Here is a 72,089-nt window from a genome sequence, read left to right on the forward strand (position 1 = left end):
TTCTCCACCCTAAATCTTTCCTTTGTTTCACTGTCCCCAGAGGCAATCACACTCTCACCCCTGCAGCACATCCCAGATTTACGTTTAGTTCTCTGGAGGAGGAGGCAAGAGTTTAACCGTCAGCGGAGATTCTCAGCCTTTTCAGGCCTGTTTCTTTCAACTATGTCTGTCCACTCAAATTTGCCTCACTCACAAATCTTCAATCCTTTTCTTGACTACTCTATTTATATCTCTACCACCTCTTTGTCTATCTTGATACAGAGTAATTGCGGTGTTTGTTGTCAAGTGGAGCAGCAATCTAATCCCTTAAAGCTATGCTGTTTTTGATCATTATTGCCCAACAGGGGGTAACACTAATACCAGCAGACCGGGAGGAGGAGGAACAAAGGGAAAACTGCTTGTATGAGGGCTTGAGTACTTTCTTCTGGGTGGAATAATCAAAATCTATCCTGGACTTTCTCCATTAGTCCTCTATAATTTCCCACTCCTGACTGAGCCTTTTTCGACTCTCAGAAGAATGCGGGAACTACCAGGACTCTTTCTCAACCCCTAGAAATCCAGTAAAGGAGTGGGACAGTCTTGCCTCTCAAGAGGCAGTCTTTTTTTATTTTATTTTAAAGGATCATTTTTTTAAAAAAATCTTATTGGGGAATATTGGGGAACAGTATATTTCTCCAGGGCCTGTCAGCTCCAAGTTGTCCTTCAATCTAGTTATGGAGGGCACAGCTCAGTTCCAAGTCCAGTTGCCATTTTCAATCTTTAGTTGCAGGGGGCGCAGCCCACTATCCCATGTGGGAATTGAACCAGCAACCTTGTTGTTCAGCGCTTGCGCTCTAATCAACTGAGCCATCTGGCTGCCCCTCAAGAGGCATTCTTGCCACTGCCCATCCCCAAGGGTGACTTGCCTCGCCCCAGCATATGGTGTTTTCTCTTTTCTAGATGGGGAATCAAGAGTCCATTCCGGCTGGTGCCACCTTGAGGTGTACCCTTTCTAATTGGTCACAATTTGATCTTCAAAATTTTTAGAAAGGCCAACTAATCTTTTTTTTGTAACACAGCTTGGCCCCAATACCAACTAGGGGCCCCTTAATGGGACCCTAAACTATAGCACAGTTCTATAACTCAGTCTCTTTTGTAAATGTCTTGGCAAGTGGTCAGAGATTCCTTCTATGTATTTTTCCTACTTATGTATTTTTCTATTTGAGGGACGTAGAGATTTATGTAAAAAGTATAAACTTAGCCTTACTAATGCGGCACTTACTCATCCCCAAATGCTCACTGAACCAACCCTGGTCCCAGGGACACCAGAGAAGACCCTTTGGATGCCTTCTTCACTACCCCTGTACCCAGGGTCCCCAGTACACATACTGGCCTCTGCTTCTCCTGCCCCTAAAGCTGCTCCGACAACTAAGCTCTTGCCCCTGATAAACGGCAGGAGAATTCAGCCCCCAACTAATACACAGACCCATCTCCCTCATTGAGCTCAGGCAAATTAAAGCTGACCTTGGGAGCTATTTGGGCAATCAGACAAATATATAGATGCTTTCCAACACCTTACTTTAGCATATGAACTGACCTGGAAAGATGTGATGATAATTCTGGGACAAACTTTATCAGACATTGAACAGGAAAAAGTAATTAAGGAGGCCAGAAAATTTGCTAACAATTTATATCTGTCTGACAACAAATACCCTATAGGAGAAATAGGGTCCCACTCATGGAACCTAATGGGATCAGAAGAGCAAGTCCCCAAAGTGGGAGAGAAACCATTTCTTACTCTGTATTAAGGTGGGACTCAAGGCTGGCTGTCAAAAGGCCATTAATTATTCTAAGTGTCTGCCATTAGCCAGGGCCCAGATGAAACTCCTATTACCTTCTTGGAAAGGCTGAGGGAAACTCTCATTAAACATACTAACCTAGATCTAGAGTTTTACAAGGAACAAGTAATATTAAAGGACACATTTCTAACCCAATCTGCTTCTGACATTAGGAGAAAGTTACAAAAGCTTCTCCAGGGACCTGGAGCTTCCTTGGACGAAATGCTGGTCACAGCCAATGTGGTCTTTTACAACCTCAACCAGGACATGGAGGCCAGGGCTCAGCAGAAGGAGAAACGGGAGGAGACTAGGCACACCCATTTTAGCTGAGTTGCGAGACATTCACAGTCACATCCTGCAGGCCCTGCATGACTTGCTCCAAAAGACACTAAGTGTCACGTGTACCGAGAGGCAGGGCATTCGACACAGGAGTGTCCTAAACATAATAAGCCTCCCCAACACCCTGCTACAAATGCAGGAGTGCAGGCCATTGGGCAGCCCTCTGTCCCTCGGGCCCCCAGGCCTGAGGCTGCGACTGCCTTGCAGATGGTAACTGTGGGGACAGAGCCAGGAGTGCAGTTTCCAGGCTCTCACCCTCACGTGGAAAGGTGCTGGCTCAGGTAGTAAATGGTCATCAACTGTGATTCGATGGCCATCAGCTGTGGCTAGTTGGCCGTCAGCTGTAACTAGTGAGCCATTGGCCACTAACATAACTGCCGTGGCTATGCTAGCAGCAAATATGGGCTAGCAAGAAGGTGGTGGCTGAGCTAGCAAGCGCGAATTGCAGTTAGCACGGTGGATTGCAGTTAGCAAGTGAGGTTGGTTGGTTGGCAGAGAAGTGGATGGCAGGTCACAGATCATGTGGCTCCTGCTTCCTGTGTCTCCAACCCAGCTGCCAGCGAGACTATAGTGGTATGACGCCCCTATCTATGGCTCCGTGGGTGTTCCTTTTTGGCCTCACCATATCCTGTGTTATTATGTGGGGAGCGGGACCAGAGACCCCGCATGACACCCTGCATGACAGTAACTCAGGACTGAAGCTGCCCGTCCCAGCTGGCCCCACCACAAGAGGTCACCCTTACTGGACCGGAGCCTAGGGTATGCATGGATGTGGCACATAGGATAATAACCTTTTTATTGGATACTGGGGCCACCTACTCTGTCCTTATTGTCTTCTCTGGACCCCTTTCCTCCCAAGCTTGCACTGTCTTGGATGTGGCAGGAAAGCCCACCACTAAGACTTTCACTCCTCCTTTGGGCTGTCTATGGGATGGATATTATTTCATTCATTCCTTTTTTGTAGTCCCTGAATGCCCAACTCCTCTCCTCAGGAGGGAGCTTCTCCAATTGTTAGGAAGCAAAATACCATGTTTCCCTGAAAGTAAGACCTAGCCAGACCATCAGCTCTAATGTGTCTTTTGGAGCAAAAATTAATATAAGACCCAGTATTATATTATTATATTATAAGTATACTATACTATACTATACTATACTATACTATACTATATTATGTTATACCCAGTCTCATATTATATTAAAATAAGACTGGGTCTTATATTAATTTTTGCTCCAAAAGACGCATTAGAGCTGATGGTCTGGCTAGGTCTCATTTTCAGGGAAATATGGTAGTTATAGAAGAAAATCCTGTCCCAAGACTGCCTTTCCAAATGTTAGTTATGCAAACTGAAGACCATCTGAATACTCTCACCCCTACATAGGAGAGTCAAATTGACCCAGTGTCTGGGACACCAGGATTCCTGGCTGGGCTGAAAACACTACCCTAGGCCTCATTATTCTTAAGGGTCCCTCACAGTTTCCCCACCAGAAGCAGTACCTGAGGCAAGGGCTGGGCCTCAGCCTGTAATTTCTAAGTTCCTTTACTGTGTTAGATCTAAAGGATGCATTCTTTTGCATCCCTCTGGACGTAAAGTCCACACATTTTGGACTAAACGCAGCAACTTATTAATTAAATTTATCTCTTCTAGAATAGAGGCTATAAAGCTACAAATGATCATCATGAACAACTATCGACCCCTAGGACCCCAAGCTCCAGACATCTATTATGGGCCGATGGATGATCACTTCCCTCCGCCTCCTCCGATCAATAGTTATCAAGCAGATGGAACGCAAAGAAGTCTCAATGTCCCTTTACAGCAGGAAGTAGCCTGAGCGGTCGTAGCCCCAAAGTCCCCAAAGATTTGGGTTCCTAATGCTTGAAGGGGTAAAATGTTCGGTAGATGTTAGAATATGTAGAAAGAGGAGGGGTGGGAGGGGGATCCATAGTGCCTACAGAAAAAGCTCATAAATAGCTTTGTTTAGCTGCCTCCAGCCACGTATCAGTGTTGTCACACAGCAGCCTAGCCGACTGTCCCCCCGGGTCTTTCCTTGAGGAAAGAAGGATCTGTGAGACTGTGCCTTTCTGGGGCTGTTTTATCTTAATGTTTTATACCTCATGTCTCTGTCTGGTCCCCAAAAGATGGTTTGCCGCCAATGATGAGTAAGATTCCCCACTGGGGGAACAACTCAAGCCAGGCGAAACCGTGTGGGGACACCCAATGAGCTGCCTTGGAAGATCTGGGAAGGGGCCTTGCCTCCCCTTCCCCCTGCCTGGGAAAAGCCACTGCTGACTCTGGCTTTCCCCTCTCACCTGATTGTGAGAGAAGTCATGAGAGCGATAATATCAGCTCTCCCGTCTAACCCTACAATTAAGTTTCAGCATGAGAGACCTGTCCCTAAGGAGGCACATACCATCATTGTTAAGACATCATGGGACTTTCTGTTTCGGCTGTGTGGGGACAGAGCCCCAGAGAGTAGTTTACAGGCTCTGGGCCTCACATGGAAGGGTGCTGGCTCGGGTGGTGGATGGCCATCGGCTGTGGCTGATTGGCCGTTGGCTGTGGCCGGTTAGCAGATTGGCCGCTGGTATAACTGCTGTGGCTACGGAGGAGAGCCGAGGACTGCCGAGGATTGCCGAAGAGCCAAGCAGAGCCGAGGAGAGCGGAAGAGGAGAGCCGAAGAGAGGAGAGGAACAGAGTCGAGAGAGTGGAGGAGAGTCCTCCGTTGGTCGGTTGGCAGAAAGGCGGACGGCAGGTCGCACGTCCGGTGAACCCAGCCTCCAGTGAGACCATAGTGGTATGACTCCCCTACCTATGGCTCTGTGGGTGTTCCTTTTTGGTCTCACCATATCCTGCGTTCTTGTGTGGGGAGTGGGAGCAGAGACCCCGCAGGCCACCCCGCCTGAAAGATGGCGCGGCGAGAAGGCCTCCGCGCACGACAAATGGCGCAGCAAGCAGGGTCTCCCGCATGACAAATGGCGCAGCGAGCAGGGTCTCCCGCACGACAGGCTGTTTACAGGTAAGGATGATTGGTTTGAATCATTTTTCTGGTGTGATGTATGAGACTCACAGACTGTGGAAAAGACAATGCTACTTCCTTGTATGATAATCAATAAAAGCCACCAGTTGGTCTGATTCTGGGCTCCAGTCTCTTGTCAGGCTGTGAGACCCCCTGGCCTTCTGAGATTTAACTGCATTAAGTCTCTGTTTCTTTCTTTCTTAAAAACTTAACCTAACGCCACCCCTTCTCGCTCCCTTACTGCCCGTGTTGCACTGGACGCAACATCTGGCGCCCAATGTGGGGCCCGAGAAGGGAAGGACGACTAAGAGTTGTAGGGTTCTGCAGATATGGCTGAAGGGCTCCGAGCATCCACCATGGCAACTATCTGGGGTAAGGAGGTAGTCTTTGGACTTGGAGAATTTAACCAGGGTAATGGGGGAATTTAAAAGAAACTACTAACATTTTCGTGTGAAAGAGTGTGAGTGTGTGAGTGATTGATCATAGCTCCACCGCCTTTGGCTACAGAGTTTGATCGGGCTCGACCCTGAGGTTCCGTGATTACGTCGTATGGCATAACGGTGACTTGGCTTTGCCAACCTGGTTTGGGGGTCTCCCCTCCCCTCCCTTCCCCTCCCTTCCTTTCCTTTCCTTTCCTAACATGGGTAACTCAGAAAGTAAGTACATACCTTATATCTGCCTGCTTAAGCAGCTTCTTAAAAAGAGAAAGCACAAAACCTCAGAAAAAAAATTAGAAGAACTCCTTAAGGTAATTGAAACTCATTGTTCCTGGTTTCCAAACCTTGAAATGCTTGACATATATAAATGGGAGGAAGTCGGCCAAGACCTCCGTGAATTACATTCCAACGGAGTGTGCTTCCCTAGTTCAATTTGGGAAACTTTTGAGCTGGTACGTTCAGTTTTGGAACCACTCCAAACAGACTGAGAAGAAGAGGGAGAAAAAGATGATAAAGATCAGTTTAAAAAGACAAAGGAGGGTCAAGATGATGACAAGGGGTCCGAGACAGCATCCACTATCATTCCTAAAAATCTGTATCCAGATTTGGAGGAACGTTTTAGGGACGATTGCCCCCTCCTCTGTCTCATTGGCCACCTCCACTGCTTTCCTGTTTAGAACAAACGTGAAAACCTTCCAAATCTATTATAAGAAATAACAATCCCTTTCTCAGTAAAAATATCCCTCAGACAACTAAAAAGAGTATGTGCTCTTCATTATCAAGTACAGAGTGTGGCTAAATTAGAGGGAGACATAGATGCTCTCAATTTTCCAGTAATCTTTAGACAGGCTGAAGCCCCTAATGCAGACGATTCTGAGGGGGTCCATGAGGCGATTTATGAGCCTTTTCCTTTTAAATTGCTCAAAGAGTTAAAATAAGCAGTTTTACAATTTGGAACCACTTCTCCATACACTGTCGGCCTCCTTAAAGGTGTTGCCGATGGTTCCTGAAGATTGGAATGCACTAGCAAAGACGTGTCTTACTCCCTCTCAATTTCTCTAATTTAAAACTTGGTGGACTGATGGTGCAGAAAGTCAAGAGAGACAAAATCAGGCTCATAATGTAGTTATTTCTGCTGATCAATTATTGGGGAAGAGACTTTGGACTCAGACACACGATCAGTTAGATGTGGAAGAATTGGCCATTGGAAAATTCAAACAAATTTGCTTGACAGCATGGGAAAAGATTGAAATAAAGGGTAAAACTCCCTCCTCTTTCCAAAAAATCTTACAAGGTCCGCAGGAAACTTATTCAGATTTCCTTGCTCACTTACAAGCAACAATTAATAAACAAATTACTAATCCTGCTGCCGCTGATATCATATTACAAATTATGGCCTTTGAGAACACTAACAGAGATTGTAAACGAGTGACTGGAACTCAAAAAGGAAAGACTGATGCCATGGGATACCTTCGGTTGTGCCAAGAGGTAGGGACTGAACAATTGAAAACCAATATGTTAGCACAGGCCATTATAGGAGTTACTCAAGAAAAAAATAAATTTTCTGGCACCTGTTACAATTGTGGAAAGGCTGGTCATTCAAAAAAATATTGCCAAAACAAAAATAAAAGCGCCTCTCAGCCACAAAATTCCTCTTCTCCCCAGGGTCCTAGACAACCTGGGGTATGTCCTCAGTGTAAAAAAGGAAATCATTGGGCATCAGAACGCAAATCTAAATATCATAAATATGGGACCTTGCTTCAGGGAAACAGGAAGCAGGGCCAGCCCCAGGCCCAGACAACAAGGGCGTTCATGAGTCAGATAGCGCCTCAAAATTGTCAGGCGTTACCTCCTCCCCTAAACTATCAATACAACAATTAACTCCTGCCACTGAGGGAAGAGCTGCAGTTGATATCTCTACAGCTCAAGATATATTACTGCTTCCAGGGGAAGACCCCCTTCACGTACCCACAGACATAATTGGACCAATCCCTCAAAATACAGTTGGACTTCTCCTTGGTCGCTCAAGCTTAACATCAAAAGGAGTCACAGTCCACACTGGAATAATAGATCCAGACTTCAAGGGAGAAATTCAAATTGTTAAGTCCTCCTCAGTTCCTCGGACTGCAAGAAAAGGGAGAGCGAGTTGCCCAGCTTCTTTAAGTTCCTTATATACCCCCTAAAATGAGGGGAACCCAAAAAAGAACTGGAGGATTTGGAAGTACCAGAATGGCAGGTACATTTCTAGCAGAAAAAATTTCTGACATCCGCCCAGTCTGTCAAGTTAAAATTCAAAATAAAAAATTCCTCAGACTTACAGATACTAGTGCTGACAGCTCCATAATACGTTCTCAAGATTGGCTGGCTAATTGGTCAACCCAACAATCTAATATTAATGTTGTTGGGATAGGCGAGGCTTCAGGATTGCTTCAGAGCACTTGCATTCTCCCTTGCCTCGGGCCAGAGGGACAAAAAGGATTTTTACAGTTTTACATCGCTGACATTCCAATAAGTTTGTGGGGTCGAGATCTGCTTTCTCAATGGGGAGCAGAGATCCGGATACCCCCTGGACAACATAACCCCCAAAGCCGACATATAATGAGTCAGATGGGGTACCAACCAGAAAAAGGTCTAGGAAAGTTTAATCAGGGAAAGTTTCATCAGGGAACCTATTCAGCCTTCATCTCAACCAGGACATACAGGATTAAGATTTTTTTTTCAAAAAGATTTCATTGGGGAAGGGGAACAGTTCTTTATTGGGGAACAGTGTGTACTTCCAGGACTTTTTTCCAAGTCAAGTTGTTGTCCTTTCAATTTTAGTTGTGGAGGGTGCCATTCAGCTTCAAGTTGTTGTCTTTTCAGTCTTAGTTGTGGAGGGCACAGCTCAGTTCCAGGTCAGGTTGCCATTGCTAGTTGCAGGGGGCGCAGCCCACCATTCATTGCGGGAGTCGAACTGGCAACCTTGTGGTTGAGAGGACGGACTCCAACCAACTGAACCATCCAGGAGCTCAGCAGCAGCTCAGCTCAAGGTGCCGTGTTCAATCTTAGTTGCAGGGGGCACTGCCCACCATCCCTTGAGGGACTCAAGGAATTGAACTGGCAACCTTGTGGTTGAGAGCCCACTGGCCCATGTGGGAATCGAAACGGCAGCCTTCGGAGTTAGGAGAATGGAGCTCTAACTGCCTGAGCCACCGGGCTGGCCCCAACATCCATTTTTCATTACTCATATATGCGCTCATATTCCCTTACCGGGACCATTGACGTGAGGCAATGCTCTTGCTGATTAACTAGTTGCTAATGCCCTTGTTACTGAGGCAACCCAATTTCATTCTTTAACTCATACAAATGCTGCTGGCCTTTGGGCTTGTTTCCCTATTACCTATAAACAGGCTAGACATATAGTTCAAACCTGCCCAACCTGTCAAATTCTCAATGCTTCACAAGAATGCCCTGAGGGAGTTAATCCCCGAGGGTTAATTCCTAATGCTATTTGGCAAATGGATGGGACTCACATCCCTTCTTTTGGATGTCTGTCCTTTGGTCATGTTATTGTAGACACTTCATCTCATTTTATCTCGGACACCTCTCAAAGGCAAAACTACTGGTCATTCCTGCAGACATTTACTTATCTGTTTTTCCATTATGGGCCTCCCTCAAGCTATTAAAACAAATAATGGCCCTGCTTACACTAGTAACAGGTTCACAAAATTTTGTGAACAGTGGAAAATTAATCATACCACAGGGATTCCTTATAATCCCCAGGGACAAGCTATTGTAGAACATGCTAATTGTACTCTTAAAAAACAACTTCAAAAACAAAAAGGAGACAATAAGGACCCTCCACAAGTACAACTAGCCAAAGCTATGTTTACTTTAATTTTTTTAAATTCTTCTGGCTCTAGCAGTAATACAGAGCCACACCTTGGGTGCACAGCTGCCGAAAGACATTTTAATAATCTCCATAGTCCTAAGGCTTTGGAAGATGTGCCCATTTGGTGAAAAGACGTTCAGACTAATCAATGGCAGTTAGGGACCTTGTTAACATGGGGACGAGGTTTTGCCTGTTTCTCCAGGACCAAAAGAACATCCTTTATGGGTGCCTAGTCGGTGCATCAAGCCATACCATGGATCCCACATCCCAGTCCAGTGTGATAATCACTCGCCGGACAAAATCACCACCGATCACCAGTGTGTTCGGTGTTCGGATCAGTCCACCGAGGGTCCAATATTGGCCACCGGCCCCAGAGATGTCACCTCAGCCCCGCCAGCCACCGCTCCTGTTGGCTCCTCTTCCATCACCTGATTTGGATCAACGTGGCACCTTTGGCCGACCTGCTTCTGTTTCGTCTGTATCATCTTCAACTAAGGCCCCTGAGTTGAGTGCTACTGCACTCCCTACCTGGAGACAACTTAAAGTTGTCCCGAGAGGCTGAAAAGAATTTAATCAAAAAAAGGTTCCCAAAGACCGATACCAATATGTTGGTATCCATGATGGCAATTTTGTCTATAGTAAGTTGCCTTCCAATGAGTGTCCATGCTGATAATTTTACCTATTGGGCTTATGTTCCCAATCCTCCCATGTTGACACCAGTAACTTGGAATGATGATCCTCCTCTAGTATACATCAATGATAGCTCCTGGTACCCAGGACCTGAGGATCAAAGAGACCCAAAATTTCCTGATGAAGAAGGCTGAGAATTTATACTCTCTGGCCACACGGACTTAGGCTATTTACACACACCCATTTGTATAAGGCCTATTCCTCCGTGTCTTCCTCTCGTTGATCAAGCTTGGGTCCTTCCCAAGAGAAAAGGGAATGACACTTATGGAGAATTGTTTATGCTTTCAGGAAAAGGGTTTCAGACACAAGAGTTATATACTCATAGTTTTCCTCCCTCCCTTCATCCGTGTCCTCAAGATAATTGGGTTGACACTCATTCCCGCATTCATTGGGAAGAATGCAGAGGAAGTTTAGATCGAGTGTTATTTAATAATTCCCACGGTACTGTAGTTGATTGGGGACCATATGGAATTGCTGTTCGTGTGTGTTCTCGGTCAAAATGTTCTGATCCTCAATCATTAAGAGAACAGATCCAAGAATAATTCAATCACCTTTTAATATTTCTATTTTTTGGAAGATAAAGTTTTAGCCCCACCTCAGTTAAGAATGATTAAACCTATTCGAGGTCCTTTACAAAAAACCCTCTGGAAAGTGGCCTTAAGCCTTGGACAAAATAAACTTTGGAAAGGAAATTATACAAAAAATAATAAGAAACAATTTATTTTTAGGTTTGAAAAAACACAAATGTTTGATTTACAAGTTTGTCTTAAAACTGCTTTTGTTTTTTTGATTGGAAAATTTACAATTAATTCAACTTTAAAGGTAGTTGAATGTCCTCAGTGTCATTTGTTTACTTGCTTAGATTCTTCAATTTATAATTCTTCTCAAGATCAAATCATGATTTCGTGGAGAAGACGGGGTCTATGGATTCCTGTCCAAGCCCGTCAACTGTGGGAGGGCTCTCCCACTGTTCATATTGCTCTTCAATTGCTTCGTAAGATTTTACATAGAGCTAAAAGATTTATTGATTTGTTAATTGCTGTTATTATGGGAATAATCGCTATAATCACTGTAGCTGCTGTTTCTGGTGTTGCTCTACATCAAACTGTTCAAACTACAGAATTTATACAAAAATGGCATGAAAATGCTAGTAAGTCTTGGAATCAACAAGTTAAGATAGATCAAAAAATTAATGTTAGATTAACAGATTTAGAAACCACTGTTGTATTTCTTGGTGATCAGTTAGAAAATCTTCATACTATGATTACTTTAAAATGTGATTGGAATATATCCACTATTGTATAACTCCATTTTCTTATAATCAAACTCGCACCCCTTGGTCTGAGGTGCGAGCCCATCTCTTGGGACATATGCCTAATCTCACTGTGGACATTATACAATTACAACAAGAAGTTGACCAGATGTCTAATGCCAAACTTCAGCTCTTCCTTGGAGAAGAAACACTTTCTGCGGCTGAAGAAGGACTTTCCACTTTAAATCCTGTCAAGTGGATAAAGACTCAGGGTGGAGGGTTTGCTGGTGCTATTGCTTTTCTGTTTATTGTTCTCTGTTTATTTTGTTTAGTCCTCAGATGTGGACAAATAGCCCTCCGACGGGAAGTAAATAAAAAAACTGCAAGGTCTGTGTTTCTCATGCTTCGAAAACAAAAAGGGGGAAATGTTGTCACACAGCAGCCTAGCCAACTGTTCCCCCCCAACCCCCGTGTCTTTCCTTGAGGAAAGAGGGGTCTGTGAGACTGTGCCTTTCTGGGATTTTGTTTTATCTTAATGTTTTATACCTCATGTCTCTCTGTCTGGTCCCCAAAAGATGGTTTGCAGCCAATGACGAGTAAGATTCCCCACGGGGGGAACAACTCAAGCCAGGCGGAACCATGTGGGGACACCCAATGAGCTGCCTTGGAAGATCTGGGAAAGGGCCTTGCCTCCCCTTCTCCCTGCCTGGGAAAAGCCACTGCTGACTCTGGCTTTCCCCTCTCACCTGATTGTGAGAGAAGTCATGAGAGCGATAATATCAGCTCTCCCGTCTAACCCTACAATTAAGTTTCAGCATGAGAGACCTGTCCCTAAGGAGGCACATACCATCATTGTTAAGACATCATGGGACTTTCTGTTTCGGCCGTTTACTGGCAAGGATGATTGGTTTGAATCATTTTTCTGGTATGATGTATGAGATTCACAGACTGTGGAAAAGACAATGCTACTTCCTTGTATGATAATCAATAAAAGCCACCAGTTGATCTCATTCTGGGCTCCAGTCTCTTGTCAGGCTGTGAAACCCCCTGGCCTTCTGAGATTTAACTGCATTAAGTCTCTGTTTCTTTCTTAAAAACTTAACCTAACACTGCCCCTTCTCACTCCCTTACTGCCTGTGTTGCGCTGGACACAACAAATCAATTTTTACAACAGATGACCGAGAGGTGGTCTGGAGCAAGATAAGCACCTGAGTCAACTCTATTCATCTTAGGAGGTCACACACTCGCGTGGAAGACCATGCACTACCTTTTCCCACCAAATCAATATGTAACTCCCTCACCCCACCGAGCAAACTGTAAGTCCTCAGGACAAGAGGCCTAGGGCTCTGTCTCTGCCTGTGTGTCTGTCTCCCTCGCTCTTATTGTCTCTCCCTCCTCAGCTAGGCCTGTTCTTTTCCCTGAGAACATATCACTAACACTGGGAGTCTATGCCTCTCTCTCTTCCACCTTGGCTAGGCCCATTCTCTTCCCTGAGAACATATCACTAATAAACCCTGCTTCTTGCATACTAATTAGCTTACTGACCTTTGATTCTTCACTGCGTTGGCACGAAGAACCAAGACTCCTATAACAATGGGAATTGGAATTATAGGAAGGGACTATAAGATGGTGAAGCCACTGTGGAAAACAGTTTGGAAGTTACTCAAAAGGTTACAAACAGAGTGTGTATAACCTAGTAATTCCACTCCTAGGAATACAATCAAGGGAAAAGAAACCATATGCCATGCAGGGTGTCATGCGGGGTCTCTCGTCCCGCTTCCCACATAAGAACACAGGACATGGTGAGGTCAAAAAGGAACACCCACGGAGCCATAGATAGGGGAGTCATACCACTATAGTCTCGCTGGCAGCTGGGTTGGAGACACAGGAAGCAGGAGCCACACAATCCGCAACCTGCCGCCCACTGGTCTCTGCCAACCAACCTCACTTGCTAGCTATAATCAGCCGTGCTAACTGCAATCCACGTTTGCTAGCTCAGCCACCATCTTCTTGCTAGCCCCCATTTGCTGCTAGCGTAGGCACGGCAGTTATATTAGTGGCCAATGGCTCACTGGTTACAGCTGACAGCCAACTAGCCACAGCTGATAGCCATCCAATCACAGTTGATGGCCATATACGACCCGAGTGAGCACCTTTCCACATGAGGGTAAGAGCCTGGAAACTGCACTCCGGGCTCTGTCCCCACACCGTATGTCCACACAAAAACTTGTACACAAATGTTCACAGCAGCATTAATCATAACAGCCGAAAAACAGAAACAACACAAATGTCCACCAACTAATAAATGGAAAAAATGCTGTATATACATATAATGGAATATTATTCACCATTAATAGCAAGGAAGCACTGACTTATGCTAAAACATGGATGAACCTTGAAAACACGATGCTAAGTAAGGTGGGTTCCTCTGGGTTGTGGGGCTATGAAGTCGCTCCCCCTACCACCTTCTATTACTTAAAAAATTACTTACATATATATTTAACATATCATAAAATTCACCCTTTCAGTGTATATTTACAAGGTTGTACAACTATCATCAAAATCTAATTCCAGAATATTTTTATCATCTCAAAAATGAAACCCCATACCCATTAGCAGTCACACTCCATTTCCCTTCATATTCTGGGCACTTCGTATAAGTGGAATCACACCATATGTGACTTTTTGTGTCTGGACTTTTTTACTGAGCACAATGTTTTTGAGGGTCACTCACATTGTAGAATGTACCAGTACTTCATTCCTTTTCATGAACAAATACTATTTCACTCTGTGGATATACTACATTTTGTTTATCCATCTGTCAGCTGATGGACATTTGGGTTGTTACTACTTTTTGGTTATTATGAAAATTGCTATTAACATTCATGCACAAGTTTTTGTGTGGACAAATGTTTTCAATTCTCTTGGATATGTAGCTAGGAGTAGAATTGCTAGGTGATCCGTTAACTCTATGCTTAACTTTTAAAGAAATTACCCAGCTGTTGTCCAACATGGCTGCACCATTTTACATTCCCACCAGCAATGGATAAGGATTCCAATTTATCCACACTCTTGCCAAGGTCTTTTATACTATTACTTTTATCTACTTTCCATGGTAAAATTTTTTTTCTTTATAGTCAGGAATCCCTCCACACCACCACCAAATGAAATGTAACCCCTCCTAGGAAACCCCAAAGAATGTGTGCTTTGGCCACAGGATCCCCCTTATTCATGGACTTGGCCTCTCCCTGCCGACTCACAATCCCCACAGATGTAAGTGTTTACAGTTCTTCTCTTTCTCTTCCCCTTCCAATGTCAGCTCTGACGCCCACTCTGCTTGGAGTCCCCACTCAGAGAAGCCACCCTGGACAGAGGTATAGGAGACCTGAGAAGGAGCCATGGCCTTGGGCACAGGGAAACATGAATGTTAGTAAAATAAGACCCCAATCAGTGGCAGCTGGCAACCTCTGGCAAGGTTGTGTTCTAGCCACTAACTCCACTGGAAAGCTCACTTGTGCCTCTGGTCACCTTGCACTTGCCATTACCCTCATTCCTCTCAGCTTTTGTTCCTGTTATTCCCTTGTCCTAAAGTCCCTCTCTGCACCTGACTAATTTCTCCTAGTCCTCCAGGCTCCACTTTAGCTGTCATCTTCTCCAAGAGCTGCCACAGCACCAGGAGCAGGCTAAGTGTCCTTCTAATGCCCTGGGTCTCTCTCTCCAGACAGACTGGGCATGCTGCAGCCACAGTGCCCAGGGTCCTACCTATAGCAAGTGCACAGGAAACAGGTGCTACACAAATGGAGGGGCCAAGAAAGACTGACATAGTCATCCACAGGTTTGGGGACTTACTGTACAGGGGAAGAGGGAGTGGCAGTGATGACATTAAATGTAGTAACAGCTTCCCTCTTTGCACCCCTGGAGCCCCCATTCTGGAAAATCCTTGATGACTATCTCCAAGACATATGTATATGGGCCCGCTTCAGCCCAGGCCCCCCCAAAATGTGCTGACCTCAAATGAGTTTGGGGTCCCCCATCCATGACTGCCTAACCCACTGGGGAGAGTGGTTCCTTCCTTTGTCACTCGTTCTTTGTACCTGACCCAATAACGGCACTTACCTCAAGAGGATTGCTGTGAGGTTACCCAAGGCGATCAATGACAAGTGTCCAGTACAAGTCTGGCTCACAGCAAACATGCAGTAAATGCCCAATTTGACAACTCCACAGGCCCCTGCCAGACTTAAGGTGCCCAGGGGACATATTCATGCACCCAGCTGGTCACACAATTTCAGCTGCAGACAAGGCAAAGCACAAATTCTGTCAAATCACCCACATTTCAGTCCCACTGACAATCTCAGTCAATGCTCACACCCTATCTGAGGCAGTGAGTCATACCCCCAAATATACCCAGGCACATACAATTTCTCAGTCAATCAAATAAACACAGGCCCTCACAGCATCTCCATCACACAGTCATTATCTCTGTTACCATCTCAGCCAGATAGACTGTCACAGCGGAAATCACAGGTAGTCGTCACACCCACCCTCTCACTCACAATACCACACAACCCACCCACAAAATTTCAAACAACCACCATCTTTGTCAGCCGCACACCTGATAGGGTCAGTCAGACGCTCATCATATCCGTCGCTCACACACTCCCAACCTGTCAGTCAGAAACACACCCCTAAAATGTCTCAGATACATAAGCATGATCTTCAGGCACATCACACGACTGGTCTGTCAGTCCCACACCCTTTATCTACCCAGGTGGCCCCACATTCGATGAGTTAGTTTTACGCTCGGGCCGTAAGTTTGTCCCACACTCAGCCCGTCGGTCGGGGCACACGCCTCAGTTTCCGCCCGCGGGTGGGCCCGCACAGCTCGCTCAGGCCACCACAGCCGCTCGCGGCTTCCAGGTCGGCGGTCTTCCTCTCCGCGGAAGTCCGGCAAGACCCAACCGGAACTCACTTCACTGGCGCAGCGGCCCGACACTTCCAGGAGCGGACTCAGAGGCACCCAACTAAAGAGCCGGCCTGCGCGCCCACCTGATCGGACCACAACTCCCAGAATTCACCGCGTTGCCCACCAGGACCCTGCGCCCGCCTGGACTACAATTCCCAGGAAGGCGCATCATCGGGCCTCTCCCACGCCGCGGCATTCGGGGAGTTGTAGTGCAGCTGGGGTACTGCCCATGCGCCAGGCCTCTGTGGGGCCGTGACTGGAGCATTGGGTTGCGTGAGGGCATGGGGTGTGTGAGCAGTGTGGGTGATGGGGTGAGAGGTGTGGGTGCCTGTGTGAGTGGTGTGTGTGTGGCTGTGGCACATGGTGGATTAGCGCAGGGGCTTCAAGGCCAGATTTCATTCTGACAGCCACAGAGAACCCCTGAGCACAGTTGCATGGGAAAGTGAAAGGCTCACACCTATGATGAGACAAATGAATGGCTCCTGGCAGCCATTGAACCAATATCTGGCCTAAACAATGGCTGCCCAGCTCCTATTTTGCCTTTGCTTCAAGTCAGCCAAATGACTCAACCTGCTTCTTCAGGTGGGATCCCAATCACCTCATCGTCTCCCACTTCAAGGGAACTTCATATTCTAGAACTGTCTCCTCAAAGGGAAACACCTCTGGGGGTATAGTACTTCTGCCACACTGTCCTTATCTGTTAATTCTAATATTTTCATCCTGAAAAGTGAGTGGCTTCTAGCTGAGGACCTCAGGCAAGTGGTTTAAGTTCTCAAACTTTCAGCTCCTTCGTCTATGAAGTGGGGATAAAAATACGTGTATCCCAAGGCTGCTGAGGGTGAAATGTGACATCATGTGTGAAGGGCTTACAAAGTGCTAAAATCTGACACTAATGTCGCCGTCTCAACTGCTTTTAATGACCTTATCATGCTGAAGCTGAAGAATGACACACAAAGTTTTATTTAGAAAGAGCTGGACTTTTGACACACTGTTTCAGCATATGAAGCTCACTTTTTGTGGTGAAAAACCAAACCAAACCATAGGTGCTGAATTAATACAAGGCACAAACAACTTAAAAAGCATCTTTTAAAAAGTTTTTTTCCTTTCTTTCTTATAATAAATTTCATTTCTTTCTTTGCAAAAACTTTGAAATGAACTCTATTTCAGGCCTACTGAGAGCAAGACAGGTCCCCACCTGTGGATCGCTCCTGCCATCTGGTGGGCATTCGTGGAAACCTGTATAATGGAGAAGAACCACACTCTTCTTGAAGGTTACAAACATCTACAGAAGACTCTGGATTCAAGGCCCACTCCCAGATTTCTCACCACACCAGGTGACCCTGCAGGGGGAAATGTATGATGTGCAACGGGGGCTGTTCTGCGCTGACCTACATGGGCCCTCCGCAGGACGCAGGACAACACACCAAGGACAGATGGGTCTCTGCAACATTTGGCATGGTCCCAGTTCATGGCCATGCGAGAACCAAACAGTTGCTGAGTGTTTTCCGGTACTCACTGTGTTCACAGGGTCTTTCCCTGGGGAATGAGTCCTCCAATACTAGACCAGAGATCTGCTCTGTTCGAAGGCTCTGCTGCACTCTGACACTCAAAGGGCCTCTCCTGTGTGGATCTTCTGATGCAGAACCAGGGCCGCCGCCTCCGTGGAAGATTTTCCGACACGTGCCGCATAGGAAGGGCTTGGCACAAGGTGTGGATGTGCTGGTGCTGCACAAGGTGTGTGCTACAGCTGAAGGCCTTGCCATACACACTGCAACCAAAGGGCCACTCCCGTGTGTTCACCCCGGCAAGCGGCTGTATGCGTGCCTCAGTGAGGTGTGACATCTGACTGTAAGCCTTGTTGCACTTGTTGCATTTGTAGGGCTTCTCCCTGATGTGTGTCTTCGGGTGGAGGGCCAGGAAGGTGCTCTGCATGAAGGCTCTCCCACAGTCACCGCACACGAAGGACTTCTCACCAGTGTGGAGGCGCTCATGATGGGTGAGGACTTGATCTGGCAGAAGGCCTTCTTGCACTGGCCGCAGGCATATGGCTGCTTGCCCTTATGCACACACCAGTGATTGGCGAGGGACAAGCTCTAGGGGAAGGCACGCCCGCACTCCCGGCACTCATATGGCTGCTCGCCTGTGTGGCAGCGCTGATGGTTGGCCAGGGACGAGCTGAGGCTGAATGCCTTGCAGCACATACCACACTCATAGGGCCTGTCCCCTATGTGCTTCCTCTGGTGGACCAGCAATGCTGAGGGGTCGGCGAAGGCACAGCCGCATGCCGGCGAACAGCCGCTCCCCATCTGCTGTGCACTTGTGGGTGCTGCACAAAGTGGGAGGTCTGGCTGGATGTGCAGCTGCATTGGCTGCACGCGTATGGCCACATGTCTGTGTGCACCCGCCGGTGCTTGGCGAGGAACGAACTCTTCCGGAAGCCTTTGCTGCAGTGGTTTCACGTGTAGGGTTTCTTGGGTGTGGATACTTCGGTGCTTAACAAGAGATGAATTTTTGCTGAAGGCACAGCCGCGCTCCTTGCATGCAAACGGTTTCTGGTAGGTATGCATTCTCTGGTGCTGAACGAGGCCTGTGCTCTGCACAAAGGTCTTCCCACATTCCTGGCACTTGTGGGGCTTCCCTCTGCTAGGGATCCACTGACAGCTCAACGGGCACGTGTTTCTGCCAAAGGCATCGGCCCACCCCCCACACACCAGGGCGTCCTCCACAGGGTGAACTTGTGGGTGATTGAGGTCTGAAAGGGAGCCAAAGGCCTCCACATACATACCCTCTCCTTGGCTGGAGCGCCCCTGACCCTGGTCTGAAATGCACGTGAGGCCCTTTGTGGGAACATGGGTGTGGGGACTGAGCCCCAGAAAGCAGTTTCCAGGCTCTCGGCCTCACATAGACAGGTGCTGGCTCAGGTAGTAAATGGCCATCAACTGTGATTGCATGGCCATCAACTGTGGCTAGTTGGCCGTCAGCTGTAACCAGTGAGCCATTGGCCACTAATATAACTGCTGTGGCTAGGCTAGCAGGAAAAATGGGGGCTAGCAAGAAGATGGTGGCTGGGCTGGCGAGTGTGGATGGCGGTTTGCAGACAGTGTGGATCCAGCCTCCATTGAGAGTATAGTGCCGCCAGAGAGAATATAGTGGTATGACTCCCCTACCTATGGCTCCGTGGCTGTTCCTTTTTGGCCTCACCATAGCCTGCGTTCTTGTATGGGGAGCGGGAGCAGAGACCCCACAGGCCGCCCCGCATGACAAATGGTGCAGCGAGCAGGGTCCCCCGCATGACAATGGGTCCTGGGAGCCTGAGCTCAGTGATGCTCCGTGAGGCACAGGCGCCAGGGGGACTGTCACACAAGGCTCCGCTCTAGGCTCCCCCCCTTCTTCCCCCCCACCCCCCGTGCAGTGTCACTGCAGGTGAACATGTTTGTGCTGCCTGGCCTCCATGCTCTGTGACCTCGCAGGACCATGTGCTGGAAATCCTACCCTGTGAGTCCCATCGTCCTTGTTTCCTGAGGTGGAGCCCCTTCATCTGGAGGTAGCCAGCAGCTTGGGACCCTGCAGGCTCTGACTCTGAAAAATAAGCAAAGAAAATAGTAACAATCAGCTCAACCTGAATATGCACTGCCAATCTAGGGGCATGGACAGAACCCCGCAGTCAGACTGGGACAACAGAATGAGCTGCTGCCTAGGACATCGCTTTCAGAAGGGGCTCCTGCAGGGTGGCCGGTTAGCTCAGTTGGTTAGAGTGCAGTGGTCTTAACAACAAGGTTGCCGGTTCAATCCCCACATGGGCCACTGTGAGCTGCGCCCTCCACAACTAGATTGAAATAAGTACTTGACTTGGAGTTGATGGGTCCTGGAAAAACACACTTAAAATAAATAAAAGTTTAAAAAAGAAGAAAAAAGAAGGGGCTTCTTAGGAAGGGGATGAAGATTGAGGACAGAACAGCGGCTCGGTTGGGGTCTGCAAGACCACCCCCGGCTTGGACATGCACTAGGACTTAGGGGACTCAGCAGAGTCATGTATTCGCAACTCTGACTGATTAGAGCAGAAGGACACAGAGCAAAATTAGCAAAGGAAAAGGTGCACGGGGGTGAAGGGAACACAGAAGGGCATGGGCCAAGGCCACTGAGAGCCCTCCCACCTGTCAGCTGCCATTGGGATTGTTTCTCACTGGGACAGGGCCTGGCCAACAGAATAGAGAGACAGGTGCTCAAGCAAAAACGTGTCTGTGAATGTTCATAGCAGTACTATTCCACAACAGCCAAGATGTGGAAACAGCCCAACTGTCCATCAAAGGAAGAATGTAGAAACAAAATGTGGTCTATCAGTGCATGGAATATTATTCAGCCACAAAAAAGAATGAGGGACTGATATTTACTATAACATGTATGAACTTTGGAAAAACTATGCTAAGTGAAAGAAACCAGACACAAAAGACCACACACTGTTACATGTATCTGTATGAGAAATGTATGAATTGATATATACTTATATGAATACATTTATCTAAATTCCATTTATATGACAGGTTCAGGACAGGTAAATCCACAGAGACAGAAAGCAGATTAATTGTTGGCAGGGACTGGGGGAAGTGACTGCTTAATGAGTAGGAGTTTGCTTTCTGGTTCCTGCATCTACTGACTCCTTCCCATTGGATGTACAATGCACCTCCTTGCCCCAGGAGGACGAATAAACTTGTGAAGCATGCTGACTACAGTTATAATACTGTATTGTATATTTGGTATATCCTAAGAGAGGTGCTCTTAAGTGTTCTTACCATGAGAAAAAGCTGTAACTATGTGAGGTAATAGATAAATAATTAGCTTAATTGTGGTGATCATTTCAATGTACATGTATATCAAAACACAGTGTTGTGCACCTTAACTACAAGGTATGATAAAAAAAATACGGTGAATGCTGCTGCTGAGTGTCATCCAGGTGATGTTAATTGTGTTTTTTGACCTTGATGGAATTGTGCAAGCTGAGTTTGTACCCAGGAACACTATGGTGAACTCTGAATATTGTAAGGGCTTATTAGAGTGTTTAAGAAACTATGTGCATAGAAAACGGCCTGAGAAATGGGCAAATGGTTTCATCCTCCATCATGACACCGCTCAATGTCACACATCATTTATGGTATGGCACTCTCTGTCAAATAAAAGCATTATAGTTTGTCTTCATCCACCTTATTCATTGGATCTGGCACCGTGCAACTTCTGGCTCTTCCCCAAAATCAAAATGACCATGAAAGGTAAATGTTTTGAATCGATTCAGGACATCGAGGCAGCCATGACAGTGCAACTGAAGACACTCACGAAAGAGGACTTCCAGAACTCCTACAGAAAGTGGCAAGAACAATAGGATAAGTGTGTTCGAAGCAAGGGTGAGTATTTTGAGGGGGATTAATGGCAATGTGTCTTTTATTGTAATAATTTTTAAAATTTAAACATTCACCATATTGTTTTGTCAATTATACATCAGTAAAGATGGGGGAAATTAAAAAAAAAAACCCAAATGGTTCTGGTGGGGAAGCTTTCACTTCACTCACTGGAACCTCTCTCCACAATCCAGGGGTCTTCCCACTGCTCCAGTTTGGAGATCACATCTGGTTTGGAACCGGGAAGTCCTGCCCATCGTGAGAAAAGAGGAAAATGTACATGCTGTTGCCACAAGTCAGCCTGGCCCTGACAGGCCAAACAGTGCAGTGTGTGCCCTTGAGGCATGGGAAAGATCCCTCCCTGGTGATGCAGGTGGAGGGTCCAGTCTCTGCACAGAGGGCACCCAGCTGGGGGACATGGGTCAGAGCAAGGACACATGGGTGTGAGTGACCAAAGATGAGGCAGGATATACATATGTACACACAGATGAGTGACATGGATGAAGAAGAGACAGGGAGGCCTCACCCTGGGACACCAGCTTGTTGTAGGTCCTGAGCATCACATCGCAGTACAGGACCCTCTGCTTTGGGCACAGCAGCCCCCATTCCTCCTGTGTGAAGTCCATGGCCATGTCCTTAAATGTCACCAGCTTCTGAAACATCCCACATGCACTGGCTCAGCCATGGGTTGTGTCTGACCAGGGCTGGCCCTGTTGGAAATGGCAGGATGTTGCCATCAGGGGGCACACACTCTGAATGACCCAATCCAAAATCTGACACCATTACCATCTTGATACAGGGCACCATGGTCCCATCTGAATATGTGTGTCTAAATTCCTATGTTAGTCTTCACCCTGCTATGTGAAGGTATTTGGATGTGGGGCCTTTGGGATGTGACGGGTTAGATGAGGTCATGAGGGTGGGGCCCCATGACAGGATAGTACCCTTATAACAAGAGGTAGATGGGGGCGGCCAGTTAGCTCAGTTGGTTAGAGTGCAGTGCTCTTAACAAGATTGCCAGTTCGATCTCCAAATGGGCCACTGCGAGCTGTGTCCTCCACAACTAGATTGAAACACTACTTGACTTGGAGATGATGGTCCAGGAAAAACACACTTAAAGTTTAAAAAAAAAAAACCCCAAAAAACGTTGGATTGTCCTTGACTTAAAAAAAAGGGGGGGGGGCAGATGGCTCAGCTGGTTAGAGCGCGAGCTCTTAACAACAGGGTTGCTGGTTTGATTCCTGCCTGGGATGGTGGGCTGTGCCCTCTGCAACTAAAGGTTGAAAACAGCGACTGGACTTGGAGCTGAGCTGCGCCCTCCACAAATAGGCTGAAGTACAATGACTTGACTTGGAGCTGATGGGCCCTGGAAAAAACACACTGTTCCCCAACATTTCCCCCCCCCAAAAAAAGAGGTAGAGACCAAAGCTCTTCCTGACCCCCCCACCCCACATATGAGGACATGGCGAGAAGGAGGCCATCTGCAAGCCAGGAAGAGACCTTTAATCAGAACCCAGTCCTGACCTTAGATTTGCAGGTCCAGAACTGTGGGAAATAAGTTTCTGGTGGTTAAGCCACACAATCCGTGGTATTTTGTTAGAGCAGCCTGAGCAGATTAAGACACGGTGATTCCTCATGATTTTCCATGGTGTTCGACTTTGTGGTCCCCAGAGGGACAGCCCCCCATAAAGCCATCTGTCATCTGTGTCATCTTCATGCCCTTCAGGACTGGGCAGGGGAGGTTTGGAGGCTGGGATGGCATTTGGTACCAGCCACATCTGCCCTGCGGCCAGAAAGTGTCCCCAACCTGGCCTTTACCCACAGTGGCACCCCCAGGCTCTGACAACAATCTCCTTGCCTGTGTGTGGGTCTCCTTGGGAACCCCATGGGAAGGGGCCTGTCAGTGGGCAGCATTGATTTCAGAGTAAATACTAACCATTCTTAACATCCAAAGCCCCCACCTCCAATCTGTCCCTGACTTATGATGTTTCAACTTTATGGTAGTGTGAAAAGTGATGCTCCTACACCCATTCTGGTTTTCACTTTCAGTACAGTATTCAATAAATTATGTGAGACAGTTAACACATTATTATCAAGGAGGCTTTGTGTGAGATGATTTTGCCTAGCTGCAGGCTAGTGTTGTGAACATGTTTAAGGCGGTCTGGGCTCACCTATGATGTTCAGTAGGTTAAGTGTCTTAAATGCATTTTCAACTTACGATATTTTCAACTTTTAGGTTGATAGGTTTTTGGGAATGTAACCCCGTCGTAAGTCAAGGAGCATCTGTACGCACTGCTCAACACCAGCATTCACTCACTTGCCTGCTAATACGTCCCTGGTGTCTGTGTGTTCCAGGCCATGCTCTGTCTTTTTTCTGGATATTGGCTGATAAACAATGTGGCCACTAAGATTCCCTGTGTTCTAGATCTGCCTAGGTGAGGGGTCACCACCGAGGTGCCCCAAATTAGTGACAGGGTCACTAAGCCCCACCCTGGGGTGAAGAGAAGAGAAGGAAGAAGAGGAAGAGGAGGAGGGTGGCCAGGGTTGAGGAAGAGGCCCTGCCCCACGACGTGCTACCTGGGGACTGTGGCTCTAGTACCAAGGGGCAGAAGCACCACAGAAGCATGCCCGCTGAGACCATTGGCATTTTTGGAAACTCACACGGAAGGCATATGCCGGGAACATGGGTAGCGTCCTGGGCCTTGGGCTTGTCCTCATCAATGCTCCCCTGCGAAGGAACAGCTGGAGAAGGGGAGGGAACATGAGGGAAGCCTGACCTACACTGAAGCCCCAGAGACTCCAGCCCCAAAATCCCCTCACCCAAATGCCCCCAGGCCCTGCTATCCCCAGGGCCTCACCTCACACTCCTCCCAGTCCAGACCCTCCCACAGACGTTTCCTCCTCCACTGCACTGCCCGCTGTGGGACTGCTTCCTCCAGCTCACCTTCCAGGGCTTGGTTGAAATAGTCCCCAACATGTACTACAAGCCAGGCATGCTGTGGGTACCTTATATCAGCTTGCCTGATCTTCACTCCAGCCTTAAGAGTGAGGCAACGCTACCATACTCATTTTACAAGAAGGAAACTGAGGCACCCAGAGGGGAAGTTCCTCGCCTGAGTCAAGCTTCTGTGGGGAAGCAACACCTCTCCTTCCCTAGGACCAGCCAAAATGGCAAGTCCTATGGGGAAGGAGTTGTCCATGTGAACAGATGGGGTGACCTACATCCCCAGAATTAGTCTGGGGATACAGCACTCCACCTGGGTTCTGGTGCAGGGCCGCTGTGGATATGAGGTGACCCAGGGGAGGATGCACGCTTGAAGGACCCATGGCTCTACTGCAGGCCACTAAACGACCATATCCCTGCTCCAGGCCTGGTTCTTCCAGGGTACAACAGGGACAGGCTCCCAGAAGGAAGGACGGCACTATGCCGTAAAGTCTTCTTGCAATGGAGCACAACATAGAACACCTCATGGTGTCCTTGCTGCCACATGGCTTTCATACCCACTATTACCTCCCAGCTCCCAGGCTGGGCAAGGGGTCCCTGGGCTCAGGTTTCCACAGAAAGTGGACCTCTTATTTGGTCCATGCAGGCCGGGCCTCTAAAACAGGCTTGATCTACCTTGAACCTAGGCTTGAACCTAGGCTTAGTCCCTGTGCTGCAGGCCCAAGCCACCCCCAGGCTGCAAGCTTCCCAAGGGCTCCCTGTGCAATGCCGATCGAGTTCCCTACACAGGGACAATGAGGTACCATCATCACTCTCTGTGATACAAGTGAGGAAATGGAGGCACAGAGTTAAATCAAAGGTGGTAAAGCACGTGACAGATAGCAGGGGTTTGAAGCCAAGCAGTAAGCCTCAAATCCGTGCCCGCAGATACTTTTAAAATAGAGGTATAGGGCTGGCCCAGTGGCTCAGGCAGTTGGAGCTCTGTGCTCCTAATGCCAAAGGCTGCTGGTTTGATTCCCACATGGACCAGTGGGCTCTCAACCACAAGGCTCCCGCAAGGGATGGTGGGCTCCGGCCCCTGCAACTAAGATTGAACATGGCACCTTGAGTTGAGCTGCTGCTGAGCTCCTGGATGGCTCTGTTGGTTGGAGCACATCCTCTCAACCACAATGATTGCCAGTTCGACTCCCGCAAGGGATGGTGGGCTGTGCCCCCTGCAACTAACAACAGCAATGGGACCTGGAGCTGAATTGCGCTCTGCACAACTACGATTGAAAGGACAACTTGACTTGGAAAAAATCCTGGAAGTACACACTGTTCCCCAATAAAGTTCTCCCAATAAAGTCCTGTTCCCCTTTCCCAATAAAATCTTTAAAAAAATTAAATTAAATAAAAAAAAAAATAGAGGTATGGGGGCGGCCAGGTGGCTCGGTTGGTTAGAGCATGAGCGCGTGAGCACTTGATAACAAGGTTGCCGGTTCAATTCCCACATGGGCCAGTGAGCTGCGCCCTCCTCAACTAGACTGAAGACAATGACTTGAACTGGGCTTCCACTGACCTGCTGGTGGGGCAACTTGACTTGGAGCTGATGGGTCCTGGAAAAAACATACTGTTACCCAATAAAATATATATATTCAAATAAAAAAAAACTAAAACAGGTATGGGCTAGTCCGGAGGCTCAGGTGGTTGGAGCGCTGTGCTTGTAAAGCTGAAGTCACCAGTTCGATTCCCACATGGGCCAGTGAGCTGCGCCCTCTACAGCTAAGAATGTGAACAATGGCTCTCCCTGGAGCTGGGCTGCTGTGAGCAGCTGGAGATAGGTGGGCTGCTGTGTGCTGCCACGGGCTACTGTGTGCTGCCAGGAACAGCCGGTGGCTAGCGTGAGTGGCCGGCAGCTGGCGAGAGCTGCCATCAGCTGCTGTGAGCAGCTAACCGACAACCGATGACCGACTGCCTCAGCCAGGGGTGGGGGGCAGTGCAAGGTTCATAATACTAGTATGGGCCAGGGAGCTGTGTCCTACACAACTAGACTGAGAAACAGCAGCTTGAACCGGAGTGGAGGGGGGAAGGCAGAAGAAGGGGGGAAAAAAGAGGTATGAATGTTCAGCTCAGTGAGTTTTGACCAATGAACACACCTGTGTGGACACCATTTTTATCAAGCTCTAGAACTTTCTGTGAGGATGGAAACATTCTTCAGCTGTGCTGATTTGGCAGCCATCAGTCCCATGTGGCTCCTGAGCAGTAGAAACATGGGTGGTGTGACCAGGAAAATGGATTTGTAATTTTATTTAAGTTTAATTTACATTTCAATATCCACAGGGGTGCATGGCTACCATATTGGACAGCTCAGGTCTAGGACACTTCAGCACCATGGACAGCTCCACTCAGGCAAGGACCTCCCCAGCGCTGACATGATTGCAGTTGGGGTTTCTGACAGAACACATAGTTGTGCTTATTCTTGAACTTCATACAAAGTGAATCCCATGCTGTTTAACACTGAGGTCTCAGCTCCATGCTATCAGGTTTATGGACAGCAGCGGTAGCAGACACTACTTGTCAGCATGCTTCTTCATAAGGACTGCTTGGACACAAAGTGAGATGCCAGGTGGAGAAGTGGTCTGAAAAGGGAAAATGGACAGTCCCAATTGTCCTGAATTCAGGTCCTGGCAGAGACATACAGGAGGGAAGGTCTGATGTGGAAGGGCCTTTTGTCCTAGTTTTCTAGTAAAATAGGGTAATAGTACCTTTTGTGGGAAGTTGTTTGTTCATTCATTTAACAAGCACACCAGGAACTTGGCAGTGCATTGTGCAACTTATAGTCTATGATGAATGGGAACAAGTGTGAAGCCTTCAAATGTGGTAAGTGCTAAAAAAAAGTGCGTGTCACCTGTTTTGGATCAGGTGGCCAGAGGTCTCTGAGGTGATAGCTAAACGTATACCCTATTGAGTGGCCAGCATGATTGGGGAGGCGTGTGATGGGCAAAGGGAGAGCTGTAGGTGAGGCCTGGAAACAGGCAGAAATCAGGTAATGCAGGGCCTGAAAGGCATGGATTTGTTTCAAAACAGTATGGATTTGTTTCAAAGCAGGGGTCAGCAAACTTGGCCTGACTGCCTGTTTTTGTATAAACTGTGATCTAAAAATAGTTTTTCTATTTTTAAGTGGTTAGGGGGGAGTGCAGAATCAAAAGACTAATATTATATGAAATTCAGATTTCAGTATCCATCAATAAAGTTCTGGATTTTGTCTGGAAAAAAACATGTGAATGTGTTTTTGTTAGATAAGTAGCTACATGACTTCCTTGGTTTTGCCTCCTGACCTACAAAGCTTAAGATATTTGCTATCTGTTCCTTCACAGGGAGAGTTTGCTGACCCTGCTCTGATGGCCTGGGCAGCGAAGGAGGGTTTAATGGGAGGGGTGGCCTCACCGTTTAGGGTTTAAAGACCCCTCCAGTGCTGTGTGGAGAGCGATGGAGGGGGCAAGGAGAGACAGGAGACCCATGAAGACGTTGTGGGCTGGATTAGGCTGAGGAGGACAGGGCAGTGGAGTGAATGTGGCAGGAGCAGGGCATGTTTTGAGGGGTATCTGGTTTCTGAAAATGTCCAGCCCTTTGACCATCATTCCACCTTCCGCCTTACCTGATGCCTCAGGCTCCATTGCTTGCCACTCTCTTCTGTCTCCAGGCTGCTCACATTAGCCCCTACAAGATGGGGGGCCTGTGGTGTTAGTCCCAGGCAGAGGTCCCAGGTTGCAGGTGACTGCTGCAGGGGTGGATTCCTGTTTCCGAGCCACTGCCTTCTTTTCTCCACTCCCACACAGCGGTGGCTCTCCAGGCTCCTGGCTCTGACCTTTGGGCCCAGGGCTGGGACTCTGGAAAATGAAATACTGCTGGGTATGGCCACAGCCACAGAGGTGGGCTCCTTTGGGGCAGACCAACAACTGCCTTACTCCCCCAAATTGAAAACACACGTCCACAGAAAAACCTGTACAGGAATGTTCGCAGCAGCATTATTTAGGTAAACTGTGATTTACCATACAATGGAACATTATTCAGTTATAAAAACGAATGAAGTACTGACATATGGCACAACATGGCTAGACTTTGAAAACATTATGCCTAGTAAAAAAAAAAGCCACACACAAAAACTTCATACTTGATGATACCATTTACATGAAATGTCTAGAACAGACAGCAAGGAGATTACCGGTTGCCAGGCTGGGGGAGAGGGAATAGGGAGTGCTGGATAAAGGATACAGGGCATAGGCACACACCTGAGGTCACACCTGACACACGGGGTGTCAGACATACAAAACACCTCCTCCCCACAGTCATGCATGCACAGTGACACACTGGCCACATACACACAACTGGGTTTTCATCTGCACACCTTGGTCGAAACACCCTCCCACCTACCCCAGCGCAGGCGCAGGCACACGCGGCCCCTCCTCTCTCCCCGTCCCCACGGCCATGCCATCCCGGCTCCGCGCTCCCCTGGTGGACCTCCGTCTACTTGGTCACTCCCACCGACCGCACTCGCGGCCTTCTTCGTCTCTCACGCTCACACTGGCCGTCCCGTCGGGACCACGCACTTACCACAGCTGCTGCCTCCTCACAGAACCTCACAGCGCTGCCGCTCACGTGCCCCCGTGCCCGTGCATACCCAACGAAGGCACTTGTGGCCTGCACTTTCGCCAAGTAGCCCGCGATCCATCCAGGACTTCATCTCCCAGAGAGCGCTGCGCGCTGCATGCCTGGAATCGGCCGGGCACAGGATGAATAGCCTTTTGGGAAATGGAGTCCAGGGCGCGGCGGCGCCAGGAAGGGAGCGTGGGAACCTGTCGCTCTGCACTGGCGGCGAGTGGAACGAGACGTGTATATTGATACGCAGACTTTATGTATGTTTAAAACATACAGCATTTGTACCTTTTTCACTTTGTATACATACGTGTACACATGCATAAAATAGGTATATAGAATGGGATTTTTTTTTTTTTACACCCTAAACCCTGTATATTCTCTAAATCCTTCAGCAAATGTCCCCCAAGAACAAGTAAATGTTGTATCCACCCAAGAAACGACGTTGAAACCACACCTTCCCTTGGTCTACAGCCCATATGTTAATTCCTTCCAATAATTTCCTACCTACCTTTTTATTTTTATCTTTTATTCAAGCCCAAACCAAATCTTCTTGTTCCACTTGAGTTGGCTTCAATCTGGAACAGATTTTCAGCCTTTTCTTTTTCTTTTTAAAAATAATCTTGACATTTTTCATATATCCAGTTTTCCAAATTGTCCTCCAATTTAGATTTGTCTGATTGTTCCTGTATATAATTTAAAACAATCACCAGATTGTACATACTCCTGTTTTTTTCTACTGACCCTGAACATTTCTCCATTAAACATTTTTTTGAAACCGATTCTGTTACATGGCTAGTTTCCCATTGTATGAATTTACCATAATTTATTTACGTTTCCATTCTGTACCCAGTTACAATGTGTGCAGGGAGCAATTTCCTCCACACCAACAAGCAATTAATTCTGACGCCATCTACCTAGAGATAGCACCAGATTCCACAGGTTGAGGGCTGGGTCCAAGACTGTTCCCTGTGCCCCCACAGATGCTGGTTCAAAGTCCAGTCCTGTAACACTGACAGACTGGCTATCAATAAGAGGGTTCCACAACCCCTTTCTTGGGTTTAATTTGCCGGAGTGCTCACAGACCTCAGGAAACCCACTGACTCACTAGATTAATGGTTTATTATAAAATGTTATATGGTAGTCCCCTTATCTGCGGTTTAGCAGTCCAATGTTTCAGTTACCCACAGTCAACTTCAGTCTGAAAATATTACATGGAAAATTACAGAAACAAAGAATTCATAAGTTTTAAATTGCGCCCCGTTCTGAGTTGCTTGATGAAATCTTGCACCATCCCACTCCGTCCTGCCCAGGACATGAATTGTCCCTTTGTCCAGTGTATCCACCTCACTTCATCTCATCACATAGGCATGTATCAACTCACATCAGGTCAAGAAAGGTGAGTATAGTGTAATACACTTTGAGAGACCACATTCACATAATTTTTATTAGTGTATAATTGTTATAATTGCATGTTATTATTGTTAATCTCTTATTGTGCCTAAATTATAAATTAAACTTTATCATAGGTACATATGTATAAGAAAAAACAGTATATAGAGTTTGGTACTATCTGTAGTTTCAGGCACCTACTGCGTGTCTTGGAACATATCCCCTATGATTAAGGAGAAATAACTGTAACTCAAGAATAACCAGATAGAAGAGATGCACAGGGGAGGGTATGGGGAAGGGTGCAGAGCTCCCGTGCCCTATCCAAGTGTGCCATTATCCCAGCACCTCCATGTGCTCACCCCCCAGAAACTCTCCAAAACCTATCCTTAGGGTTTTTATGGAGGCTTCATTACATAGGCATGACTGACTAAATCACTGGCAATTGGCAATTGACTCAACCTTCAGCCCCTCTCGCCACCTGGAAGTCAGGGATGGGACTGAAAGGTCCAACCTGCACAGGGTTGGTTCTCCTGGTGACCAGCCCCCTCCTTAGATTAAGTTCAAAAGTCATATCAGTCACATACCAAGACACCTTTATGCTTTCATCACTTAGGAAATTCCACAGGTTTTACTGTGCCAGAAGCGGGCGGGCACAAAGACCAAATGTTTCTCAGTATAAATCACAAAATCACCCTCCCCACCGTTAGATGGGAATTGAGCTACGATAAACACATGCAATGAATGTTTCTGTACATTCATTCTTCTGTATATCCACGATGACTCCTTAAAAATCAACAATGGTTAGGCCCTTTGTGAGGCAAATTACCTTCCCTAATTAACGGTTGTCCTTGAGTACAATGTGGGACATGAAAATGTCATACACAAGTGGAAAGCATGTGTCACCTGGTGAAGCAGAATCCTGATGTATAGGCTAACCTGGCGATACCCTTCATTCCCACTACAGTCAGTTGATCACAAGGGGAGAGTTAAAAAAAAAAAAAAAAAAAAATACACACACACACACACACACACACACACACACACATACTGTCAGCCACCTACCTTTAGACCAGCACCGAACTTTCTGAGATGTTGATGGAAATATTCTACCTGTAACTACTGAGCAGTTGAAATGTGGCTAGTGTGACCCAGGAACTGCATTTTTATGTTAATTTTGGTTAATTTAAAATTACATCTAAATAGCTACACGTGGCTAGTGGCTAGCACATTGGACAGCACATTCTGGAAGACGGTCACCTTGGATCTCCTTACAACAGGCCTATGGGAGACTGCTTTTCACACTGAATTCAGGTGTTTTTACTAGTTACTTTTTGCACAAATGACTTTGAGGATGTGTAAGGAGACACTGACAATGAGAGACTTAGCTTTGGCGACAATTTGTGTGTGCTCTGACTGATATAGGGAATTTAATAAAATAACTTGGAAACTGATGTGCTACAACCAGCTTGCAAGAAATATCATGGAGTCAAAGCTATTTTTATACTCAACTTGTTCCGTTAACACACACATGCGCATGGGTATATACAGAACAGGTGTGGCCAAGAGACAAGGTCCTATGGATGTTTTAGTAGGGGAATAACAATGTAACAAATGCTCAAACTTCGATTTTTGAAAGAGTTGAGATTTTTGTTAATTTTTTGAACTAGTGATACTTTGACATGTTTCAAAATTCCAAAAATATCAAAAGATATAGACTGAAAATTATTCCTCATCCCTTTCCAGTTCTCCTCCCCAAGAGCAACTGGCTACTTTGTAGCTTTTCACAGACTCTGTGTGTGTGTGTGTGATGTGTGTGTGTATAAGCAAATATTTCCTCTTTACACAAATGGGAAACATACTATACACACTGTTTACACCTTTTCATTTGACACTGTATCTTGGAACTCTCCCCCGTTAGTACATAAAGAGTTTCCATTTTTAAGTCTGTCGTTCTCCATTCCACACCATAAATCACTTAGCTAATTCCCCATTGTGGCCACTGAGGTTGGTTCCAAATTTTTAGTTTTGAAATCAACACTGTAGTGAAAACCATGTACAGTCTGCACCTGTAGGATCCACTCCCAGCAACAGGTTTGCGGAGACAAAGGGTTTGTGTGTTTGTAAGTTAGATAGCAACTGATGAGCTACCCTCTACGGAGGCTGTGTCAATGCATACTCCCCCTGAAACTGTACAAAAATCTCCTCCCCCTTTTGGATAAAAGGCTGGTAAAATGCTGGGTGGAGGGCCCATTGCCACAGTCCTCCTGAAAAGTAATTTAAAAAGCTGTATGAAATTCACTGTCAGAGGAAAATGCTGAAAATGTAGTAAGAAGCACGTGTTACAAGAGAACTAGGAGGGAGTCCAATTTTCTAAATATAAGATAACTACGTATACATGTATTTTGTATGTATAAGGTTTAGTGTTACACTGTATGTATACACACATATTTTAAAGAAAAAATTACAAGGACAATTAACAAAATCTTAATGGTAATGACCATCTCTGGATGATAGAAGTATGAAGAATTAAATTTTAAATAAATCTTCATACTTTTGTGTATTCTTTTACTTTCGTGCATTTTCCAGGTTTTGCTACAAAGAATTTGCATTACTTTTATAAACTATCAAAACCATGTATTTTCTCTAGCTTATAGTAATATCCCCTGAGGAGTTTCTTATCTGTTTACAAATATCTACAAGGAAGTCACTAAGAGCATTATGCCTAGAAAACATGACCCGGAATGAGAAACGGAAAATTGCCAAGATATTTGCTGCCTGGGGCAGGGAGGCGAGTGCCGAGTGATGAGCTGGTTCCCAGCTTACTCAGCGAGGCCACTGTGATCTCAGTCCATCCAGTGTCCACTCTGAAAACCATGGAAGCATGACCCTTCAGGAGCTGCCATTTTGGGGTGCAGGTAGAAAGAACGGGGCAATCTCAGGGCCAGCTTCCATAGCCATCTAGAACCATGAAGTCACAGCCAGGTCTCCGCTCGCCAGACAGCACTAGTAGCTGGAACATTCCTGAGTCTGCACCCCATACCGCTGATGGGACAGTGAGAAGGAACAGTCAAAAGTGGGGCTTTGGTGGCTGGGCCACTTGGTGACATGTCGCTTCTCCTCTCAGGGCTGCCCAGCACCAGCGGTGGTGGTAGTGAAGACAGGATGAAGTGGGGAATGGACGTTTAGGTGGTAAGGCTTGTAGAGGTCGGCCCACAAAGAATAGATACAAGGGAGGCCAACAGGATACCTACCTTCTGGCTCCAGGGATGGGATGGTGGTGCCAACGTATCCCATGAAAGGGACCAAAGTAAAGGGGACTGGTTTGAGCTGCCCAGCAGCATACACTTCCTTCAGCCTGAAACTCAAAACTCGGCACCAGAGGCCAAGATTTGGCAGTGAGCAGCACAAAGGCATGGGTGTAGATGAGGACATCTGGGAAGGGTATGGAGCACAAGGTGGGTCTCCCGGGCACTGTCCTGGGGACTCCAACATTTAAGAGGTGAGGGGAGGACAAGAAGGCCCTCAAGAGGTGGAAGGGATCCAGAAGAGGGCAGGACCCCAGAATACCAGGGGACTGAGCATTGCAAGGACAGGCTGGACAATCCAGGAGATGAAGCAATGGGGCCAAAAGACAGTGGCGCCTGATCAAGGCAATAGGAAGCCCCAGCAAAACTGGATGAGAAAGGTGGCAAATGCTGCTGGTTGCCAACCCATTACCCATTTCCCAAGCCCCTTTCTCAGGGTACAGGTCTGTGACACGGAGGTTGGAAAAGCTAAATACTAACTCTCCAACCTCCTTGTTACTAGGGGTGGCCCTGTGACCCCATCTGGGCCAATGAGACATAAGTGGGCATTTGCTGGAGGCTTCTGGGGCAGCCTTTCTTTGAAACCTCATCAGAGATGAGTACTGGCCTTCCCTTCCCTTCTTCAAGTCTTGATTTGGATGCAATGGCTGATGCCACAGCAGCCTCACTCCAACTGAGGGAAAGGTTCCAAGGGCTGCAGAAAACACTGCCTCTGAAGTAGCAGAGATGCTGCAGGGACAGCCTTCAAAGAAAACCTAATTTGTTTAAAGCCATTGTTAACTGGGTGTTGACTTCAAATTGTACCTCCACCTCCTGGCTGTGTAACCTTGGGATGTTTACTTTTGTTCTAGTTACTATGTACTTTTGTCCCATGCTTTACCTTCCTTATATATAGAATACTACTACCTCACAGAACCATCACTGAGGCCCTGCCTGTCTGCCTGAAAACACACCTTTTCTCAGCTATGCAAATGGAAAGGTATCTGCCAAGAATGAAATGGACAATGGTGTGGCTGGGGTATAAGGACAGAGCTGTGAAAAATGAGGGCTGACAAGGGAGATACACGAGGACAACCCCAGAGGGAAGTTGGGTACACAGAAATGCACCCAGGGCTTTGAGAGGGTCTTGGAGACAGAAACTGGAGATGAGCTGCAAAGCCAGCTCGGCTACCACAGAAACCCCATTGTTGTGGCACTCACAGCATCCGAAGAACACAAAGGACACAAAAGGCTGTCACAGAGTTCTGACACTTAACTGTGATGCTTGGCGGTGAGGCCTGATGCTCAATCGTTCCAACAAAGCCATCAGAACTGCTGCTATATTTTTCCAGGACGCCATTTCTTCCGTTCAACTCTATGTTCTGCCAACCCAACATTCGTTCTGTGGGATATTTTTAGGAAGCAATTTCTACAAGCTGAGATATGCCATGATCAGTGTTCCTTTCTTCCAATTTTTGATGTTTATGGTGTATATCTGACTTCAAATGCAACTGCAGTGGGAATAGGAAACAAAGGCCATGCTCTGTATAATAGTGCCTGTGACAGTAGTCCCATTGGGACAGGCATCTTGCTTATGCATGTTTGTTTCATTTTAGGTGCGAAAGCAAGTAGTTTGAATCCTTGGTTTTTACATACCTTGGGCTATGAGACACCAAGGATCACACTTAGACCACAGTATTCTTTATGTCAAGAACAGCATGGACATAGTTCAGAAAGCTTTGCTTTCCTCAGGTGTAAAACTGGAGGAAAGCAAGGAGATAATCAAGGTGAAGTTTTGAACTGTGACATTAAAATAGTCATGTTAGCATGTCCTGCATCGTATAAAAAGAAACAATTTTCTCAGAGGTCTGGCTGTACTTGGCACTGGCAGCCGAGACCTCCAGCAGAGACCCCCATGCAAGATGGGGAGCTGACTCTGAGAGCAGTGGGAGTCACACAATCCACAAGACCCTTCAACACAACCCGGTGGCATGATGCCAAATCAGAAGTCATTTCACCAGGTAAAAGCAAGGAGGGTCTGATGGGCAAGCTTGAGATTGGGACAACATTTAGCTTACTCTGTTGGTTTTTTTTCTTCCCCAGAAAACTAAATATTAAGAGACTTAAAAAGAAAGAGACCTATGAAAAGTGTCAATCTTGTTTAGCTCAAACCAATGATTAGAACAAACCAAGTAAAAAACAAAACAATTTATGAGGCAACCAAGAACATCTGAACACTGGACATTTGATGATATATTGATGAATTACTGTTATTTCCACTTAGATATGAAAATGGTTATACAGTTTTGAGATTTTAAAAAATTAATAATTCATCCTGCTTCATCACAAACATTCTTAAGTGAAGTGAGCATTTGTTTTCTTTACTGCGCTGCCCGGTGAGGAAGAATCTGGAGCACCCCCTGGGGACCGCTGCCCAGCACTGCACCCACCGCCTTGTCTGCCCTGTCACAGCAACATCAACACCGTGAAGGCGGCAGGTGATGCTCACTGTACTTATGGAAGCGGTTTTGTCCCCAGGGACCAACATGGTTATATCTGTTTCTAAAAGTCTTTGCTTTTTAGAGATATACTCAGAAAAAATGGATGAAATCACATGGTTTCTGGGACCCGGGTGAAAATAATCCTGTGGCAGGTAGGGGTACTAGTGAAAATATATTGTCCATGTTTTAGTGTCCACAATAAAATGCTAAAATTTAGATTAATCAGAAAAATAAGCAGATTCTCTTCCTTTCTCCACACCAATTACGAATCCTGCAAAAAGGTTTAAAAAATTACTACAAAACACATTGTGCATAAACTAGCTAATATCATTTGTTAAAATCAAACATAAGGGATTGTTAGCATAGCACTGATCAAGCAATGCAGAGTTTAGACAACGTCGGCTGTGGTGCTGCTCATGGCGTCTACCCCAGCACACATGGGATGGGGCCTTTTCTTTATTGAGGGGTCTGTCTTGGGCATCACAGGATGTTAAGCAGCATCTCTGGCCTGTACCCATTAGAGGTCAGTGGCACCCCTCCCTCCCGCCAGTCATAACAACCAAAATGTCTCCAGACATCACCAAATGTCTTTTGTGGGACAAAACCAACCGATTGAGGCTTCTAGCAGCACTGGCTGTTTTAAGGCAACGGTTTTCAACAGAAGCAGTGATATGCCAGGGAATGTTGTGGAATTTCATGGTGGTTTGTCATCTGATTTGGGCATGAGTATGGCTGATGTGGGTGAGTGCCAAGCGTGCTCTAATGACTGTGAAGTGCAGACTGGCCCCTGGGATCCCTGTGTGTATGAAACAACCTGCCTGTAAGTATGAACTGGGACCCTAAGTCGCCTTCACATCCAAACACACATCAATTCCTACATGCTTAGAATTTTATACATAATTTTCCAGAAATGCAACAGCACTTTGTTTCATCCAAAACTTTTACAAGAGTGAGTCACCACTTTGGAAAATCAGATCCCATACAGGAATACTCCTCACATTTCTGTGGCCAACACCACACCCTGTATACCAGACGGCAAGCAACAGGCAGTGACCAGGTCCCCAGCATTACAGACCAGTCATATGCAGAGATTCCACACCAACTCAGTACACGTCATCATAAATTACTTCTGTTTTAATTATCCTTTAGAAAATGGGGCCATATAGTGATTATTTTGACATTAAACACATGTGTAGGTTACATCACCTGTGGCTTGAGAGATCTGAGAACTACCAATCTCGGGAGTTTTGGGAAGCACCTTTCCTTAGGAAATCAGAAGTCACCTTGGGCATCTTTACCCCCACCCCCCCTTTCCATGAATACCCATGTGGACTTACCAAATTTTTGTACCTGTGGTTCAAAGTCATCTGTAGACATTCTCCCCTATGTGGAGTCTCTGATGTCAAATAATACAGAAGTGCCCACGGAAGATTCTTCTACCCCAATAACGTGCACGGGGCTTTTCTCTTGCATGATTTCGTGGATGTCAAATAGGGCAAGCGCCCTGCTTGCAGGCTGTCCGGCCTTTGTCCCGCCCCCAGGGCTCTCCCCTGGGCACACGTGCTGATGGGAGCCCCGGACACGGGGCTGCTCCCGCTGCCGGTTACGGCCACAGGGCTCCTCCCTTGTGTGAGTTACCTGGTGCCGGATGAGGTGCGAGCTCTGAATGAAACACTTCCCACATTGACCGCATTTGAAGGGCCTGTCGTTCCGAAGAGCCCTGTCACTGGGATTCAAAGCTGGGTTGCAGCCCAGGGAGTCTGCCCACTCGTGCTGGGTCAGTGCGGCCCTCTGCTCAAAGACCAGCCTCTGGCGGCACTCATAGGGCTGTTCCCCGGCGTGCTTGCGCTGGTGCTGGGCCAGGGAGGAGCTGTGCCTGAAGCCCTTGCCACAGTGGTTGCACTCGTAGGGCCGCTCCTCCGTATGAGTCCTCAGGTGCAGGAACAGGCACGTGGTCCGTGAGAAGGCCTTCCCGCACACGCTGCAGGAGTATGGCCTCTCGCCCGTGTGTGTGCGCCTGTGCCGGCCCAGGGAGGAGTTCTGGTTGAACGCGCGCCCGCAGTCCTGGCACTCGTAGGGCTTCTCCCCGGTGTGAATCCTGCGGTGCACAGTGAGGTGCGTGCTGTGGCAGAAGCACTTGCCACACTCGGCGCACTTGTAGGGCTTGTGTCCCGTGTGGATGCGCTCGTGTTGCACCAACGAGGAGTTCTGGCTGAAGGCCTTGCCGCACTCTCTGCACACGTAGGGCCGCTCCCCCGTGTGGATGCGCCTGTGCACAGTGAGGTGCGCGTTGTGGCTGAAGGCCTTCCCGCAGTCCGCGCACTTGTAGGGCTTCTCCCGCACTGGGCTCTGCATGAGCTCCACACCTGCAGCTGCCTGGCGGGAGGCTGAGCTGCAGCTGCTGCTGTCACGTGGCCATTCTCCCGAGGCGCCTGTGTGCTGACCCACTAAGCTGGAGTCACTTTCCGAATTTGTAACCTGTGAGTCGTGAGTCCAGAAATATCCTCTCCCAGAAACCTCCAGGAATGGGTTTGGGTCTGAATTCACCACAGGATTTTCCCCAAGTCTGAGACTTTCATGGCTTCCATCTTGAATTGCTGCTTCCTTCGGGCAACATTCCAATTGGTCCTTCTCAGGAGCCTTTACCTGGCCCTCACGGTTCCAGCCTTCCCCCCGTATGGCAGGATAGGGAACATCCCTCAGGAAGACCCCCCTCTCTGTGACAGGGGATGCCTCCCCCTCAGGAAGGCTCTGCTCTGTGAGTTCTGCTTGGCCTTCAAGCCCAGGCTCCCAGCCTGAAAGAAAACCAAGGAGCTCTGAGGGGTTGGTGGAGAAGACACAGAAGGCGACAGGACCCCAACACCTTGGGTCTGCAGCCTAACCACCTGCCTGGCCTCTAAGGAAATCCTGATTCAGCTTTTATGTTGATACTAAGTGCCCCATCTGCAAACACAGCCTCACTCATTCATTCATTCAACAAAAATTTCCTGAGCACCTGTCATGAGTCAGGTATGGGCCTAGATCAGGGGCCGGAAAATAAAGCTCCCAAGTTATGGATGGTTTTCATGTTGTTAAAGACCCATAGGGGAAAAAACAACAACTATGTAACAGAGACAGGCAGAATTCTAAAGCTGTCCCATGGCAATCAGACAGTCATCAAGATACTGCTGTGAAAGGGTTGGACATGAAGGTCACTAATCAGCGGACCTTAAACCTTAAAATAGGGAGATGATGCTGGATTACCTGGGTGGGCCCAAAGCAACCCCTGAACGTTTGTAAGCAGAAGGAGGTAGAAGGACAGGCTGGCTGTGCAGGGGACATTGGCCAGGGGGTGCAGGTGCCTTCCCGAGCTGAGAACACCTCTTGGACGACAGTCTCAAGGACACAGGAACCTCAGTGCTAGGATGCATGGAGCTGAATTCTGCCAATGACCTGAGTGAGTCTGGACACCTGAACTCAGAGTCTTCCCAAACCTCCCTATAAGCCTCCCAGGCTGATACTCTGATTTTGGCCTTGTGAGACCTGGAGCAGACAAACCAAGTTTGATCGACAGATGTGTGAGATAATTAAGTGTGTATTGTTTAAGGTACTGTGTTTGTAGTAATTTGTTACAGCAACGACAGAAAACAAACACAGAGACTGCACATGGCCCCCAAAGCCTAACATATTTCTTATCTGGCCCCACATGCTGGAGACAAAGCAGTGACCTGGACAGTTGAAAAGCCCTGCCCTCAGGCGCAGGGAGGCAGATGCTGAATGAAGCGCAGAAGCAGCAGGCTGGGGAGAGATGGGCAACTCAGTTTTCGAAAACGCAAGTGGAGGTGCCCTCCTGCCTCTAGTTAACTGTGGGGGAGCAGCCCTCAGTGCTGAACCCTCCAGAGTAAGGACTGCCCCTTAGGCAGGCACAGGCTCCCCCCTCCTTACAGTGCAGAGAAGCGAAGCTGTGTTAGCTTCCTTTGGCACTGTGAAAACTCACCACAAACATAGCACCACTGGGCAGGACTTGAAGCCCAGCTTTCTCTGGACTGTGCCCCATGTGCCTTCTCCCTTCGCTGACTGTGCCCTGTAACCTTTTGCTGTAATCGCTGAATCTGAGGATGTTCTCAGGAACCCCGACACACCACCCTTTCCAAGCAGCACACCTGCAGTCACCTACTGGACTGCTCCCGATAGGGGTTCCCACTTGGCGTGTTCTCACCTGGACAGCAGCGCTGGGTGATTCCTCTGTCCACCACCCACAGCTCAGCTCCTTGCTCTAGCTGGGAGATGACTTCAGGTTTCGGAAGCTCAGGCCCTGGAAACAGGGAAAGACAAAGGATGTGGGGGTCTGATCTAGAGAGTAGGAACGAGCCCAGTCTCCTACCCGGGGCTCCTGACCATCAGGACACGTGGACACCTCACAACAAGGTGAAGGCTTTGCAATGGGACAGAAAAGGGCAAATACACCCCTGTTTGCATGTCCTACAGGGAAGGAGGAAACAAAATCCCTGATCCCCAGCCTGAGGTCAAGTTCTCATACCAGAGGCCCTAAGACCTATAACCCATGAAGAATAAGTTACTGCAGGAATCTGACCATCAGTTCTGGAAGTGGGCCTTACCCACAGACAGCAGGTGCCCAAAGGTCTCCAGCATCACATCGCGGTACAGGATCCTCTGGGCAGGGCCTAGCTGCCCCCACTCCTCCTGGGTGAAGTCCACAGCCACATCCCGGAAGGTCACTGGCTCCTGAAATTTTTCACACGCGTTCGATCAGCTGGACCGTTCCCATCAGTGCTCTCAGGAAGAGGAGGAGGAATGAGGATGGAGAAGATGGGCAGGCCAGTGTCCTGAGAAAGTGCATGTTCTGGGCAACATGAATCAGGTCTTGCGGGGCACCACTGGGTTGCTGCATGTAGGTGTGGGTTGTATAGCGAGGACATGTGAGAGTATCCAGACGAGATCAGAGCTAACCATAGCTGACCTACAACTGATTTCACGAGAAGGTGCCAACAGAGACCTGTCTAAACTGCTGACTTGCACATCTGTGGGCTAAAGAAATGGTTAGTGTCTAAAGGCACTAGGTACTATCCTAACAAACTAGGACAGTTTGTTACTCAGTTACAATTAACTGATACACTAATCCTCAGATTCCAAGCAAGGCTCCTCATCCTCCCTGAAAAGAGGAGTGTACAGTTAAGAGTCAGAAATTCACTTGCCTTCAGTGACCAAGCAGGCTTACAAGTAACCGAAGTGGGCCAGTGTAAGAGTCTACCGGTATTTAACCTGTGAGAGGTGACACTGGAAGTGACAGATAACACGTGCCCTGTCTCATGGGGCACCTGGGACTCAGAACCAATAGATTGTGGGGAAATATAGGCCCCATGTGGTCAGAACTGCTAGTCTCTGGTGAGAAGCTGAAAACTAGGTTATGTTTTTCAGTTAAAACTTTTAATTTTTATAAGTTGATACAATGTATTTAAAACCTGTTCCATAAATGAAACCCTTTTGTGGGCTGGCTGTGGCCATGGTCAAAAGCTAGATATCTCTGGAACAATCTTGGCTTTGCCACTTTCTCCTCAAGAAGCATGGAGCAGGTCCCCACCTCTGCCTCCCTGTTTCCTTGTCTCCTTGGGGGCTGTGATGGGGAGTAAGTGGCTGTAAAGCACTTCCTACTGGACAACTGGATAACTACATGCAAAATAAAGTTGGTCTCCAACCTTACACCATATATAAGTTAACTCAAAAAGGACCAAAGACATAAATGTTAGAGCTAAAACTATTAAACTCTTAGAAAAAAGATAGGGATAAATCTTTATAACCTTGGAACTGGCAAAGGATTCTTAGGAAAACAAAAGCACAGCCAACAAAATAAATAAATTGGACTTCATCAAAATTAAAAACTTTTGTGCTCCAATGGACACTATCAAGAAAGTGAAAAGACACCCACATAATGGGAGATACTAATTGCAAATCACACATCTGATAAAAGGACTGGTATCCAGAAGATACAAAGTACTCTTACAACTCAATAATAAAGGCAATCTAAATAAAACAAAGGATCTAAACAGATATTTCTTAAAAGAAGATATGAAAGGAAATATACAAATAGCAAATAATCACAAGATGCTCAACCTCATTAGCCACCAGGGAAATGGAAATCAAATCATACACCAAATACCTCAATTCTAAAAGGTATTTTCTTTAAAGAAAACACAAGTAAATTTTAAAAACATTAGGGTGGCGTATGGCTCTGACAAAAATTGTGCAGGCAACTTGCAGAAGCTTGTGGCTGGGAACAGAGGGCTCTGCTTCTGTCCCTGTACCCTCACCTCCCACTAAGAAGGTCCTCCAACCCTGACACATGCTCCCTGGGCCTCCTGCGTCCACCCGCCATTACCGACTCTGCTTGGGTTGCAGTGACAGCCCAGGCACCGGGTCCCCTGACTACTGGTCTGTCCAGGTCACAAGGCCTTTCTATGGCATCACATGAGTCCTTCATATCTCCTCCTGGAATTCTAGCAGGAACCCACTCCTTGCTGTCTTGTGACTCTCGCTGCTGGTCTACCTCAGTCCCCTGCAGTCCTCCTCTTGCTCTGCACTGTGGGCCTGGAGGGATGGGCTGTGTCAGACCCACACACTCTCTCAGAGCTGATGTGACCACCCAGCATCAGCCAGTATCTCATCACTGCCCCCCGCCCACCATGTCTTAGTTAACACTAGGTATCTCTCTGGCTCCCACTCGTCAGGCTCCTTCTCACCTTTAGATATAGGTTGACCCCTTTCAGCTTGGCTATGGTTGGCTAAATAATGGCCCCCAAAGATATCTGGGTTAGTTCCAGGAACCTGTGAATGTTACCATAAATGGCAAAAGGAAGTTTGTGGACGTGACTAAGGATTTTAAGATGGGGTTCTAAATGCAATCACAAATGTCCTTCTCAGGGGAAGGCAGGTGGACATTTAATCAGAGAATGCAGATGACAATGTGACAACTAAAGCAAGATGCCAAGCTGCTGGCTTTGAAGATGGACAAAGGGCCAGGAGGCAAGGAATGCAAAGTCTATAGTTCTAAATGGCTGGAAAAGGCCAGGAAACGGATTCTCCCCTAGAGCCTCCACAGGAAGGATGGCTCTGCCTACACCTTGATTCCAACCCAGTGAAATTGATTTCAGACTTCTAACCTCCAGAACTGTGAGAATAAATGTGTACTGTTTTAAGCCAACAAGTTTGCGGTAATCTGTTATAGCAACCACAGAAAGCTAACACACTATACCTCAAAGCCCTCCACTTCTGCACCTTGCCTCCTGTGGTGGCCAGACTCCGAGATGGCCTCAATGATTCCAGTCTTGTGTAGTCCCCTCCTATACTGAGCAGGTTTGATTTGTATAACTGATAGGATATTGTGGAAATGACAGAGTGTGAATACTGACCTCAGGTCACAAAAGGCATTGTGCCTTTTACCTTGCCCTCTCCTGGATCACTTGCTCTGTGAGAAGTGAGATGCCATGCTGTGAGAACACCCAAGAAGCCCACAGAGGCCCATGTGGGAAGGAACTGAGACCTCCTGCCGACTGTCATGTGAGTGAGCCATCTTGGAGATGGCTCTTCCAGCCCCAGTCAAGTCTTATGTGACAGCAGTCCAGGTTGACATCTTGACTATAACCTCATGGACCCAGGCCAGAACCACCAGCTAAGTAATTCCAGGATTCCTATCACCAGAAACTGTGAGATAATATTTATTATTATTTTGGACCACTACGTGTTTGGATTATTTGTTACACAGCAACAGATAACAGACTTCCTCTTAAGCCTCTCTTACTTCTTTTTCTTTTTTTTAAAAGATTTTATTGGGCAAGGGGAACAGGACTTTATTGGGGAACAGTGTGTACTTCTAGGACTTTTCCCAAGTCAAGTAGTTGTCCTTTCAATCTTAGTTGTGGAGGGTGCAGCTCAGCTCCAGGTCCAGTTGCCATTGTTAGTTGCAGGGGGCACAGCCCATCATCCCTTGTGGGAGTCGAACTGGCAACCTTGTGGTTTAGAGCCCACTGGCCCAATTGGGAATCGCACCACCAGCCTTCGGCGTTAGGAGTATGGAGTTCCAACCGGCCTGAGCCACCAGGCCGGCCCAAGCCTCTCTTACTTCTGATAAAGATTCTTTCCTTGATCAAACTTTAGCCTGGCTTCTCTGAACCCTCTTCTCATCTAGGCCTTGACCTTTAGGGATCTGTGTCCATTTCTGCATCACCCAGTTTTATGAAAAATCCTGTCAAGTCGGTTTAGGCAGGATCCCTACCCTCCCCATATGTGATCACTCTTGATATCTTTGTCAAAGTTCTCATCCCCACAATCGTCTAGGTAAGAGCTGATCACTTGGCCTGCTTCAGCAAGAATCTCCCAATCCCTGCTATAAAAGCTCATTTGTTGTACTCAGAATTGAGCTCAGTTCTATACCGGTCTCTTTACTGCAATAGTTCCTAAATGAAATCTGTATTTACTGCTTTAGCTACCGTGCAGCTGATTTTCTTTGACACTGTTCACTCCCTGCTCCAACATCCGCAGCAAAAACAAACTAAAGGGTGGCTGCATTTCATGCAAATCTGTGACACACAACTGAAAACATGCAAATCTAAAATTATCAATTATCTCATTTTGCCAAATCTGAAATAATGCCGACCCCTATGAACAACAAAATACAAAAAGTACTTAATTTCAAAGATGTTTCAGATATCATGAATTATTTTTGCCAACGTGGAGATAGCACTTTACGGAGAACAAAGGCGACGGCCACTTCGTCTAGAATTCAAAGCTGGAGCTCTGAATCAGGTGCCTCCCCAAATGGCCTTGCAAACACTGACCGCCCTGCACTGCAGTTCCCCCACAGCCGCACAGGGTGGTATTGGGGGGTCTGGTAGTCATTCCCAGCCCACTAACGGGGGTGCGTGGTGACTTCTCCTTACCCCCAGAGGTTGTGCCCGTCCACAGGCCAGAGGCTTCGCTTCTGTTGACTCCATGCATCAAAGCATCTCTATTCGGTAATACCTGCCACCTCGGCGCTCTATTACCCATCATCACGGTGGTTGGCCTTCGGGGCGAGGGGAATGGCATTGGCGGGAGCTGGGCCAGCCGTGTCCTCCAGAACGACCCAAAGCTCCATCTCAGAACGGGGAGGCCAGAGTATCACTTGGGCATGCGCACTCTGGGACCAGATGGCCGGGGTTCGATTCCGAACCCATCCCTTACCCGCCGTGCCAGTTAGCGTGCCCCGACCTGCGCCTGTTTCCCCTTGTGTAAATGGAGATAATGCCCGCGCCCTGCTAACCACGCGCTGAGAAGGTTAAAGGTTCAGTATCTGTAGGAGACGCTTGGCCCAGGGGCTGCTGCCATCGTTATTATTGTTACCTGAAATCGTTCCGCGGGCGGTCCCGTAGCCATCGCCAATGGTGTGGTGTCCTCCTCGGGGTCCATCCTGAACCGACAGGTTAAGGATAGGCGCCTGGGACGACCTAAAACCCGAGAGCCAGCCCCGCTGCAGGACGACTCCATACGCCACCCGTCGGACAATGGCGACCACGCCAGAGACGCTGTGACTACAACTCCCAGAAGGCCGAGCGGCGCGCGCAGCAGCGCCCGCCACTAGAGCCTCCGTTAGTTGAACCTTCGACCAATGGGAGCCTTCGCTCGCCTTTGGCCAATAGGGGCGATTCTGAGCGGGTGGTGCCCACCGTCAGCACTGACTGCGAGTCTTCGGAGGCTGCCAGCGAGGTAGAGCTCAATCCACAGAAGGGCGTCTGAATGGCAGGGAACGGGGCCTCCTAGCCTGTAGGGGTCCACAACCCCGGTCCCATGAGTCGCCGCAGTATACATGCTGGGATGAGATGGGCTGGTATGAAGCCGGGCCTGCTCTTCCAGCCGGGAAGTGCACAAGGGGAGGCCTGGGACTTCCCCATTTTGTCTTTGGGGTACCTGCTGCCTTCTACTCCCCCCCTTCCTCTCCCCCCACACTTTCTTCCTCCCCCGCCCCCCCCCCCCCACTCCTGTTCAAGCCTGTTGTTTCTCAGTCTAGTTGTGTAGTACATAGCTTCCTGGCCCATGCTGGTATTAAGAGCCTTGCGCATACCCCCTTGCGCTGAGGTATTCCGTGGTTGGTCAGCCGTTCACGGCAGCTCACTGCAGCTATCCCTGGCTGCTGGCTGCTCACGATTGCTGCCGGCCGCTCATGGCAGCACACGGTAGCCTTTGCACAGGGTAGCACTCAGCAGCTGGCGCCAACCTCTGGCTGCTCATGGCAGCCCAGCTCCAGGGAGAGCTGTTGTTCACAATCTTAGCTGTAGAGGGTGCAGCTCACTGGACCATGTGGGAATCGAACCAGCGACCTTGGTGTTAGGAGCACGACCTTGACCTTAGGACCACCTAGGCCACTGGGCTGGTCCCTGCCTTATAATTTAAACATTATTTCTACCAGAGGGGTAAAAGAAGTCAAATACAAGTGGGCAAAAGCAGACTACCCTGTATGCCTGTGTCTCCAAATTTCCCCTTTTTAGAAGGACACCAGTCATATGGGAGCACTGCTCACCCTAGTGACCTCATTTTAATTTAATTACCTCTAGAGATACCCTATCTTAAAATAAGGTCACATTCTGAGGTATGGGGTTAAGACTTAAATATATGAATTTTCAGGGTATGTAATTTAAGCCCTAACACACAATAAGTTTATTTTTTGTTTTTTACAAAAGATTTTATTGGGGAAGGGGAACAGGACTTTATTGGGGAAAAGTGTGTACTTCCAGGACTTTTTTTTTTCCAAGTCAAGTTGTTCTTTCAGTCTTAGTTGTGGAGGGCGCAGCTCAGCTCCAGGTCCAGTTGCCATTGCTAGTCGCAGGGGGCACAGCCCACCATCACTTGCGGGACTTGAGGAATCGAACCGGCAACCTTGTGGTTGAGAGCCCATGCTCCAACCAACTGAGCCATCCGGGAGGCAGCTCAGTTCAAGGTGCTGTGTTCAATCTTAGTTGCAGGGGCGGAGCGCACCATCCCTACGGGACTCGAGGAGTTGAACCGGCAACCTTGTGGTTGAGAGCCCACTGGCCCATGTGGGAATCGAACCGGCAGCCTTTGGAGTTAGGAGCACGGAGCTCCAACCGCCTGAGCCACCGGGCTGGCCCAATAAGTTTATTTTAAAAAATTAAATTCATAAAATACTAGTTTTTAAATGTTTTAATTCCTAATATGCAATACTGATAGTAAGAACCCACAATAACTATTTGAGGGGTCCTCAATTATTTTAAAGATGTCGATGAAAAACATCCAGCCTAAGGAAAAACTTACAAGAGTTTATTTGAGCCAAACTGACGACAATTGCCGGGAAGCAAAATCTCAACGGATTGAGAAAATGCTCCGCAAAATGGCAGTTTGCAGCTTATTTTATACCGTGTTTCCCTGAAAATAAGGCCTAACCTGAAAATAAGGCCTAGCATGATTTTTCAGGATGATATCCCCTGAACAGAAGTCCTAATGCATCTTTTGGAGCAAAAATTAATGTAAAACCCAGTCTTATTTTTTGGGAAACACAGTATGTCGACTTAAAGGAGAAGCATTACATGAAATCCATTAATGGTAGATTGAGGGGGTGGGAGAAAGCAAAGTGGGGTGGGCTGGCAGGAGCGGGGAATCTCTGGGATTGGATAAAAGTAAATTGGAGAGACAGGTACTTCTTTCACATAGGTGGGTACAGGATAGTTAATAGTTCACTTTTTACAGCACATAGGGATGGTAATCAGGGGACAAAAATAATAATGAGGGATTCTGTAGTTTGCCGCTCTGGTCCCGAAAAAGGGATTACTGACATTCCAAGGGCATGTTACCCTAGATGCAAAAATGCAATAGACAGGCTCACTTAAGGTAAAGATTGACTTTTGTCAAGGAACCTACAGGCTAAAGATGTGACCTCCTGCAATGGCCCACCTTAATTAGGAATGTTTATGTTCACGCCCTCCTATGTGGTTATTTTCCATGTCCTGACCTTGTCAAGTTTAACCTGAGGCCCCTTTTTGGTCCACAAAGACTAAAGAGGTCTTGAGACTAAAAAGCTTGAAACACTTGTCTATGGTATAGGCTTTGTGGATGGAAAAGGGGCCACATGTTAAACCTGACAAGCTCAGGAGACTGAAAATAACCACATAGGATGGCGTGAACATAAAAATTCCTAACTAAAGTGGGCCATGGTGGGAAATCACATCCTTGGTCTGTAGCTTCCTTGACAAAGGTCAGTCTTTACTTTAAGTGAGCCTGTCTGTTGTCTTTTTGCATCTAAGATAACATACTCTTTGGAATGTCAGAGTAACCCCTTTTACAGGACCCCCCAGGGGGTACAACCCACCACACCAGAGCAGGAAACTACAGAATCTCTCATTGTTATCTTGTTCCTCAAATACCATCTCTATGTGCTGTAAAATGCTATTAACTATCCTGTACCCACCAATGGAAAAGAAGTGTGTGTGTCTCCATTTTGCTTTTTATCCAATCCCAGAAATTTCCCCACTTTGCTTTCTCCCACCCCTTTAATCTACAACCAATGGATTTCATGTAACCTTCCTCCTTTGATTCTAATATATAAGTTACAAAACAGCCATTTTCCCAATCTGTTGAGACTTTGCTTCCTGGCAATTGTCATCAGTTTGGCTCAAATAAACTCTTGTAAGTTTTCTCTTAGATTGGATGTTTTTTGTCGACAGCTTTGTTATTTTCCTAATTATTAAATTTTTTGGATTAATGTTGGTTAATAACATCATGCAAATTTCAGGGGTGCAACTTTATAATATAACATCCATGTTTTCTATTGTGTTCTCACCACCCAAAGTCTAGTCTCCTTCCATTATACTGGAAAGGGGCTAATCCCCGGAATGGGGACTCAAACTCCAGGTTAAAAGTGTTCTTGGCTTTATATAATAAAGAATTCAAATGTGAGTTGATACAGAGTTTAAGTGAAAATAAGTTTACTAAGTAGAGAATAAGAAAAGGCCAGCCCACAGATGGAGTGGTGGTCTCTAATCGCTATTGGAAGAGAGACCCCCCTCGGCCCACTGGGCTGAAACAGGGCTCGATTGGGACCCCCACAAAACAGGCCTTGTAATGTCCCTGGCCTCACCTCTCCCTGCTATAGAGCTTAACAATTGATCAGTCCCCTCTCTGTGGTTTGAGTTTGGAATGTCCCGTCCCAGTTCCTGAGTTTAGAATGTTCTCTGTCCCAGCTTCGTGCTTTAGATAATTACCCTGAAACTCATGCTTGCTTACTGATCACAATACCCCACCCCTCAACCCACTTACTGATCACAATATTTATGGCCTACCATTCTTTCCAGGTTACTGTCATCACTGCTCCTGGGTTGATGACCATGAAGGGGAGCCACATCGCCAGAGGGAAGGCTCCATGCAGACCCCTGGAACCATCATGTAGCCTCTGGAGGAATGTCCAGATTTTCCTTTAAATACCCCAAGCCTGACTGAGAATGTTAAGGCAGTTTTTGAAGGTGTTAACCTGCTGCCTTCTCAGACCACTGGTCCTCATGTCACCGAAGAGCGGGCCCTCCTTGGCGCGGTGTCCAGGTTCTTGGCATCTAGAGCAAAGAATTGAACGAGACATGGAAATAAAGTGGTGAAAGAGTAGTTCATTAGAAGAGATAGTATGCTCCAAAGTAATAGGAGTGGACCAGAGCAGCAGAGAATGGATGAAGGGCCCAAGGTGGCATTATTATTAGAAAAAGTACACTCCAAAGAGTTTTGAGTGGGCCAAGCAAAAGAAGAGGCTCAAAAGGCCCAAGGGGCTCAAGGCTCAAGGTGCCATTTTTAGGAGAAAAAGTACACTCCAAAGGGTTTGGAGTGGGCCCCAAGCAAAGGCAAAGCTCAAGAGGTGCTGACTGGCGAGGACTTGGAGTTTTTATCCCTTTTTTCTGTAGAATGCGCTGCTCCTTTCCAGGAGTGGGTGTAGCAGCAAGGGGCTACATTTTATGTGGCCACAGAATTTGGGTGTCGAAAATGCATTCACCATGCACACTGAGACAGAGCTGAGGCAGCAAAACACTATTAAGTGAGGCAATAAGTAAGACAGAATAAAGCAAAGTAAGACTGTCATGTGGCGTCTCATGCGGGATCTCAGCTCCCACTCCCCTACACCAGAATGCAGGATATGGTGAGGCCAAAAAGGAACACCCATGGAGCCATAGATAGGGGAGTCATACCACTATATTCTCGCTGGTGGCTGGGTTGGAGATACAGGACGCAGGAGCCACACGATCCGCAGCCTGCCATCCACTTCTCTGCCAACCTCACTTGCTAACTTCAATCCGCTGTGCTAACTGCAATCCAGCTTGCTAGCTTAGCCATGGCAGTTATATCAGTGGGTAATGGCTAACCAGTAACATCTACTACCTGAGCCAGCACCTTTCCACGTGAGACCGAGAGCCTGGAAACTGCTCTCTGGGACTCTGTCCCCACAAAGACAAAGAGCAACAGCGAGTTCTCACTACCAGAAGAGTGTTTCCAAGGCACTGGGGAACCGAGACAGCATCTTGGTTTCAGGTGTGTCCAGCGAGTGTCCCCGTCAGAGAGTTCTGACTATGGCTCCCCCGGGAAACTAATTTTATAGGGTTTTTTTCCAATAGATTACCAGTCGAGAAAGAATGCTAGGCCATAACGATTACAATCAGCAAGCATGGGGGACAATGAATCACAATTTTCAGGATAATTATTTAGGGTAGAAGGCAGGGGACATGATTCCAGCAGTTTCACAATGTACATGAGATTATATGGCCACAGGGCAACCTACGTTATCGTATTCATGTGTTCCACCAGCAGGTCAGCTATTGTTCAACCAGGAAGGCAGGTGAGGTCTTTCTGAGTTTACTCCTGCTGACTGGGGAGTCAATGTCCGGGTGCCACCCGGACAGAGCGTTCCCCTGATGCAACAAGACACAACAAGTAGAGGGCACAAAGGGGTACCTAACTCACATTATATTTACAGTGGGATCTCTTTTTTTTTTATTGGGGGAGGGGAACAGGACTTTATTGGGGAACAGTGTGTACTTCCAGGTCTTTTTCCAAGTCAAGTTGTTGTCCTTTCAATCTTAGTTGTGGAGGGCGCAACTCAGCTCCAGGTCCAGTTGCCATTGTTAGTTGCAGGGGGCATAGCTCACCATCCCTTGGAGGGTGTTGAACTGGCAACCTTGTGGTTGAGAGAACGTGCTCCAACAAACTGAGCCATCCGGGAGCTCAGCGGCAGGTCAGTTCAAGGTGCCATGTTCAATCTTAGTTGCAGGGGGTGGATCCCACCATCCCTTGCAGGAGTTGAGGAATTGAACTGGCATCCTTGTGGTTGAGAGCCCACTGGCCCATGTGGGAAGCGAACTGGCAGCCTTCAGCATTAGGAGCACGGAGCTCCAACCGCCTGATCCATCAGGCCGGCCCCAGTGGGCTCTCTTGATTGACACCTGTGATTGACAAGAGGCTATTACCTCATCTTTTTAGACTGCGCATGTTCCTTCCCAGAATTCAGTCTGTTATAATATTAAAGAACTTCTGGGCACATGCATGATATAATGATGGTATAATGAGGCCCAGGTGAAATGAAGGTCGTTGTGGCCTTTACTGTGCAGGTGTGAGTGACTTGTCTAATCTCGTTCAGTATTTTGTACCCATTTGTTTCCTCATAAGGATAGATAATTAAAGTAAAAAGGGGAAGTTTTGGACAGAGGGGAGGTCTTTTGGGTGGTCGAATTCTGTGGGATGTGTTGGACATGCAAGAATGCAGAGACTGGATGCCTATCTCTACCTGCCTGCCTTGTTTTCCCCTTGAGAAACGTGATCCCCATAAAATCTCTATGGGAAGTTGAGGAACAGGGGTCTTTTCTTCTGTATCTGCTTCCTGCTGGGCAGGGGCATAGCGCTGTCCCTACCTATTGGGGGATTCACAGAACTCTCACCACATCTGATCTCAGATGAGAGGAAGGGGTCTCAAGATCCACCTGGAAAACCATGTTGGCTTCTTTGGTTTCAACTGGAAATCTTGCTGGGGTGTTCTCTGTATCCCCAAGACTCCTGAATGAGGAAAAATAGGTTTTAGTTAATCCATTAGCTCTATAGAGCCTGTGGACATTTAACCATTCATTCCTGTGCCATTAATTGTCCAGGAGTTAGGCCCAGAATGGGTAGGAGAGAACAATAGTCTTCAATGATTACAATCAACAAGTATGAATCACAAGTTTTAGGGTAACTGCCTAAAGCAAGGGTAGGAGGGGAAGGAAACTTTCATTGGAAAGAAAACAGTTTTTCAGGGTGTGGGGTCTACTCTTTGGCCCATATCACTCTGATAATAAACGCTTATTCTATGACCCAACTCCTGTGTCAGTCTATTGACTGAGTGGCACAGGCAGCATGAGCCCTGGATTTGTTTGGCCTCTGGTTTCAGGTTCTGGCAACCATGAAGGGATAGCCTCAGGACTCCCCCTGGTAAGTCTTTCGGTTTGCAGAGGGTCTTGGGGGCTGTCTGGGCAGTTTTCTTGGCACAAGACCGACCTCTGGAAGCAGCTGTCGAGTGATTTTGCTCACTGAGGTGGGGTTTTGCCAGGGCCCACCCATCATGGACGCCTTTTTTGCTCAGTTGGGATAGAATAAGCGTTTGCTCTGTTTCCTGCCTCTAATTACTAGTTCAGAAAGCAGGGTCGCCCCAGTGTGCACAGCTGGAGGATTTTGCACTCACCATCCAGGGCTCCTGTTTGAGGGCCATCGGGGGGTCATACTGACTCATTGGCCCCAATAGGTGAGATTGCAATAAGGCTTAATATCCCCACAGTAAGGGGCTTTAGTTGCAAGCTTGTTTTGGTCTTGGAAGCGCGCTTGTGGTCGGCACTGTAAAAGCCACCACACTTTGTTGTCATGCAGTAGCCTGCCCATCTGTCCCCTCATACCTACCCGTAAAAACAAAGAAGAGTCTGTGAGATGGATCCTTTCAGGGACTTTGCTTCACCTTTGTGCTTACACCTCATGTCTCTCTGTTTGGCCCCAAAGCATGGCTGGTAGCCAATGACGGGTAAGATTCCTCAAGAGAGGAACAACCTAAGACAGGCACAGTTGTGTGGGGACCACCAGGACAACTCACCAGGGGTTGATAGAGGTGGGCACAGCCTCCCACTTTCCCCCGTCTAAGGAGAGCGTCTGCCTATGTGGCTATATTCCTTCCCACAACCTGCTTGGGAAGTGATTCTAGATGTGATAACATCAGTTCTCCATCTCAGCAAGTTTCAGCATAAAGGTTTTGTCCCCTGGGGAGATACAAACAACAATTACTAATACATCATGGGACTTTTGGCAGGCAAGGCTGATTGGTTTGAACAAGTTTTCTGGTATGGTGTATGAAACTCACAGACCGTAGTAAAAACAATGCTACTTCCTTGTATGTGCATCAATAAAAGCCACAAAGTAGCCTGATTTGGGGCTCTCAGTCCTTTGAGTCTGTGAGACCCTTGGCCCCTGTTTCAAAACTTTCTTGATTTCTGTTTCTTTCTTAACCCTTTGCCACCCCTTCTTGTTCTCTCACTGCCCGTGTTGTGCTGGACGCAACAATGCTTGGCTTTGGCCTTTGGGCATTGGGTGGTCTTAGGGACACATTTGGTTTCTGGTATTCGCCCACTGGCCAATTGTCTGACGGTCGACAGACCATGTATATGGAGTAAGACGATGCTACATCACAATTTGGTGCCTGGCTAGGTTTAGTTTTGGTGTTCAGATCCCAATCTAGTTTTTCTGGTTTTGTCTGTCCAATTCAGGGAATACTTGGATCTGTGTGTGTGTGTGTGTGTGTGTGTGTGTGTGTGTGTGTGTGTGTGTGTGTGAAGTGCAGCTGTATTTGTTTGAGCTCAAAATGGGATCTAAGGTTTCAATCCTGGTTGGGAGCTCATTGGGCAAAGTATTAGGACATTGGCAAAACTCGGGCCATAAGCCATTGACCAAGAAGAAATTAATGTTCTATTGCAATACTGCTTGGTCAATGTATATATTAGATTCTGGAGAGCACTGGCCACTCAATCGTTCATTGAATTATTATACTATATTGCAACTGGAATTGTTCTGTCAGAGGTCTGGGAAATGGGATAAAATACCTTATGTATAGATGTTTATGAGTTTCCATAATTTAGAAACTAGCAAAGAGGGAAATAAGCTGATGGTTCAGAGGTAGACTGCCTGTGGGGACAGAGCCCCAGAGAACAGTTTCCAGGCTCTCGGCCTCACATAGAAAGGTGCTGGCTCAGGTAGTATATGGCCATCAGCTGTGACTAGTTGGCCATTGGCTGTTACCGGTTAGCCATTAGCCACTGATATAACTGCCGCGGCTAAGCTAGCAAGGTGGTGTAGTGGTGGTGTAGTGGCATGGCGTGGTGGAGTCTGGATTATGGATTGCAGAGAGGAGGATTGCAGTTAGCAAGTGAGGTTGGTTGGCAGAGACAAGTGGATGGCGGGTTGCGGATCGTGTGGCTCCTGCTTCCTGTGTCTCCAACCCAGCCGCCAGCGAGACTATAGTGGTATGCCTCCCCTATTTATGGCTCTGTGGGTGTTCCTTTTTGGCCTCACCATGTCCTGCATTCTTATGTGGGGAGTGGGACTAGAGATCCCGCATGACACCCTGCATGACACATGGCGCAGTGAGCAGGGTATGGTGCTGGCCTAAACTTTCTGAAGGATGGTGAAGCAGTTTGTACATGTGAAAGCTCAGCTTCGGAAGGCCCATCAGGAGTGGCACAGGGAAGAGGAGGTGCGGTCTGCCTGGGAGACTCAAGCCTCCAAATGGCACACCTCCCTCTTGGCCATGGAAGGTGTTGCCTTTCTTTTGGTGATCTGCTGCTGCTATAGGCTCTGAGGATTATGGATATCTTACACCAAGGCAACCACCCACTTGGACACCTGGAGTGGCAAGCAAGATTCTGGCCAGGTAGAAATGGCGTCTGACTCTGGGCAGGAGGACAGGTGGCCCCCACACAGTGTGTGGTGCCCGGTGGTCACTGTTCTCAGGAGTTGGACACCCCAGGAGGGGTGGGAAGACAGAGATGGCTCTCCGGCCAGCATGGAGAGGGCCCTGCAGGTTCTAGTTGAGCGGTTGCTGGAGGAGGCAAAGGGAACAGCTGGTCGCTTGGGCTGGATGTTCCTCACAGCCTTGAGTCTCAACACAGAAGATGCACCTAATGAAATAGCTCAGGTGCCGGACCAGTTGTCCCGGTTGGAAGCACTGGAAGCTTGGGTCCGCCTGTTAGAAGAGGAGCCCCACAGTGGAGACGCTGGGGTGGAGGTGGAGGAAGCGAGTGGAGACAATGTAGCTCCCAACCCCAAAGCCCGGCCAATCTTAAAGCAAAAGGTAAAATGTGAGCAACTTTTGGGCCCCCAGGGCGTTGCTGCCAGCAACCCAGCTGTGACTGAGTTCACAACCTACACCCCATACACTCCCACTGAGTTGCAGGAGCTGGGGAGGTGGTGCTGACAGAGCCCTGGAGAGCCAGTCTTGGCTTGGCTACTACGTTTATGGGATCGGAGCAGACAGCGTTCTCTGCTCCCCAGGTGAGATGGAAAAGCTAGCCTTCATGACAGTGCATCCATCCCTGCAACAAAGGTTACAGAACTGCCATAGTTTGGCCCAAGACCAGGGCAACCACACTCTAATGGAGTGGCTCACTGCTGCAGTACGCACAGTATGGGGACAGGCTGGCGAGCTGCCAGACACTGTGAGTAAATGGCAGTCATATACGGAACTTGCTCAAATCATCCGTGAAATGGGTATGAGACATGCTATTTTCAACCCTAATATGCGGGGGCTGGATGATGAGCTTTTTACAGCCAGCATGAGAGATCTGATTTTGGCCATCCTAGGGGATGTTGGCGGCAAAGGAAGTTAAGACAGGAGGTCCAAGTAGTTGAGACCTGGAAGCCCAAATCAAAAGTAAGGGGGCGAGGTCACGGGCCTCAGAGAGTAACACGCACGCAGATGTGGCATGATGTCGTGGCAGCAGGGGTCGATCGGGAAAAAATAGACCGACAACCCAATATACTCCTGCTGGAACTTTGGAAACAGTTGTGTCTGGAAGAGCAATTCCAGTGAAGCCTAAAGGAGAAGTCTGGGAAAGCGCGACCTGTGTCCCTCCAGAACTTCATGCAGCCGCTTGAGGCTGACTCCTTTCAGCTTGATTAGGGGTCGCGCCAAGGTACCCGATCAGAGGGGACAAGCGGGACTAGAGGCCCCAAGTGGAACTGTCCATACATTGGTCCCCTTCTAATGTGCAGAGGGTTTTAGCTCTAGTTGACATTGGTGCAGACTGCAGTCTTGTTTATGGGAACCCAGAACTGTTCCCTGGACCAGCAATCTGCATTGATGGCTATGGGGGAAAGACTGTGACTGTAAAAGCTGTTTCCTTACCACTGGATATAGGAAGGCTTCCCCCTCATACCTACAAAGTGTACGTCTCCCCCGTTCCGGAGTATATTCTAGGAGTGGATGTGCTACATGGCCTCAGCTTGCAGATATCGGTAGTGGAGAGATCTGTCTCCAGATCCGGGTGGTGAAAGCGGTGACACGCGGGCATGCTCACCACCCTCCTGAAGTGTTGCCACAGCCCTGGCGCGTGGTTATAGTGTGACAGTACCACCTGCCAGGAGGGCAGGAGGAGATTGGTCGTACAATATTGGAATTGGAGAAGGCACATATTGTGAGGCCAACGCATAGTCCCTTTAACTCCCCAGTATGGCTTGTCAAGAAACCAGATGGGACCTGGAGAATGACTGTGAACTATAGGGAGTTAAATAAGGTGACGACTTGCACGCTGCAGTGCCTTCAATTCACGATTTGATGGATCCTCTGCCTGTCTGCCTGGGAACGTATCACTATGTAGTGGACTTGGTCAATGCTTTTTCTCCATTGACATTGCACCAAAATGTCAAGAGCAGTTTGCTTTTACTTGGGATGGGTGGCAGTGGAGTTTTCAAGTCCTTCCGCAAGGATATTTGCACAGCCCCACTATCTGCCACGGGCTCATAGCCCAGGATTTGACACAGTGGGATCACCTGTCCTCTGTGGCCTTGTTTCATTATGTCAATGATATTCTATTAACATCTGATTCTCTTTCAGATTTAGAGCAAGCAACTCCTTCTCTTCTCTGCCACCTGAAGTCACGTGGCTGAGTGGTGAATGAGGAAAACGTCCAAGGCCCTGGTTTATCCATCAAGTTTTTGGGGTTGTGTGGTTGGGTAAGACAAAGGTCATACCTGAGGCGATTATGAAATACAAGCCTTTCCCCGGCCGACCAGGGTCTCCCAACTGCGGATGTATTTGGGTCTGCTAGGATATTGGCGGGCATTTGTACCCCATTTAGCACAAATGGCAAGGCCCTTATATAACATGATAAAAAACGGGGCCTCATGGGATTGGACAGAGGCTATAGAGCTTTGTTGCCACAAAACAGGCAGTGCAGCAGGCACAGGTTCTGCAAGTAGTAGACCCTAGCTGCCCGTTTGAACTTGATGGTCAGGTAACCCAAGAGGGGTACAGTTGGGGCCTGTGACAACGGCAGGAGCATCTCTGGTTGCCAGTGGGATTTTGGTCCCAATTGTGGAAAGGAGCGGAGGTCCGCTACTCTCTAATAGAGAAATAGCTGGCTGCTGTGTACGCAGCCCCAGTGGCCACAGAAGCCATCACAGGAATGATATGGGTGTTGGTTCGAACAACCTATCTCATCCAGGGGTGGGTCCGTACGTGGACCCAGGGACCCAAAATTGGGGTGGCACAGACCACCACCCTCGCCAAGTGGGGTGCTTACTTAGAGCAATGTAGCACCCTTAGTTCAAGCCCTTTGGGCACAGAGCTGCAACAGGTCCTGGGGCCTGTATAGCTTGTAGCCCAGGCTGAGCCAAGCACTCTGCCTAGGGGGGAGGACTTGGAGCCCTTGCCCTACAAAGAAGGACAGCCCCCAGTACCTGAGGATGCCTGGTTTACCAATGATTCTAGCCAAGGAGCTGCAGCTGTTTGGACGGCTACTGGTGTGCAGCTCAAAACAGACACCATTTGGTTTGATACGGGGACGGGCCAGAGTAGCCAGTGGGCTGAGCTACGAGCTGTTTGGATGATAATCAGCCATGAGCCCAGGACCCTAGTTGTTTGTACTGACAGCTGGGCGGTGTTCTGGGGCCTAATGTTGTGGCTCCCTATGTGGAAACACCAAAACTCATTGGTGGGACACCATCCACTGTGGGGTCAAGCCATGTGGCAGGACCTCTGGGACCTAGGGCAGAGAAAGGAGGTGACCCTAATGCATGTCACAGGTCACTCCCCCTTAGTGTCCCCAGGTAATGATGAAGCAGACGCCCTAGCACGGGTCCGATGGTTAGAATGGGCTCCTGCCACTAATGTGACCCATTGGCTGCATAGGAAATTGCAGCATGCTGGAGGCCGAACCATGCGGCACATGAGCAGATGCTGGGGCCTGCCTTTGAAATGGCAGTAGATAGCAGATGTCTGCTATGATTATGCCGTCTGTGCCCAGGCAGAGGCTCCCCTGGGAGACATAGCAGATTACGGGAGGGAGGGTGCCCCTCACTCGCTGGTGAGTGGATTACATTGGACCTTTGCCTAAGGCCCACAATGCTATGTATGTGTTCACAGCAGTGGACACTGCTATGGGGTTGATGTTTGCTTGGCCATGTCCGGCTGCGGATCAGCGGCATACAGTGGTCGCTCTTACACGGCTGTGCGCCTTCTATGGGCACCCCCAAGTCATTGAAAGTGACAGGGGTACCCATTTTATGGGGCAGGAAGTACAGCGCTGGGCTGCCAGGATGGACGTACAATGGTTATAACCCGCAAACAGCTGGCATGATTCAACGCTGCAACGGCCTTTTGAAGCAAGTCCTCCAGGTGTCAAAACACCATCCCATGATGCACGACTGGGCCTCGCATCTATGGGACGTCTTGAGAATCCTGAATGAGAGACCACGGAAGGGAGGGCTCGCACCAGTAGAAGCTCTGCTACATCGAATGGCTGCTCCCATTCAGTTACAGGTTACCACCAGTGAGACTCTGTTAAAGCCAGGCTATGGCAGAAATGGAAACATTTTGCTACCAGCACCCACAGGATTGAAAGCAGGGGAAGAGCAGCAATGGACTTGGCCCTGGCAGGTCAAAAGCCGCCACTGTCGTGGGTTGGATCTGATAGCCCCATGGGGGGCTGGTTTGACTCATGATTTGCAAGTAACGTCAGGGGTGGTGGCTGAGTGGCCACTGCAAGTAACTGTAGTATATGGAGGTCCCGATGCCGGGATGATTTTGTGGGGAACCAATGTGCTCTCACTATGGCCTATTATGGGGTCCCCTGTTCTGTTACATGTTGAAACTACGCAAGGGACCCCAAGCACTGCCATAAAGGTCTGGTACCACAAACTGGGAAAGGTGCCAGTGGCAGCGACCCTCCTTTCCCAGGACAAAAAGCTAGTATTTATCCTCCCAGATAGAGGGGATTTGCCATTGTTGGTTCCTAAGACTACTATTTCTTTCCGTCCGTAGGTGCCTGTAGACTAATATGGCACAGGAACCCTTACAGAAGACGCTTGTTGCGTAGATTGTGAGGCAAGATCCTGTAGGGGTGGAGTGTGGGGACAGAGCCCCAGAGAGCAGTTTCCAGGCTCTCGGCCTCACATAGAAAGGTGCTGGCTCAGGTAGTAGATGGTCATCAGCTGTGACTAGTTGGCCATCAGCTGTTACCGGTTAGCCATTAGCCACTGATATAATTACGGCAGCTAAGCTAGCAAGGTGGTGTAGTGGTGGTGTAGTGGTGGTGTAGTCGCGTGGAGTGGTGTGGCGGAGTCTGGATTATGGATTACAGAGAGGAGGATTGCATTTAGCAAGTGAGGTTGGTTGGCAGAGACAAGTGGACGGCGGGTTGCGAATCGTGTGGCTCCCACCTCCTGTGTCTCCAAACCAGCTGCCAACAAGACTATAGTGGTATGACTCCCCTATCTATAGCTCCGTGGGTGTTCCTTTCTGGCCTCGCCACATCCTGCATTCTTATGCGGGGAGCGGGACTAGAGACCCCGCATGACACTCTGCATGACACTGCCTTAGCTCCGGAACCAGCAATTGTCCCAATACTTGATTCTAGGCCAGGGGAATTAAAGGATGAGGAGAAACTCAATGTCCTGGTAGCCAAAAATCAATACCCAGGACCTCCAACTGATCCCCCACCACCAGGGGTGTCTGAAATAGATAGGGTTGATAGAAGGGTGCTATGCTCCCGCTCCCTGCACAAGAATGCAGGATATGGTTAGGCCAAAAAGGAACACCAATGGAGCCATGGATAGGGGGTTCATACCACTATGTTCTTGCTGGCGGCTGGGTTGGAGATACAGGAAGCAGGCTCCACATGATGCATAATCCGCCATCTGCTTCTCTGCCAACCAACCAACCCCCCAACGTAGCCACAGCAGTTATATTAGTGGCTAATGGCTAACTGGTTACGGGTGATGGCCACCCAGCCACAGCAGATGGCCATCTGATTACAGCTGCTTGCCCTCTTAATAACCAAACCAGCCCCTCTCCATGTGAGGCCGAGAGCCTGGAAACTGCTCTCTGGGACTCTGTCCCCACAGAGCCTCAGGTACAATTGACAGTGGGGAACAGGAAAGTAGACTTTCTTCTTGATACTGGCACTACATACTGTGCTTTGAATGAGAAAATTACTGGACTTTCGTGACAAACTCTTCAGGTTACTGGGGTGACCGCAAGCCAGGATATCAACATTTCCTGCAACCATTACAATGTGTAGTAGGAGATACACATCTACAACATAAGTTTCTATATATGCCTGATTATCCAATACCTCTGCTGGGCCAGAATTTACTCTCAAAACTCCATGCTCAAATAATCTTTGTTCCTAAAGCAAACCAGCTCCACCTACAAGTTCCAATTGAAAACGCATAGCGACTCCAGAAGCTCCTGGAAGACCTGACTGCAACGCTAGAGAACAGGTTAGAAGATTCTGCTTTCTTATTCTGGGTCAATCCCTCTGTCTGGGCAGATGAGAGCCCTGGCAGGGTCAAGAACAGTGAACCAACAAAGATAAAACTGAAGGAGGGGGCATGAACTCCCAGGAAAAGACAGTACCCCTTAAAACGGAGGCCTTGAAAGGCATCCAAACTTTCATTCAGAAATTCAAGGATTTGGGCCTTATTCGGCCCTGCCAGTCACCATATAACACCTTCATTCTGCCGGTTTTGAAACCTGAATCTCAGGAATACCAGCTTGTTCAGGACTTGCGAGCAATTAAGGAAATTACGGAAGATATTCACCCAACTGTACCTAATCCATACACCTTATTGACTGGCATTCCCGGCACTTCCCAGTACTACACTGCGCTGGATTTGAAGGATACCTTTTTCTGTACACCTCTGGACCTACAATCTCAAGAGTCGTTTGCCTTTGCATGGCAAGACCTGGATTTGCTAGTGAGGACGCAATATTGTTGGACTGTGTTGCCACAAGGGTTTAAGAACTCCCCCACCCTCTTCGGGGAAGCCTTGGCCCATGACTTGTAGGCCTTGCAGCTAGAAAAAGGAGTGCTTCTGCAGTACGTGACTGATCTGTTAATCACTGGTGACTCTGAACAAGATCGACTAAATAATACAGTAGAGACTTTAAACCACCTGGCAGAATGTGGATACAAGGTTTCTTGAGAAAAAGCCCAGATATGTAAAAACTGGGTCACCTTTCTAGGATTTCTTCTTGAACCCAGAAAGAGAAGCCTCTCAAAACAACGAAAGGATCTAATAACACATCTGGAAACTCCTACAACTCCTACAACTATGGGGATTTTTGGGAATGGCTGGATTTCGCAGGATTTGGATTCCTAACTTTGGCCTCATTGCCAAGTCCTTATATGAGGCCCTAAAAGGAGATGAAAGATTACGCCTTGATTGGACTCCTGAACGTCAAATCACCTTCCAGAAATTAAAGGAGCTCTTAAGCCCTGCTCCTGCTCTTGGGCTACCCAATGTGTCTAAGCCATTCCACCTATACGTTCATGAGAAACAAGGTTTTGCCCTGCGGATGTTAACCCAGATGATTGGGACTATTCAACAGCAAGTAGCTTAGCTTTCTAAGAGCTTTGAAAATGCAGTGAGGGATGGCTTAGTTGCCTACAGGTTGTAGTGGCCACCTGTGAACTTATACAAGAGGCAGAAAAGTTCTCTCATGGGTAGCACCTGACTATACTAGTGCCACACCAGGTATAATACTACTAGAACAAAAGGGCAGACTATGGTTGACAGCCAGTGGATGGGCAAATTTCAAGCCATCCTGAAATATAATCCAAACCATCAACTCCAAACTGTCTCTATCCTAAATCCAGCAACACTGCTACCCCTTCCCCATGAACTATTAACTCATGATTATATAGAAACTGGAATTAGTTTATTCCAGTCGGCCAGATATACAGGACCAGCCCATCCAGGACCCAGATTTGACTCTTTTTGTGAATGGAAGCAGCTTCGTCAACAACAGGAGACGAAAAGCGGGGTATGTGGTAGTTATTTTGGACTGAATGATTGAGGCCCGACATTTATCGGCAGGTACATCTGACCAAAAGGCTGAACTCATTGCACTAACCCTGACCTTGAACTATCCAAGGGAAAATGCGTCAATATTTACACTGACTCTAAATCTGCTTTCCTAGTATTACATGCACATGGGGCCATTTGGAAAGAACATGGCCTCCTTACAGCTGGGAAGAAATAAATAAAACACACCTCAGAAATTTTACATCTACTTGAGGCTGTCCAAGAACCCACCCAGGTCGCCGTAATGCATTGCATGGGGCATCACAAAGGTGGAGATCAATTGGCAACAGGAAACAGACGGGCCGAGTTTGCAGCCAAGGAGGCAGCCCACCTAGATACAGTTATGGCCCTGATTTCCATGAGAGATCTCCAGAAGCATCAGCCTGCCTATTCCGAAACAGACCTGCAAGAGGCAGCATCCCAGGGGGCTACACACAAAGTAGTTCCACAAGGAACAGAAGATAAACTTGAAAGGGAAAGTCTTCATCCCCTCCTCACTCCTGCCATTGATTCTCCAAGAAATACATTAGGCCACACGCTTTGGGAGAGATGCTTTACTTGATTATGTAGCCCCCGAATCACTGGAATTCACTTGACACAAATAGCTCAAGATATTATCAATAAGTGCTCAATTTGCCAGAAAAATAATCCAAAAGCACATTCAGACTCCAGAGGCCAAGATTGTCAACACAAAGGCCAGCTGCCCTTTGATGACTAGCAGATTGACTTCACTCAAATGCCCAGGGCACAGGGAAATTACCAGTACCTGCTTGCATGCGTACTTTCTCAGGCTGGGTAGAAGCATTTCCTACTCAAACAGAAAAGGCAGCCGAGGTAGTCAAGGCACTACTCTGGGAGAGCATCCTCAGGTACAGACTCCCCCAAAGTCTGCAAAGTGACAATGGACCATTGTTTATCTCAGCTATCACCCAAAATGTGAGTAAGCACCTAAATATTACCTGGAGACTTCACACACCATGGAGGCCCCAATCCTCAGGCAAAATAGAAAAAATGAATCATATCGTTAAAAAGGCCATAGCAAAACTCTGCCAGGAATTCAGCTACCATGGACTTAAGCACTACCACTTGCCCTGCTGAGGGTCTGGGTGACTCCCCAAAGCCCATTTGAAATTGTTTATGGGAGACCATTCCAGGCCCTAAGGGACATAGCTCCATCTGATTTAACCACAATTTACATGTTAGGAATTATCTTAGGGAACTTACCCAGGTAGTAGAGATTTTCCCTTAACAGAGAGTGGGCTCCGTCAGAGGGACCCTACCATCCTTTCAAGATGGGAGACAAAATACTGCTCAAAACCCGGAAACACCAAGGACCTGCAGACCAGCTAAACGAACAGTGGACCGGACCTTGGATTGTGCTGCTGACCACAAACTCAGCCACCAAACTTGAGGGAATCTGGCCCTGGATTAACCACACCAGAATAAAGAAGACAGAACTGGAAGACAGAAGAGAAGATACTGCAACATAGAAATCTACGCCCTTAGGGGACCTCAAATACTTGTTCTCACGGCAGTTCTCCTAGGATGTTCCTCGGAGGGACCAATACCACTTGTGAAGAATAAAAATGTCTGGGCCTATCTGGCTAAACATGTATTTAGTAGCTCTGATTTTGCCTTTCAGGAGGGACGTATGTAGCACAGACCTTCACCTCCTGCTTAATAGGAGTTTGTACCCCACTAGGGACTATCAGGAATCACACAATGTTCCAATCTATTGACAAGTGTATATCATACTCTGACATCTATAACTGGGGTCCTGTCGTCACCAGGAAGGACAAAGCTACCGTGTTTCCCCGAAAATAAGACCTAGCCAGACAGTCAGCTCTAATGCATCTTTTAGAGCAAAAATTATTATAAGACCGGGTCTTATTTTACTATAAGACTATTATATTATATTATATTATATTATATTATATTATATTATATTAGACCGGGTCTTATAATATAATATAATATAATATAATATAATATAATATAATATAATATAATATTAATATATGATATGATATGATATATGATATGATATGATATATGATATGATATGATATAATATAATATCAGGTCTTATATTAATTTTTGCTCCAAGAAACGCATTAGAGCTGATTGTCTGGCTAGGTCTTATTTTCAGGGAAACACGGTATGTTTTCCCTCAAGGTCTTGGCTGTGACCCCAGCAGAGGACTGTGTTGTTTACTGGTTGTACCCACTCTTGTTTTGTTGTTACAGCCGACGCAGAACTAAACTGCAGTTCCACCATCTTATTAAGTTATGCCAATGGACATGTTAAGTTCCTCAGCTGTGGAAGAACTGTCTATTCTTATGTGCCTACCAATAGTTCAGGAGGGCCTTGCTCCCTGGGAAGACTTACTGTTTTTCTGCCACAGAGACCCCACCAACCAGACAATCACAGGGAAATTGCTCTAGGCCTTGACTGCAGTAGTGAACTACACTTGTTTAGTCCAATTGAATACACAGCCTTATCTCTCTTTGTGATGCCAGTTATGACTATTGCACTGAACATAGAAATAAGCAGAATGGCCTGCTCTATGGTAAAAGCCCTGAATGCCACCTCTTAGGCCATCCATGCTTTCGGGGAAGAACGAGGACAAGTTAGAGAGGCCGTTCTTGAAAATCTCACCGCTATAGATTATTTGTTGCTAAGACATAACCACAGATGTGAAGAATTCAAAAGACTTTGCTGTTTTAAACTTACTGATAACTCCCACCTAATCGAGGGGAAGGTTAAACAAATTTTTGATCTCGTCGTATCTAATATTAAACAGGGAGAAGAGTTTTTTGGTCTTGATCTATCCCGACTCACCTCCTGGCTCCCCAACCTTGCTGGTTTAAGGGAAACATTCCTTATTTTTCTTTTGTTTGTAATTGTAGGGTTTATGTCTCGCTGCTATATTCAGTGTACCCCTGCTTATAGGTCTGCTGCCAGCTGGCTGCCGAAGGCCTGACAGACACCAGAGGTTCAAGCCTTTCTTCAACATCGCAGTGACCAATTTCACTGCAAACTAGTCCCATAGAGATGGACCTTGCCTATTGACAGTGGGAAATTGAAACAGGGCCCAGTTGGGACCCCCACAAAACAGGCCTTGCAATGTCCCTGGCCTCACCTCTCCCTGCTATAGAGCTTAACAATTGATCAATCCCCTCTCTGCAGTTGGAGCTTGGAATGTCCCGTCCCAGTTCCTGAGTTTAGAATGTCCCCTGTCCCAGCATCATGCTTTAGATAATTACCCTGAAACTCATGCTTGCTTACTGATCACAATACCCACCCCACACACACTTACTGATCACAATATTTATGGTCTAGCATTCTTTCCAGGTTAGTGTCATCACTGCTCCTGGGTTGATGACCATGAAGGGGAGCCACATTGCCAGAGGGAAGGCTCCATGCAGACCCCTGGCACCATCACGTAGCCTCTGGAGAAACCTCCAGATTTTCCTTTAAATATCCCAAGCCTGACTGAGAATGTTAAGGCAGTTTTTGAAGGTGTTAACCTGCTGCCTTCTCAGACCACCAGCACTCTGATAATAAATGCTTATTCTAAGACCCAACTCCTGTGTTGATCTATTGGCTGAGTGGTACAGGCAGCATGAGCCCAGGACTCATTTGGCCTCTGGTTTCAGGGCTAAGGTTCATATATGTTTCTTGTTTCTATGGAAAATTTCTTGTTATAGGGAACTTCTGCAAGGTACAAGAAGGATAGGGGCATGTTTACCTTTTAACTTTTTGTACAGCCTGTGGCTAATTTGTAATAGGTTTAATTATGGGAATGGCCATTACAATGGAATCTCTTTGCCCAATAAGGTTTCAAATGGTCTTTTCCATGTGATTAACGGCTGTCTGAGTTCTGTGTTTTGGAACACATAGGTGGGAGGCTTGGAATCCAACCTCTTAGTTCCTTTGTCTGTAAAAATAGTCTTTACGCCCCGTCCCTAAATTACCATCACCTTGTATTTGACCCTATTGACCCTCTTATAATAGGCTTTTTCAAAAAACAAGCTTTGATAATTTTGTATGTAGTCCTATGGTTTTACTCTGGAGTATTTTAATTTTTTTATCTAAAGAAATTCAGATTTTCCCCCCCCTTCTTCTCCCACCCTCACCCCTACTCTGGTTCGAGCCGTTGTTTCTCAGTCTAGTTGTGTAGGACACAGCTCCCTGGCCCATGCTGGTGTTATGAGCCTTGCACTCACCCTGGCTGAGGCAGTTGGTATCCAGTCATCCGTTGGCCGGTCATGGTGGCCACCAGCCGTTCATGGCAGCACATGGTAGCCCATGGCAGGACACAGCAGCCCACAGCAGTTCACTCTGGCTGCTGGCCACTTGCACTGGCGACTGGTGGCTCCTGGCAACACATGGCAGCACTCAGCAGCCCATAGCAGCTTACGCCAACCTCTGGCTGCTCACGGCAGACCAGGGAGAGCTGTTCACAATGTTAACTGTAGAGAGCACAGCTCACTGGCCCATGTGGGAATTGAACCAGTGACCTCGGCGTTAGGAGCACGGCGCTCCAACCACCTGAGCCACTGGGCCGGCCCAGATTATTTTTTTATATTATTTATTTTATTATTTTCCTCTTTGACCAAATAGCTTTCAAAGGATATTTTTAAATTATCCAAATTGAACTCTTTCTCCCAATTAATTTGTAATTTTGTCATACTATTAGAGAATATAGTGACGGGATATTAGTTTTTAGGATGGATGACTGGGTGGATGATTAGGTACTAGGCACATCGAGAAGATTATTTCTCTTTAAACATAAATCTAGTAAGAATCTGCTACTTCAAGCTCATTGTTGTATTACTAAACTTTTTTTGTGTGTTCACTTGTTCCTTTTGTGCTTAAATAGAATCTTCCTGGTTTGATGGGACAGGACCCATGGGATCAGCCTGGCTCATGTGCCTAACACTGGGCCAATGAGAGTGCCTTGAAAGGATCAGAGAATTATGATTGGTTCACCCAGTCATGTACCCAGTGGAGCCAGGGGGTATGGCTATGGAGCTGGGTGACTGATTGGTCCAGCTTCTGGTCATGTGTTCAGCTTGGCTAATAGGCATGGCCAAATGGATTGGCTTAGCATGAGTCTCCAGGATGGGAGTCAGTGCACATTTCTAAAGGAAAGGTCCCTTAATATCACGTTACTCATCACTGCTCCAAAATTATGGTAGTTATTAGGGTCTCTAATAAAGTGTGTCATTAATAAGGGAACTCTAATGTTACTGTAATGGTTTGTTTTTAAGTGTTTTGATAACTGTATTTCAATATAACTGGCTTCCTTTGTAATCGTGTGCATTTTGTTATGCATTTACAAACAGAGTTCTGAGAAGGGGTCCCCAGGCTTCACCAGATTGTGAAAGAATTCTAAGGGACAAAAAGCATTAAGAATCTCTGTGGGATGCCCCTGGAAGACAGCTCTTCCTCTTTTCCTCTGCAACCTCTGCCTAAAGCAGAGAAATTAAAACAAAAACTTTTAATGTTGGAGCCATACTTTGGGTTCATTTTTTTATGTATGTATTTTTGGGTCTATTTTTTAAATGTATGTCAAGCTTACCTTGATTCAAAAGCCAATATGAAAATGGTAGAGAATTCCAACTCTACCTCTAAGCCACTTCAAGTGAAGAAAATGGAGAATGCAGCATGTCCTGAGATGGCCAGTAATCCACATAAATGTGGATCAGCCCAGTGGGCAGGTTGGAGACCTCTTGCACACCTTCATCCAGTCTCCAGAACTTACTTTGCCTCCTCCATCTGTATTATTACAAATTTTTTTCAATTACAGTTGACATTCTATTAGTTTCAGGTGTACAACATAGTAATTAGGCATTTCTTTTTAAAACCCCTTTATAGTGTCCTCATGCCATTTTCCTATATGTTTGAAAATCCACTCACTAAAGAGAGGACATGTGAGCAGAGGCCTGGAGGAGATCAGAGAGGGAGCCATGGGGGATATTTAGGGGTAAAGTCTCCCAGGCAAAGATCACAGCAAATGATCTCTACATGCTCAGAGAACACACTTTCATGCTCTCTTGTGAGACCTAAATAAATAATGGCATATACCATGGTTTTTCCTGACCTTGACTAACATTTTTGTTTTTCATTGGGGAATACTGGGGAACTGTGTGTTTTTCCAGGACCCATCAGCTCCATATCAAGTCATTGTTTTCAATCTAGTTGTGGAGGGCGCAGTTCACTGGCCTATGTGGGAATTGAACCGGCAACCTTGGTGTTATGAGCACTGCACTCTAACCACTGAGCCAAGCAGCCACCCACCGGTGGCGGCAGCTCAGCTCCAAGCTCAAGCTGTTTCTCACTGGTCCATGTGGGAATCGAACTGGCGACATTGGTGATATGAGCACTGCACTCCAACCACTAAGCCAACTGGCCATCCCCTTGACTAACATTTTAAAGTGGGCAGCTTGACCTTGATGTCCTGTGGGTGCCTCGCTATAACCTTCCCCAAAGCACACATCTTGTTCTTGCACTCCAATCATGGTCCTTCACATCACTTCAGGCTACTCAGTTGTCTATCATAATTTGAGGTTACATTAGTGTCGTGCGGGAGACCCTGCTCGCTGCGCCATTTGTCGTGCCGGGCGACCTGCGGGGTCTCTGCTCCCACTCCCCATACAAGAACGCAGGATATGGTGAGGCCAAAAAGGAACACCCACGGAGCTATAGATAGGGGAGTCATACCACTATATTCTCTCTGGCGACACTATACTCTCACTGGAGGCTGGATCCATACTGTCCGCAAACCGCCATCCACGCTTGCCAGCCCAGCCGCCATCTCCTTGCTAGCCTCCATTCCTTCTCTCTCCTCTCTCTCCTAGCATAGCCACAGCAGTTATATTAGTGGCCAATGGCTCACTGGTTACAGCTGACGGCCAACTAGCCACAGCTGATGGCCATGCAATCACAGTTGGCCATTTACTACCTGAGCCAGCACCTGTCTATGTGAGGCCGAGAGCCTGGAAACTACTCTTTGGGGCTCCGCCCCCACACTCCACCCCTACAGGCTCTCGCCTCACAATCTACGAGACAAGCGTCTTCCGCGAGGGGACCTGTGCGAGGAGCCTGGGGGTGAATGCAATATCCTGGACACAGCCAGGCTCTCTGGGCACAGCCAGGGTTTCTCAGGGCACCACCAGTACTTCTGGGCACGGCCAGACTTCCTGGACTTCTTAGGGTACCACCTGTCTTCCCGGACACAGCCAGGGTTTCTCAGGGCACCACCAGTGCTTCTGGGCACGGCCAGACTTCCTGGACTTCTTAGGGTACCACCTGTCTTCCCGGACACAGCCAGGGTTTCTCAGGGCACCACCAGTACTTCTGGGCACGGCCAGACTTCCTGGACTTCTTAGGGTACCACCTGTCTTCCCAGACACAGCCAGGGTTTCTCAGGGCACCACCAGTGCTTCTGGGCACGGCCAGACTTCCTGGACTTCTTAGGGTACCACCTGTCTTCCCGGACACAGCCAGGGTTTCTCAGGGCACCACCAGTACTTCTGGGCATGGCCAGACTTCCTGGACTTCTTAGGATACCACTAGTTTCCCCGGGCACAGCTAGGATTTCTCAGGGCACTACCACTCTCTGTGGGCACAGCCACACTTCCTGGACACAGCCAGGGCTCTCAGGGCACTGCCACCCTCTGTGGGCACAGCCACACTTCCTGGACACAGCCAGGGCTCTCAGGGCACTGCTACTCTCTCTGGGAACAGCCCGACTTCCTGGGCACAGCCAGGGTATCTTCAGGGCTCAGCCAGACTTCCTGGACTCAGCCAGGGCTCTCAGGGCACTGCCACTCTCTCTGGGAACAGCCCGACTTCCTGGGCACAGCCAGGGTATCTTCAGGGCACAGCCAGACTTCCTGGACTCAGCAGGGCTCTCAAGGCACTGCCACTCTCTGTGTGCCTCTCAGGGTACCCTGCTGGAACAACAGCGACTCACAATCAAGGTGCTTACATATTCTCAATGGCGGCCAGTCAAGAGACAAAAGCAAATATCCCCCAGTTCCACTAACAACAGTTCCCAAACAAACAGTCAAGCGGTCCATTAAATTAGGGATAGAAGGCAATTCCCCATAGTCCATAGTCATTCACCAGGGCTGTCCTGGGGGTGAGGGACGACCTTGACCTCACCCTCATCTCCCACGGAGGACTCAGCAAGCGTTACCTCCTGGGACTACAAGTCCTGCATCCGGGCTGCCTGAGCAGGAACTTCCCAGCCCACAGGGCCGCAACGACCTTTGCTTTCTCCGGCCTGTGCTGGTTGGGGAACCGTCCACATCTTTCCACCTCTCCACGGGGCTCCATCTCTGCAGCAGCTGCATGGCTTTTCCTGTGCTGGTGGGAGAACCGTCCACGTCCTCCCACCCCTCCACGGGGGTCCAGCTCTCCAGCAGCTGCTCCTCCTGGTCTTCCTGAGACTGAGTGTTCATACACACAAACTGCTCCACCACTCTTGGGAGAGCTTTGGCCGGCACCATACCCTGCTCGCTGCGCCATTTGTCGTGCGGGAGACCCTGCTCGCTGCGCCATTTGTCGTGCCGGGCGACCTGCGGGGTCTCTGCTCCCACTCCCCATACAAGAACGCAGGATATGGTGAGGCCAAAAAGGAACACCCACGGAGCCATAGATAGGGGAGTCATACCACTATATTCTCTCTGGCGGCACTATACTCTCACTGGAGGCTGGATCCATACTGTCCGCAAACCGCCATCCACGCTTGCCAGCCCAGCCGCCATCTCCTTGCTAGCCTCCATTCCTTCTCTCTCCTCTCTCTCCTAGCATAGCCACAGCAGTTATATTAGTGGCCAATGGCTCACTGGTTACAGCTGACGGCCAACTAGCCACAGCTGATGGCCATGCAATCACAGTTGGCCATTTACTACCTGAGCCAGCACCTGTCTATGTGAG

At 47.7% G+C, this 72,089-nt stretch overlaps 1 protein-coding gene across 2 annotated transcripts; it reads right to left on the reverse strand.

Moving 5' to 3' along the window:
- Positions 1-17,315: 17,315 nt before the first annotated feature.
- On the reverse strand, positions 17,316-46,092 carry ZNF8 (zinc finger protein 8). 2 transcript variants are annotated; one of them, XM_074315518.2, is made up of 9 exons: positions 45,906-46,092; positions 41,129-41,255; positions 40,729-40,824; positions 37,868-39,325; positions 28,356-28,587; positions 26,277-27,336; positions 24,436-24,516; positions 22,301-22,484; positions 17,316-19,963 (listed from the first exon to the last, which is right to left on the reverse strand). In XM_074315518.2, the coding sequence occupies exons 1-4, from the start codon at positions 46,047-46,049 to the stop codon at positions 37,914-37,916; spliced, it is 1,779 nt and encodes a 592-aa protein (XP_074171619.1). In that variant the 5' UTR covers positions 46,050-46,092; the 3' UTR covers positions 17,316-19,963; positions 22,301-22,484; positions 24,436-24,516; positions 26,277-27,336; positions 28,356-28,587; positions 37,868-37,913. The 2 variants fall into 2 exon arrangements, with proteins under 2 accessions (XP_074171619.1, XP_088656555.1); XM_088800429.1 differs by lacking the exon at positions 45,906-46,092 and adding an exon at positions 45,464-45,847 and having other exon boundaries at positions 28,356-39,325.
- Between the last annotated feature and the right edge of the window lie 25,997 nt (positions 46,093-72,089).

This window comes from Rhinolophus sinicus, chromosome 8 (genome assembly GCF_057876585.1).
Source record: "Rhinolophus sinicus isolate RSI-liver-muscle chromosome 8, RSI-T2T, whole genome shotgun sequence".
Taxonomy (NCBI): Eukaryota; Metazoa; Chordata; class Mammalia; order Chiroptera; family Rhinolophidae; genus Rhinolophus; species Rhinolophus sinicus.

What these genes read in the sequence shown, in the direction of transcription:
- ZNF8 (XM_074315518.2), bottom strand. Translation starts at nt 46,049, where the DNA reads ATGGAGTCGTCCTGCAGCGGGGCTGGCTCTCGGGTTTTAGGTCGTCCC. An exon ending in CGCCCGCGGAACGATTTCAG is followed by an intron (nt 41,256 to 45,905) that starts GTAACAATAATA and finishes GAAAAATTTCAG; the next exon opens with GAGCCAGTGACCTTCCGGGA. An exon ending in CACCCAGCGCTGCTGTCCAG is followed by an intron (nt 39,326 to 40,728) that starts GTGAGAACACGC and finishes GTTTTCTTTCAG; the next exon opens with GCTGGGAGCCTGGGCTTGAA.